This window comes from Microtus oregoni, unplaced genomic scaffold, assembly GCF_018167655.1.
Source record: "Microtus oregoni isolate MIOR12 unplaced genomic scaffold, Mior012 000000F_ref0000247, whole genome shotgun sequence".
Taxonomy (NCBI): Eukaryota; Metazoa; Chordata; class Mammalia; order Rodentia; family Cricetidae; genus Microtus; species Microtus oregoni.
In genome coordinates this window covers 35326400-35398488 of record NW_024543059.1, presented here as the reverse complement: position 1 = coordinate 35398488, position 72089 = coordinate 35326400, and the positions used below count along the sequence as shown (strand labels likewise).

The 72089-nt window shown below is 36.7% G+C and overlaps 1 long non-coding RNA gene and 1 pseudogene across 1 annotated transcript; both read left to right on the top strand.

Annotated features, from left to right (window-relative positions):
* Positions 1 to 20646: 20646 nt before the first annotated feature.
* Positions 20647 to 37285, top strand: LOC121448866. Its single transcript, XR_005974394.1, has 6 exons — positions 20647 to 20952; positions 24151 to 24207; positions 25349 to 25405; positions 26967 to 27022; positions 35496 to 35605; positions 36811 to 37285. It is a non-coding gene; the product is annotated as an uncharacterized LOC121448866 (long non-coding RNA).
* Positions 37286 to 61227: 23942 nt separating this feature from the next.
* LOC121450872 lies at positions 61228 to 61657 on the top strand (annotated as a pseudogene).
* The last annotated feature ends 10432 nt before the right edge of the window (positions 61658 to 72089 follow it).

The following is a 72089-nucleotide window of genomic DNA, read 5'->3' as shown; positions in this document are numbered from 1 at the left end:
AGGACCATCTGAGATCTGGACTATAACCAGAGCCTGTAAGGCAAAAACCCACACTGCTGACACTTTTATTAGTGCTTCTGAGCTCTCATTAAAGTGTGTGGATTCAAATTGACCAGGAAAAAAGAATCAATAAGGAGAGTTATCTCAATTCCAGCAATGAATACAAATTCTGTGGTAACCTAGAGATATCATTCACAAATGCTGATTCATTCCGGTCTCCCATGTGAAGGTGTACTGAAGCAGAAGGGGCAAAACTGAATATGGATGTGAAGGGAAAATGTAATTTTACCTGGGTACTGACTTTAATTTTAAAAATAAAAGTCCCAAACAGGGCATGATCCTATATCCATCTACCAAGGCCCATGTCTGGCTATCTACATGAAAGCCTCTATTTTTGCCAGAAGTTGGTTATTATGAATCTTTATTGCAAATTGTTTCTTTTGCTGTCATTTTCTGATGTGTCATTTTAGATTCCACATACACAACATTTAAATACTTAAACTTCATCCATTATTGAATATATGTGAGAGCCTGAAATGACTTGTTTTTCTTGTAAGTCAAAATGTTACATTCATCCCTTCTCAACATCTTCTATTGTATACTGTAGCCAGCAGTATCCACTGATTAAGCAATAATTTCAAGCATTCATTTTTAGAAATAAGTATTCAGAATACTTGCATACTTTCAGAAATTAAGCATTAGTACATATGACTTTATGTGTGGTTCCACAAATGTCTGCAGGCATTTGGTATTAATTTCAATTTTACCTAGTCATACCATACTAGAAAAATTTTCTGTTTAATATTAATGTGAGAATATTGAAATTTAGAAAACAATCACATGTTATAAAAGAAGCCGGACCTTCAGAAGCAGGATCCTACTTCTGCAAAGGACTCAGGATCAGGTGATATGGAGCTATAAAGCTGGGAACAAGCAATCCCTGCCTTTGCTTCATGTCACCTGCTACGACTCCTGAATATGTGAGCAGCATTCTGCCCAGTCTGGAAACAACCTAGATGCCCTTCAATGGAAGAATGGATGAAGAAAGTATGGAACATATACACATTAGAGTACTACGCTATGGTAAAAAACAATGACTTCTCGAAATTTGCATGCAAATGGATGGAAATAGAAAACACTATCCTGAGTGAGGTATCCCAGACCCAAAGAGATGAACATGGGATGTACTCACTCATAATTGGTTTCTCACTGATGTATATTGAAGACAGAAAAATTCTATCTTATTTAGAGGAGGTGGATGAATCCATCTCACCAGTGTCTTCCTGCCTCAACTTTAGTCTACATCATTGGTACACCAAGGCTGAGGTAGCAGACACAGGTCATGCACAGGATCAAAATTTACAAAAGCACCAGAAGCATTAACAGAGAAATCTGCTGTGTAATTTCTTTAATGGGAAAATGTAACACTAGTCTGTCACTAACCAAAAGAAATTGATTTCAAATAAAGCTCATTACTGGCTCATGTTATAGTGAGAAATGTGCCTACAAGGAAGGAGGAGCAAAGTAGTAGATTTGTTATATTCTAAACTGCATGGGAAAAGCAAACAAATATTGCAGAGTTGAACGTGTGTCCCTAACAAAAGAAGGTTTGTAACAGGTACATTCCTGTAAAATAATTTCTGGTCACTCTTGCCTGGGGAAAGGTAGAATGGCATCTGCAAAATATTCCCATGATATTTTCATAGACTCTAGGAGTTGACAACGAACATTGACCATGCCATAGCAATCGTACAGTGGATCTCCCTAGTGTTTGTAAGACATGAACATCTGAAAAGGATTATGTTCTTTACAAAAGATACAGCTCTTCAACCCTGAGACAGGGATTGCACATCTTACAGACATAGTTTAACTTCAGAAACAGGAAGCTACTTGCTGCACAAGAGGCAGGAGCTGGAGGCTTGCTGCTCAAATCCGGGGAATATAATAATTGCTGCCCCTGTGAAATTCTCCAGCTTCTGACCCCTGCACAGGTCAGAAGCAGGGTGCCTTTTCTGGATCAAAGTACAGTGGGGCTTTGATTATACCCAGGTCCAACAGAGAATTGGACAATAACCAGAGCCTGACTAGTAAGAATCTACCCTGCTGACACTTTATTAGCACTCCTGGCCTCTGATGGAAAGATTGTGGGCACTCAAATTGAGCATGAAATAAGAACCAATAAGGATCTCAATCCTAGTCATGTAGGCAAATCCTGCTGTGCTCTTGGAACTCTCCATCAGAGCACCTGATTCATTCTTGTATCACATGAATGTATTTTGCAACTAAAGCTGTCTAATATAGAATGGAAGTGAGGGAAAATGTAGTTTGCCCAGGGCTCTGGCTTCATTTATCAAAAAGAAAAACCATCCTCTGGCAAATGGAGGTAGTCCTCTAACATTCTGTCTAGAATAACAACCTAAAAATCTATATAAAAGCCTTAGTCTCTTCTAGGAGTGTGGTGGTTTTGGTTCTAGTCATCAATGCTGCTCGTTGCTGTAATGCTTTATCATATTACCCAAGCATAAATATTAAATTCTGAAATCAAGCATTTCTGCTTTATTTTATTTTTTAAAGTATGTATATATGTATGCATGCATGCATTGTTTGTATGTATATAAACATATTTCCATGAATGTAAACATTTATATATATATATATATATATATATATGTGTGTGTGTGTGTGTGTGTGTATGCATGTACTTAAGTATGCTTGCATGAATGTATGGATTTATTTATATTTTACATATGTATGTATGCACATGTATATTTTCTGCATGCATGTATGTATATTTGTATGTATGTGTGTGTACATACTCAGTTGCCTGAGAAGAGTTGCATGTGCTCTATTTAAATGTTACTTACAGGCTCTGCACTGCTCATCCCTATTTGCTAAACAAGTGTCATGTTTGTTAAGCAAAAAACTGAGGTCTTATTTTCAGAAAGAAATATTCTCGATACATGCATATTCTGAATTACTGCACATTTCTCTGATATACTGTGTTTCTACACTTGTCTGTATGCCTTTGGAAAATTATGCATTTGGTAATTTTGGTGTCACAGAGCCAATTCATACCTGTAAAAACTTCTGTTAGTGGTAATATGTTATCATTAAAATATTGAACCAATTCACTACATTCCTATCACTAGAATTTCTCTCCAATCACTAGTTCATCCTTTATACATTTACTTACTCTCTTTTCTGTGGAATACGTTTTCAGGAAAATCAACTGTGTGTGCACAGAAATTTTTAAAATAACTCTGTCTTTGGTATATAATTAATTATAGTTCTGGAGGCTTAGTATTACAGTACACATATTTAAAAATTTAGATGATTGGCAGAACAATGGTTAAAATTTCTTACACAACATTAATATTTGAGGTAGAATTGCAGAGAAAATAAATGTGGTGAAGCATTTTGAAAGCCTATTGTTCTGTGTTCTTAACATGTTTCAGAACTTCATAACTAGTAAGATGCTAACTCCAAGTCGAAGCAAAATATACAAGAAACATTTTTATTATTTATTTTACAATCTTATCATTTTTGATATGTTAGAATGTATGTAAAGAATTAAATTGATTCGGAATGGAATCTTGAGCCATTCTATTTCTATCCCCTAGAGCTTGTTAGTAAACTCTCCTTCATGATCCCACATTGATAAAATTGGTTGATCATGCTCACACTGCACTCCTGTTATGCACATACCACTTTTGCCTTTGAAACATTTCCTTCATGTACTTCCAGTCTGGTTCATAAAGTTTGGCTACTAAAGGTGATAAGTCATTGTTATCCTAGGTCAGGGTGACCTTGTAAATGCATATACATTGTATAAAGGATCTGTCTATCTCCATAGTAGATGAAATTCCTGCCACCTTCATAATTTCATGAAATGTCCCACTAAAAATTTCTTAAAACCTCTCCTCTTTGAAGACACCATCTGCTTTCTCTGAATCTTTCTCTTCTTCAAAATTTGATCTCATGTTTAAGTCATATAATTTGATAAGAAATGCGGATATGATTTGGCAGTTCATCATGAAAAATTAGAAGTAGAGTGAGGAAAATAGTATTGGATAAATTACCACATTATTAATAGACATGTTTTGGACTGCAGTCATTTATCATAAATGTCTTCTACAAACTTCTTTCCAGGCTTTTTAGCCTCATCATAAGCCATGAGCACAGATTCTTTTTCTTCCAGACGGAATCAGACTCAGCAAGAATTGTGTCACCTTGTCCTTCAAGCACTTGAGGTGCACTTCTTCCTCTTGTGGTGCCTTCTACCTTCCCTGAAATACTTATATATCACCACGGCGAGGACAATTTATAAAAGTAGAGTTGTATACCATTAAGAGGAGGAAGAAGTTTGGTACTCAGGCAAGAGTATTGTGACCCTGCTTTCTCTTCTATGTGGAGATGGACAGACTTCAAGAATAGCTGAGAGAGCCTGTCATTAGTTGGCCCAGCTAAACTCTCCAAGATGTGAGTTGTATGGCTGAGATGATAGTCTTGTGTAAGTCACACAATTCAAATTATCAGACAAACTGAGAGCAAAGATTTCCCCTGCCACACAGTTTTAGCTTTAGTTATTGTCACATTCCCATTGTAACAGCTTGGAGATCTTCCGTGGAGATTATTACCAACTCTTCATTCTTAGACCAGTTACTTGTGTTACTCGGTGCCAAGTATGGGATCAGTCAACAGAACCTAGTTACATACACCTCACTATTGTTGTGGAATATTATGTAAGGTGTGTTACATTAATTTATGCTGTGAAATATTGAATAACTTAAAGATGTATTACATTCTTTTATGCTCAGTTTGTTTAATCTTGTAAATCAGTGTTACTTCCCCAACAAAAAAAAAATAAATGATTGGTCTAAAAAAAAAAAAGAGCTGAACATTCGACAGCTAGACTCTTGCCAAAAATTCACAGGGTTGGGGGACAGAGATTATACAGAGAAGGAGAAACCTAGGGAAGAGGAGGGGAGACATATATTCATAGTAAGGATCAGTCTCTATGTGTTTATTTGACAGCTGGGTGGTAGGAAACCAAAGGAATAAAATCAAACTAGAAAATGGAAATTTGAAACGTAGTCATCAGTTTAAAAGTACTTTTGGTATGCATGAAAGACACTGCTATTTGTCCACGACAACTGGACTTTCAAAATGAATTACCTCTTAATAGCTACATCATTCATGATATTGAATACAAAACCATTGGTTCGAGTGCTCAAGCTATCCTTAAGGAGCACCTGTAAAGAAAGCAGACAAAAAGTATGTGAAGGTTCACATTAAGAATTCTAATGCTATACCAGGAAATGGTATAGAAATTTGTTAAAAAGCAGTGCTAGTCTTAATAATCACATGGTATCAGGGATCCATTGAGAGACATGTGAGAATCTCCAAAAACAATATTTATCATTTTAAAAGTAGTGATTTATCAATGTCGTTAAAATAGCTATTACTACAGATAAAGATCAAAAGTTAAGCCAAGGCATGGAATATAGGTTGGTAATATATTAGGAGAAACAGAAATGTAGTGAAAATTGATATTATTCATAACTATTTTTTCTTTGTTTATTTTATTTTTTTTAGTTGTTGCAAAAAAAAAAATCCGCCTCCTCCCCATTACCCATTTCCCTCCCCCTCCTCGCACACATCGCTCCCTTCCCTACTCCCCTACCCCTCTCCCCCTCCCCCCCACTCCATTCCCCCTCCCTCTCGAGAATGAAGAGAAGTCCAGATTCCCTGCCCTGCAGGTAGTCCAAGGACCTCCCACTTCTATCCAGGACCAGGAAGGTGAGCATTCAAACAGGCTAGGCTCCCACAAAGCCAGTTCATGTATTAGGATCGAAACCTAGTGCCATTGTCCTTGGCTTCTCATCAGCCTTCATTGTCCGCCACATTCCTTCATTGTCAGCCACATTCAGAAAGTCCGGTTTTATCCCATGCTTATTCAGTCCCAGTCCCGCTGGCCTTGGTGAGCTCCGAATAGATCAGTTCCACTGTCACAGTGGGTGGGTGCTCCCTTCATGGTCTTAACTTCCTTGCTCATGTTCTCCCTCCTTCTGCTCCTCCTTTGGATCTTAAGAGCTCAGTTCGGTACTCCAATTTGGGTCTCTGTCTCTGTCTCGATCCAACGCCAGATGAAGGTTCTAAAGTGATATGCAAGATATTCATCAGTATGGCTATAGGATAGGGTCATTTCATGTTCCCTCTCCTCAGTTGCTCAAGGTACTAGCTGGGGACATCTCTCTGGATACCTGGGAGCCCCTCTACTAGAGTCAAGTCTCTTGCCAACCCTAAGATGGCTCCCTTAATTAGGATATATATTTCTCTGCTCCCGTGTCCACCCTTCCTTTATCCCAACCATCCCATTCCCCCAAGTTCTCCCCATTCTCCCCTTCTCATGTTTCTCTCCCCATTTCCCCTTAGCCCCATGCCACCTCACCTCCAAGTTCCCAGGTTTTGCTCTGCAATCTTGTCTACTTCCCATATCCAGGTGGATGACTATATGTTTTCTTTGGGTTCACCTTCTTATTTAGCTTCTCTAGGATCACAAATTATATGTTCAATGTCTTTTATTTATGGCTAGAAACCAATTATGAGTGAGTACATCACATGTTCATCTTTTTGGGTCTGGGATACCTCACTCAGAATAGTGTTTTCTATTTCTATCCATTTGCATGCAAATTTCGCAAAGTCATTGTTTTTTACCTCTGAGTAGTACTCTAATATGTATATATTCCACACTTTCTTCATCCATTCTTCCAAAGAAGGAGATCTAGGTTGTATCCAGATTTTGGCTATTACAAATAATACTGCTATGAACAGAGTTGAATAAATGCTTTTGTCATATGATAGGGCATCCCTTGGGTATATTCCCAAGAGTGGTATTACTGGAATTGGGGAAGGTTGATCCCGAATTTCCTGAGAAATCGCCACACTGATTTCCAAAGTGGTTGCACAAGTTTGCATTCCCTTTATGATAAAGGTCTTAGGAGATTAGGGATACAAGGGTAATACCTAACTATAATAAAAGCTATTTATAGCAAGCCGATAGCTAACATCAAATTAAATGGAGAGAAACTCAAAGCCATCCCACTAAAATCAGGAACACGACAAGGTTGTCCCCTCTCTCCATATCTTTTCAATATAGTGCTTGAAGTTCTAGCAATAGCAATAAGACAACATAAAGGGATCAAAGGGATTCGAATTGGAAAGGAAGAAGTTAAGGTTTCATTATTTGCAGATGATATGATAGTGTACATGAGCGACCCCAAAAACTCCAGCAAAGAACTCCTTTAGTAGCATGGCAGGATACAAGATAAATTCCAAAAAATCAGTTGCCCTCTTATACACAAAGGATAAGGAAGCAGAAAGGGAAATCAGAGAAGCATCACCTTTCACGATAGCCACAAATAGCATAAAATATCTTGGGGTAACTCTAACCAAGGATGTGAAGGATCTATTTGACAAGAACTTTAAGTGCTTGAAGAAAGAAATTGAGGAGGATACCAGAAAATGGAAGGATCTCCCTTGCTCTTGGATTGGGAGGATCAACATAGTAAAAATGGCAATTCTACCAAGGGCAATTTATAGATTTAATACAATCCCCATTAAAATCCCATCGAAATTCTTCACAGACCTTGAGAGGATATTAATCAACTTTATATGGAAAAACAAAAAACCCAGGATAGCCAAAACAATCCTATACAATAAAGGAATTTCTGGAGGCATTACCATCCCTGACTTCAAACTCTATTACAGAGCTTCAGTATTGAAAACAGCTTGGTATTGGCATAAAAACAGAGAAGTCGATCAATGGAATAGAGTAGAAGACCCAGATTTTATCCCACAAACCTATGAACACCTGATTTTTGATAAAGGAGCTAAAACTATTCAATGGAAGAAAGATAGCATCTTCAACAAATTGTGCTGGCACAACTGGATCCCAACCTGTAGAAGAATGAATATAGATCCATATATATCACCATGCACAAAAATCAAGTCCAAATGGATTAAAGACCTCAATATGAGGCTGAACACACTGAACCTGACTGTAGAGAAGTGGGAAGTACTCTAAAAAAGATGGGCACAGGAGACCACTTCCTACACATATCCCCAGCAGCACAGACTTTAAGGACAACATTGAAAAAATGGGACCTTCCTGAAACTGAGAAATTTCTGTAAATCAAAGGACACTGTCATTAAGACAAAAAGGCAACCCACTTATTGGGAGAAGATCTTCACCAACCCTGCAACAGACAAAGGTCTGATCTCCAAAATATATAAAGAACTCAAGAAACTAGTCTTTAAAATGCTAATGAACCCAATTAAAAAATGGGGCACTGAACTGAACAGAGAATTCTCAACAGAAGAAATTCAAATTGCCAAAAGACACTTAAGGTCATGCTCATCCTCTTTGGTGATCAGGGAAATGCAAACTAAAACAACTTTGAGATACCATCTTACACCTGTCAGAATGGCTAAAATCAAAAACACCAATGATAACCTTTGCTGGAGAGGATGTGGAGTAAGGGGCACACTCATCCATTACTGGTGGGAATGCAAACTTATGCATAACTATTAACTATAGCAAGTAATAATCTACAAGGAAAATCTGTACACGTTCTTTGAACAAAGCAATATGATTTCATTTCTGAAGTGATTGAAAATTTCCTGTTCCTATGTCCCTGTGTGACTGAGTAGTTGTATCCAGACCAAATTTATCTCCTAGTTGCTTTTGAAGAATGCTCTAAAAACTTGTCCGTTTACTCATTTCTTGTATCTTTCAAAAATGTCAAATTTACGTCTCTGTGTGACAGAAAAAAGTTTCAGGAATAAGTATTCTTTTGAAATTATTTTTCTCAAATTCATCATCTGAAAATAAGCAAATAAGTGAGGAGTCAACAAGTTTTCACATGTACCTAGATTCTACTACTCATGGAACGTTGAGTTTGATTATGTCACAGGATATAAAACTTGAAGCAAAAGTGTATATTCCCAGTGTGTGTAGTGGCAGAAAAACAAAGCTGTCATCATCAAAAAAAAATAATAAAGAATAGCACATGCCTTTATGAGTTTAAAAATTGTGGTGATCAGGTTTGTTATACAGAAAGCATAAGCCCTAAGATACAGTGATCTCCTAAAAATTTGAAACACAGGCAGAGTGATTCATATGTATTCTATATGTTACTACCCATAGATTATCAGGTACCTGCCCCCAAGCTGCTTCAAGTATATGAGCTTTTAAATGTGGAATCTTATAAGTCCCGTTTGAACACAATAACTGTATTTTACCTTTGTATTGACATTTCTTGTTATATTTATAACCATTTTCCCCTTTGCCCACATCCTCATAGAAAATGTAGACACTAGTTTCTGTGGTGTGGACAGCAGTGTTTTTGCACACATAATGGGGAATGGAAGGATCCAGCAGTGGAGAAGGGTCACAGACATAGTGTGGAAAATTGCAGGCTAGAACTTGTCATCTACCACATAATTCAAATTAAGAGACCTCTGTACCATATACCCTCCTCAGAGGTCATACATCATGTCCTATATGGAGAACACTAGAAACTAAGGCAAAAAAAACAAACTGTGCATTAGAACTTTGATGATAATATTTTGAGAAACATTGTCAGGTCTTATTCATAAGATGTTAATTAAAGGAAAAAAACTACTTGCTATTAGCCCTGATAGTTGTGGAAAAATTAAATAATTTCAGTTCTACCATCCCTGTAATATCTCTTACACAGCTACAGTAGCATGCTAACGCTATCACACCAGCTATTAATGAATTCCACGCAGTAGATGACTGAATTCAAAGCAGTTTAAACTTTAATATAGAACCCAGATTGCAAAGTTGAATTTTTGAAACCCCTAAAAGCAGAAAAATGGGAAAGAGTAAGATATTCAATCTGATAATTTTGTACAAAAAGACAGTGGGAAAGAAGGAAAATTGTGTCTGAGAATCTCCAGCGGCCATGTGACTACTGTCACTGCAGAGCAGTTTTTAACTGTGGAGTGAAGGAACAGCCCATATTGTTCGCTGTTTGATAATTATTTCCACAGTGTATCCCAGTCCTCCCAGCAGATGATGCAGGACTCTCAGACTGAGTCAGGGAAGATAAACCTTAGAGGAGAAATGGCTTAAGAGGCAGGAATATATTCCGTGCACAGTAAACAGAAGCAGTTGCCTCAGAGCAGAAGCAGCAGGTATCCCAGCACTTTCCTGCTTGTGCTATGGCTCCACTGGCTCTGCCTCCCATGGGTGTCAGCAGCAGGCTTCCTTCTCTGGAGCAGTTTACTGTCAGGCTATGGCTAGATCAGCTACCAGCTGATAGCTGGACTCTAGCCAGGAGCCTGACTGCTAAAATGCCCAGCTGAGGAAATCTTTATTCGCTGTGTTTGCCTCTGATTGGAGGAGTGTGCTCCTTCTAAGTGAGAATTAATTAATTTAGAACCAATCAGAGGAGAGACCTCAAACCTCAGCTAGAAAGCAGGAAAAAACAAAGCCTGCAGTAACCTAGGTGATTTCCACCAGAGCTATTGAATCATCTGTCCCTCCCTCCTCACTGTCTGATGCAACAGAACAAAGAAAGTGAAAGGGAAAGATAGGAAAAAGATGAATTTATACCCTGAGCTCTAGCTACAATTCACCATGGGATCAGGAAAAACACTAATGAGTTTTAAGGATGGCACCACTTGAGACAGATGCCAGGCAGCCCTGCTGTGCTTGTTGATGTACCTGGAAGGCAGAAAATCATAATGATATATATTGTCCTTCAAGATGCTCACATCTCATTCAATAGATACCTGGTACCATGTGAATGTTTAGACTAGCATCTCCTTTAACAAACTTCGATACCCTCTCCAACTACAGCATTAGGCTTCTCTATGTGAACTTTCACACTCTCTTTGCTTTCTTTCCAGGTGCTCCTTAAGTGTAATAGCTCATACACTTTAACTATTGGGTTGTATTAAATATCATGAATGATATAGATATTAATAGGCAATTCATTTTGAAATTTCAATTGTTGTGGGTAAATAGCAGTGTCTTTAATGCATACCAAACATCCTTTTTTAAATTTTTTATTGAGAAAAAGAGGAAAAAAAAGTTTCCGCCTCCTCCCAGCCTCCCATTTCCCTCCCCATCCTCCCATTTTTCTCCCCCTCCTCGCACTCCTTTCCCCCTCCCTCTCCAGTCCAAAGAGCAGTCAGGGTTCCCTTTTAAATTGATGACTTTGTTTCAAAATTCTGTATTGCACCAGGGTATCTAGAAGATAGGACACTAACATATGTTGCTAGTGATGTTGAAGAGTTACTTCTCCCTCAGAAATATGCAGTGAACCTTCCAGTATCATGCACAGTTGTCAATAAGTGTAAAGTTTCTTTTAGGACAAGACCAATTTATTCACTTTTGATGACATAAGCAAGAATGTCCTCAGCAAGAGGGTGAAACAGGGCAGAAGTACAAGTTGCACTTGGCAGCAAAGTGTCACAATAAGAAAATGTTGACAGAAATCAGGGGTTTCCTCTGGATAGAGAATATCTATTCCCAAACATCAAGACATATGATTAGTCCTTGACACTACCGGCTGAATTAGACTATTGTTCTCTTTTTAATATGTACTTATTTATTTTACATGGTGACTGTAGCCTTCTCTCCCTCCTCTCCTCCCGGGACCTTATCCCACCCCCTTTCCACTCTCCATCCACCCCTCTTTTGTATTTGCTCAGAAAGGGGCAAGCTTTTAAGGGACATCAACAAGCACAGCAGGGCAGTCTGTCTCAAGTGGTACCATCCTTCAAAACTTATTGGAGTTTTCCTTACATTAGTCTTCTTCCTGATACCATTGTTAATTGTAGCTAGAGCTCAGAGTATAAATACATCTTTTTCCTATCTTTCCCATTCACTTTCCCTATTTCTGTTCAATCAGACAGTGAGGAGGGAGGGAGAGTAGCTCTGGTGGAAATCACCTAGGTTACTGCAGGCTTTTTTTCTGCTTTCTATGCTGACGTTTCCTCTGATTTGTTCTAAATTAATTAATTCTCACTTAGAAGGCACACACTCCTCCAATCAGAGGCAAACACAGCGAATAAAAATTTTCTCAGCTGGGCATTTTAGCAGTCAGGCTCCTGGTTAGAGTCCAGCTATCAGCTGGTAGCTGATCTAGCCATAGCCTGACAGTAAACTGCTCCAGAGAAGGAAGCCTGCTGCTGACACCCACGGGAGGCAGAGGCAGTGGAGACTTAGCACAGATAGGAAAATGCTTAGATACCTGCTACTTCTGCTCTGAGCCACCTGCTCCTGTTTACTGTGCATGGAATATATTCCTGCCTCTTAAGCCATTTCTCCTCTAAGGTTAATCTTCCCTGTCTCAGTCTCAGAGTCCTGCATCTTCTGCTAGGAAGAGTATGTACTGTGGGAATAATTTTCCTACGGCAACCAGCTATGGGTTGTTCCTTTGCTCCACTGTGATAAATAGGTCTGAAGTGATAGTATTCACATGGCCACTGGAAATTCTCAAACACTGTATTTTATGTTTTTGACTGTCTTATTACACAAAATTATCACATTAGATATCTTGTCTGCTTTGTTAGGGGTTTGAAAATTTTAGGACATCACTATTGCTTTGGGCTTATGCTTTTGTGTAACAAACCTGACCACCTCAAATTTTAAACTCATAAGGAGATGTCTTATTCTTTTTCTTCATTCTGAAAGCTTTGTTTATCTGCCACACTACACACTGGGGATAGAGACTTTTGCTTCCTGTTCTATATCCTGTGACATAAACAAGCTGAACATTCCACTAACATTAGAATCATGAATGCACACCAAAAAATCATTTTAACTTGATGACTATGTTTCAAATTCCAGTGTGTAGTGGGTTTTTTTTTTCTGCTTTGGGTTCCTATGATACAGCTCTCAAATAAAGACATGTATAATGATTCATACATGAGAATAAGTGGCTCCTCTCTTCTTCCCTAGATTTCTATTCTTACTTATTATCTCTGTCTGACAACCCTGCCAATTTTCCTTACCAACTTAGGCTTTGTCTGTTTAGCTCTTGTTTTACATAAATCGTGTTATTTTTGGCAGTTGAGGTAACACTGCTTTATAACATTCAACAAATGCCACATAAAGAATGCAACACATCTTTGTGTCATTAAATATTAAATATCATAAATTAATGTAACACAACTTAAGGTAATATTTTATAACACCTGTGAGTTGTATGCAACTGTATTCTGTTGGCTGATCCTACACACCATGCCAAGTAACACAATTAACAGGTCACTTTTTCCCAGGAAGTCCTCCTCCAAGGTGCAACAGAAATGAAACAATCACCAAATGCAAACCTGTGTGGGAGTGGCAAACCTTACTCTTAGTTTGTCTGATATTTGAATTGTTCCCCACAGATTTGAGCAGGTGACCTACACAGGACTACCATCTCTGCCCTACAACTCACATCTTGGAGAGTTTAGCTGGGCCAACAAATGAAAGCTCCTCTCAGCTATTCTTGAAATCTGTCCATACCCACATAGAAGAGCCAGCAGACTCACAATACCCTTGCCTGAGTACCAAATTTCCCCCTCATATTTTTTATATAAAACCCTAATTGATAATTTTTCCTCATAACGGTGATATATGAGTATTTTATGGAAGATAACAGAATGCACCACAAAAAGAAATAGTGCACCTAAGGTGCCAGAAGGGAAATTCTGTGCTGAGTCTGATTTCCTCCAGAAGAAGTAGAATCTGTGCTCATGGCTTACAATGAGGATAAAAAGCCTGTCAAGAAGTTTGTAGAAGACATCTATGATAAATAACTGAAGTTAAAGACATGTCTATCACTAATGTGGTAATTTATCCAATGCTATTTGCTCACTGTGCTAGCAATTTTTCAAGATGAACTGCCAAATAATACCCACATTCCTTATCAAATTATATGACTTAAAAATGAGAACAAGTTTTGAAGAAGAGAAACCTGCAGGGAAAATAGGTGGGATCTTTAAAGTGGAGTGGCTTTAAGGCATTTTTAGCAGGAGATTACATGAAATGGTTACAGAAGGTAGCAGCAGTTTATCGACTGTGTTGATAGACAGATTTATGACACAACATGTAGGCATTTATGAGGCCACCCTGCACTAGGATATCAAAGACTTATCACGTTTGAATAGCCAAACTATATCAACCTGACTGGAAGTTCATGAAGGAGAAATTTCCAAAGGCAAACGTGGTGTGTGCATAACAGGAGTGCAATGGGAGCATGATCAGTCAATGTTATCAGTGCGGGAGCATGAAGGAGGGTTTCACTAATGAGCTCTAGGGGATAGAAGTGGAATAGCTCAAGGTTACATTCCTACTCCATTTAACGCATTACATACTTTTGAACATATCCAAAAATTAGGTAAAATAAATAATAGAAATAGTTCCTGTACACTTTGCTTTCATTTGATATTAGTATCTTACTAGTTATGAAGATTATGAAACACACTCAGAACACTCATCCAATGCTGGTTGGAAATCAAACTTGTGCAACCACTTTGGAAATTAGTGTGGCAGTTTCTCAGAAAATTGGGATTCAACCTACCTCAGGATCCAGCAATACCACTTTTGGGAATATACCCAAAAGATGCCCATACATACTACAAAAGCATGTGTTCAGCTATGTTCATAGCAACCTTATTTGTAATAGCCAGAAGCTGAAAACAACCTAAATGCCCCTCAACAGAAGAATGGATAAAGAAATTGCGGCACATCTACACATTAGAGTAGTACTCAAAGGTAAATAAACTATGACATCTTGAATTTTGCATACAAGTTGTTAGAAGTAGAAAACACTATCCTGAGTGATATAATCCAGACCCAAATATACGAATATGGTTTGTACTCACTCATTAGTGTATTCTAGTTATAAAAAAGGACATTAAACCTATAGTTCATGTTCCTAGAGAAGTTAAGTAATAAGGTGAACCCAAAGAAAAACGTATATAGATCCACATGGAAATTGGAAGCAGACAAGATAGCCTGGCCAAAGTTGAGCGCATGGGGGTTGGTAGTAGAGGAAAAAGGAGAGGAGGAGGGAGATGGGAGAAAGGGAGGGTTTGTGAGAGCTTGGGGGAGTGGGATGGTTGAGATGTAGGAAGGACAGATATGGATGCAGGGAAGGAGATACCTTAATGAGGGAGTCATTTTGAGGTTGGCAAGAGGCTTGACTCTAGACACATTCCCAGGAGTCCACGGGGATGACCCCTGCTAGGACCCTGGACAGTGGAGGGGAGGGTGCCTCAACTGGCCTTGTCCCATAGTCTAACTGATGACTAGCTTGAATATCACCTTAGAACCTTCATCCAGCAACAGAAGAGATAGTGACAGAGTCCCACATTGGAGCACTGGACTGAGATCTCAAGGTCCAGTTGAAGAGCTGGAAAGGGAGAATATGAGCAAAGAAGTCAGAACCATTAGGGTATCACCCTCTGAGACAGTGTACCTGAGCTAATGGGAGCTTACCAACTCCAACTGGATTGGGAATGGAGGAGCATTGAAATAAACTGTTACCTCTGAATGTGGTTTACAGTTGGGGCAGATTGAGGGGCCATTGACAATGGAACTGGAATTAGTCACTACTGCATTACTAGATTTTTGGGATCCTATTCACTTTGGATGAATACTTTGCTCGTCCTGGATGAAGTTGGGAGGGCCTTGGACTCACCACAGGGCAGGGTGCCTTGCCCTCTCTTAAGACTAGAGGGGGGTTGGAGGGAGGGTGTTGGGGGGAATGGGAGGGAAGTAAGAGGAGGGGAGGAAGTGTGGGAATATTTATTGGTATTATTTTTAAAGTACAAAAAATAACTTGAAACACAAAACAATATTCTCAAATGTAGGGAATTACATCTAAGAATTTAGACTTCTGTAGCAAGAAGGCTGGAATTGGGGAAATACAAAGGATAGACTCAGAAATAGGAAAGTAGTAGAATATTTAGCTGCATAAAAGGAATATCTGTGGTTCTCTGCTTAATATCTCTTATTATTGCTTTATGGTTTACAGTCTACACAGTGTCTTGTATGGCTGTATCAACAAACTGCGAAAGAGGAAATAGTAACCACTGTTGCCTTTAATTGGAATTCATATATTAAAAATCAGGAAAACAATCATTATCATTTTATCTCAGGCTAAGAATCATTGAATTAAGAAATTTGAGTTCTTACAAAGTATGAGATTGCTTGTTTTGATTGGCAAATTCAATACCATTGAGAAACACTGTGCCATTCTGACATTGCTAATATACCACTGCATGCAACTAGGTGGTGATGATACATATATCAGAAAACCTTTATACTTATCATCAACTAATTATCATCAGTATTAAATATAACATTCTAATATCCTGTGTAAGATTCTTAAAGGCTAAACCTTAAAAGGGTGGTTTATGTTATTTTATCAGATGATGAAAGGGAAAGGACAGATTTCCACATAGCCCTGAGAGTCTGTCAAGGTGCTGGTATTAGATTCCATAGCCATGCACACAGATTATTTACATGAACACATGTTATACAATAGAGAGTAAACACATGTACTAAGGATAGAGTATTGATTGGAGGGGAATTCTTGTGATTGTTGTGAAAGAAATGTAGTCAATAGTTTAATATGTATTTTTCACACGTTAATAATGAAGAGAATATGAGTATGAATTGGCTCTTTGAAACCACAGTTAATGCCAAATGCATGCAGACATGTGTGGAGCCACAAAGAAAATCTTAAAAGCAAATAGGCAATTGTTGAATATATATATATATATATATATATATATATATATATATATATATATAATTGAATATTTCTTTCTAAAATTAATACCTCACATTAATTTTTAATTCTCATGACATTGTTATATACAGCTTGAAAATTGGAGATATTCAGAGCATGGCTTGAAAGTCCTTTGTTTTTTCTCACAAGAAAAGAATCTCATTTCTGGAACACACAAACATGTATGTGTGTGAGGTACAAATATATATACATATATACACTCATTTTTAAAAAAAAATTCAAGAGACCCTGAATGTTTAAATACTGATGGATGTAAACTATTTACAACCCAATAAGGATCATCAGGAAAACTAAATAGTTCCATAAGTGGAATTATTCTAAACATATTTTAAATATGTTTTGATGTACATTTATTTATAAATATATAGAACTGGTTTTGAAGTTGAACTCTGGCTCAGTCCCTCTCCAATTCCAAGTCCATCATAAAAGAAATCCCAGGGTTTCTGTCTCATGTCAATAGCCATGATATGGGACAAAATAATAATAATAATAATAATAATAATAATAATAATAATAATTTATAAACTTTCTTTTCCTTTCCTCATATCTGTTTCTGTATTTATAATACCTTGCATTGAATATATATGTCTATATAGATGATATTTAAGTTTCCCATAAGAAACAATAAATTTTCCTGCAGGAATCTTTGAAGTTTCCAGGAAGAGGATGGGGCCCCACAACATCGGCTCCACCTGGTTAAAATGACTTCATGATGCTGATAGCACTACTACAAGACCTGTTTTTTGGTACTAGCTGCACAAGATGGTTCCAACTTGGGTAGCGAAAATGGTGCACATCTTTTACAACATTCTGGCCAGATCTCTACAAAACACTCAGACTATTTGCAATTTTACCAGAACAAATATTGATCTTGTAATTTAACCATCATTTACTTTCACAGGAACCCCTAGGAAGAACGTCTCCCCATGAGAGCTGGAAGCAATTTTAGAGGAAAATGTCCCCTCTCCAAGCAGAGTTTGCCCTTAGGTTTAGGGACATCATTTAGGGGTTGGTTATAATTGGTATGTGGTTGACGGATGGGGCAGGTATTTTATAGGCTCAGGGTTGTTCTTGAAAAAAAAGGGGAATAATTGGTGATGGGATAATAGATTGGTATTTGTGAGTTATTGTTTTTAGACAATTATATTGGTATAGATTTTTGTATATTGATATAAAGTTAAATTATATTGAATATGTATGTGAGTTTGCTTCTACCTCTGTTTAAAACATTTATATATATATATATATATATATATATATATATATTGTATTGATATATCTATTTACCATATTGCAGTGTACATTTCTACCTCTGATTAAGATACTTATATATTGTTCATATAATGATATACATTGTTTACATTTGGAGGTCATTGTCCTAATTTATTGCACAGTTGAAATAGACCTGTAAGTCACGAGAAATTGGAAGCTGTCATCAGAAACCTCCCTACCAAAAAAAGCCCTGGACCAGATGGTTTCAATGCAGAATTCTACCAGAACTTCCAAGAAAAGCTAATACTTATACTCCTCAGTGTGTTTTACAAAATAGGAATAGAAGAGTCATTGTCAAACTCCTTTTAGGAAGCTACAGTCACCCTGATACCAAAACCACACAAAGACTTAACCAAGAAAGAGAATTACAGACCAATCTCACTCATGAACATTGATGGAAAAATTCTCAATAAAATACTAGCAAACCGAATCCAAAAACACATTCAAAAAATTATACATTATGATCAAGTAGGCTTCATCCCAGAGAGGCAGGGCTGGTTCAACATACAAGCTGGGTGGTGGTGGCACACGCCTTTAATCCCAGCACTCGGGAGACAGAGGCAGGCAGATCTCTGTGAGTTCGAGGCCAGCCTGGTCTACAAAGGGAGTTCCAGGACGGGCTCCAAAGCTACAGAGAAACCCTATCTCGAAAAACCAAAAATAAATAAATAAATAAATAAAATAAAATAAAATAAAAATAAAATCTATCAATGTAATCCATCATATAAATAAACTGAAGGAAAAAAAAACATATGATCATTTCTTTAGATGCTGAAAAAGCATTTGACAAAATTCAGTACCCCTTTTTGATAAAGGTCTTGGAGAGACTAGGGATACAAGGTTCAATCCTAAATATAATAAAAGCAATATACATCAAGCCGACAGCTAACATTAAATTAAATGGAGAGAAACTCAAAGCCATCCCACTAAAATCAGGAACAAGACAAGGCTGTCCACTCTCTCCATACCTCTTCAATATATTCTCTTAGTCTTTAAGTTAGATAGGTATTGAGAATTATAGATCAATAGTCATCTATGTTTGTCATACTTATATTTAGGCTAATCATGTTCTTTAGATACGTAGAGATTATATTAAGTATAGATAGTATATTTTTCAACCTCTTCAAAGAGCTGTAGAAAATGGCCTTTAATCAAGCCTAGAGTTCTGTGGTAGTGAGACACAATCACTCCTGGCAACACCGCTCTACACCCAAGAGAATGTTGAGCACCAAAGACACTCCACCTGGAGCCTTTCTTCTTGGCGGAACTGGCCTTTGGGCAAAGAAATGCCCATACATCAACCACTGACAGTGATACAGAGTATCCATAAATGGATAAAACAGAACTGTCATATCCTGCCAAGCCAGGGTAAGACAGTTTTGAAAAGTTTCTTGCTTTTGAAAATGGTATGTCAGTTACCTTAGGCCTTAGCCAAAGTTTGTTGCCTCAATATTGCAAATGAGACTTTGGGTGATTGCCCAGGTAGTCAGTTGTCTTTGTCATTTGATGCACATTTTGATAGTTTCTCGATTGTACTTCCTGTTTACTCAAGTAACATTACTTCCCTTCTCAGATCTTTGGTGGAGTTGAAGATTAGATAATTGTAGTTGCCCTCCTCATGGTTTAGCTAAACTCAATTTTTTATACATTATTAAGACTCCTTAAAATAAAATGTCCAGTAAAACTTTTGTTATGTGTTTCTTGCTTAATATTGTTTATTGCTTGTAATGTTATATTTGGTATCTATTCCTATTGTATATAGTTGTATTGGATTTGGTTCGATCTTGTTTAGACAAAAGGGTGAGATGATGGGGAAGCTCAGCCAATCACATCTTGCTTGGGTGTGGAGACCTGGTCCCCAGGGAAGAAAACCTGGAGATCTAGGTGCACTCGCTCTCTGAGCTAGGTGTTCGCCTGACCCATTTGGACATTGGAACTTTTTCTCTGTTTATGTCAGTTTCCCCTGTTTTCAATTATTAAATTATATCTGTTGTTTTGAGCTGGTCTGGTTATTTTTAGCATACCGGTCGAATATGCCTTCATATACATATCTATAAAAATATGTATACATGTATAGACAGAGAGAATATATATATATATATATATATATATATATATATATATATATATAAAGCTAACATTCAAGCATTTAATCATTGCAGTTGGGGAATTTGACATGGCAAATTAGAAAATGAGACAAGCAGTTATTTGTAGCCCAGAATCACAAAAAGGCAGATTTTACTTTCAGGTAGATAGACAGGTACTATGCCCCAGCAACCGATACAGGATGAATTGCTATTTGCCACAAGTTGTTTTTTTTTTTTTCCATTTATCAATTTGAGTCAGAGCACAGGAAAAATGACAATTTTTCCTCTCTTTCCCTTTCAATTTCCCTTCTTCTGCTGCAGCATGCACTTGGGTGGGAGGGGAAAAAATCAATAAACATCTAAAACAGAGATCTCCAAGGTTACCCCAGAATTTGCCTTCGTTGCTGAATTTGAAATTGCTCTATTCATTAGTCCTTATTTTCTGCTCACTTTGAATGCACACACTCCTTCACTTAGTGCCCAGGAGTGCTAATAAAAGCGTCAGCAGTGTGGGTTCTCTCCAGCCGGGCTCTGGGTTTAGTTCAGGTCTCACAGTAGGTGAACAAAAGCCCAGCTGTACAATTGCCCAGACTAGGCAGACTGCTCCTCAGTTTTGCAGGAGTCGGAGCTGTGGAAAGCAGCAAAGGCAGGGATTGTTTGATTCCCAGCATTGTACCTCCGAGGAACCTGATCCTGTGTTCTATGCAGCAAGTAGGATCCTGCTACAGAAGGTACTGCTTCTCTTTCAAGATGTGAGTTTTTTCTAAATTTCTATATTTTTACATTAATATTAAACTGTATATTTTAAGAGCATGATGTGGCTCTGTAAAATTAAAATTGATGTCAAATGCATGCATACATTGTGGAACCACAAATAATATTATATGAACAAAAGAGCAATTTCTTCGAATATACAAGTCTTATGACTATTTCCTTTTAAAAGTAATGCCTTAGATTATTGCATAATCATCAGGACACTATTACATATAGTATGCAAATTGGGGACGTTCAGAGAATGGGCAAAAATAACATTTCGACTTACAAACAAGCATGTAATTTCAGGCACTGAAATATATTGAATAAATGGTTAAATTTAAGCTGAAATTAAAGCATTTAAATATTATATGTGAACTCTGATACAGCATATCATAAAATGACAGAAACAAAACCAATTGGCAGCAAAGATTTATAATCACCCTCCTACAGGCAGAAATTTAAGCTTTTGAGTATATAGCCAGGATGCAGATGCTGGTAGACAAATATAGGATCACTCCATACTTGTCACGGATGTTTCGTTTCATTTTGTTTTGTTTGTTGTTGTTTTGTTTGTTGATATATGAGACCTTACCTAGGGAATTCACATTTTTCCCTCATATAAAATTTCAATTGCTCAGCTTCAGCTGCAAAATACTTTCAGGTTGGCACAAGAATGAATCAGCAACTCAGATGGAAATCTCAAAGATTACCACAGTAATTGCCCTCTTTGCTAGAATTGAGATCAGTCTCCTTATTGGTCCTTAAACCATGCTCAATTTGAATGCCCAAAATCCTTCAATCAGAGCCCAGGAGTGCTTATAAAAAGCGTCAGCAGTGCAGCTTCTTTCCAGTGGGGCTCTGGCTATAGTCCAGGTCTCAGTAGGACCTGGGCTATAGACAGAGCCCCACTGATCAAGCACCCAGACTGGGCAGAATGCTGCTCACATATTCAGGATAGCAGGTAAAATCCAGCAAGGCAGGGATTGCTTGTTTTCCAGCATTATAGCTCCATATCACCTGATCCTGAGTCCTATGCAGCAAGTACGATCCTGCTTATTAAGATACTGCTTCTATTTTAAGATGTGAAGATTTTTATTAATTTCAATACTCTCATAAATATTAAACAGAATATTTTTCTAATGTGATGTTGCTAGGTAAAATTGAAATTAATGACAAATGCCTGCAGACATTTGTGAAACCACATATAAAATCTTATGAACTAATGTGTAATTTCTGAACCTATAAAAATATTATGAATACTTCCTTCTGAAATGAATGACTCAAGTTATTGCTTGATCAGTGGACACTGTTGGATATAATATACAGTTTGGAGATGTTCAGAGAAGGGATGAATGTAACCTTTTCACTTATAATGGAAGCATGTTATTTCAGGCTCTCACATATATTAGATATTAGATGAAGTTTAGGCATTTAAACACTGTATTGTGGAATCTGACATGGCACTACAGAAAATGACAGCACAAAGAAACAATTTGCAATAAAGATTCATAATAACCCACCTTCTGGCAGAGATAGAAGCTTTCATGTAGATAGCCAGGTTGTAGGCCCTGATAGATGGATATAGGATCTTCCCCTACTTGTGACATTTTTTTCTCTTGATAATTGAATTCAGTTCCCAGGGAAAATTACATTTTTCTCTCACATCCATATTCAGTTTCCCCACATCCGCTGCAGCACACAGTCATGTGGGAGACAGGAATGAATCAGCATCTGTGAATGATATTGCTAGGTTACCACAGAATTTGCGTCAGTTGCTGGAATTGACATCACTCTCCTTATTGGTTCCTTTTTCCTGCTCAATTTGAATGCACACTCTCTTTCAATCAGAGCCCAGGAACACTAATAAAAGTGTCAGCAGTGCGGGTTCTTGCCAGTCAGGCTCTGGTTATATCCAGGTCTCAGTTGGACCTGGATATAACCAGAGCCTGACTGTCCAATTGCCCAGACTAGACAGACTGCTTCACTTGTCTGTGAAGGCAGAGTCTGTGAAAATCAACAAATTCAAAGATTTTATGATTTCTAACCTTATAGCCCAGAGTCATCTGCTCCTGTCTCCTCTGCAAGAATTAGCAACATGCTTCTGAAGCTAATGCTTCTCTACTAAGATGTGAACCTCCTGTCTTTGTCTTGAAATGTTGCATCCCTGTAAGAAAGAAATTCCAATTCAGACATTAGTATCTGACATACACTAGGAGAGCCAGGCTCCTTTCTGCCCCCTGGGAGATCCAGTGTGTGAATTGTTCTAACATTGTCAGTGTTCATCAGCCACCCTTATACTCTATGAAAATATCAAGTATTAACCTTTGCAGATGCTGCCATTTCTATCATCAAAGTCATGGGTATACATTGAAATATAGTACAGAAAATTTACTTGTTATGGCCATGTTGCCCCTTATGGTTACAGGTTCAAATCTCCAATGTCGATTTTTATTTCTTGTGTACTTTGCCTATATGTATTTATTACAAAGTTAGAGCAGGTATAATAGTTTGATGCCAAGGTATTCATCCAGCTCTCAGACAACAAATGATGAAAGTGGGGAATGCAAAGGATAGCATCAGAAAGAGAGGAACGTTGCAGAATGCTTAGTTATATAAAACCAACACCTCTGGGGTCTCTGTACAGCAATATCACCAACATTAATTTTCCCTTTCTGACTTTTCTATGGGCATGTCTGATTGACATTTCTTGGTTGATAATTGATGTTGCTAGGTAATTCCAATGTGCAAAGTCAAAGCATTGGAGAGATGTTTAGGAGATTCAGATAAAGTCAAAATATAAGGTGGAAGTATTATTATGCTATCTGCTTTTGTCCTTGCCTCCAGATACATGAATTGTCACCCAAATTGAATTTACATGATGATGGCCTCTATATTGTAAAAATAATTAATTCTACTGCTCACAACTTTTTGTAGGTCAGTGTCTTATCATAGCAGTAGAAAATATGCATGAAAATTAATGAAAGAAAAATACAGGGAGAGAATAAGTATGCAAGACTCAAATGCCAAAGACTTTGCTGAGAGTGCCTTGGCCTGTCTTTTGAAAATGGTTTTAAGTAAATGTAGAAGGTTCCAGAAGTCAAATTGTAACTAGTAGATGCTGGTCAATGTGTGTTTCTTCTTGAAGACATGTGATAAAAGAAGTATCTCAGACGTTCTATTTCATCTTTCCCTAGAAAACTATGCCAGAAGTCACGGCTGAGTAACCTAAATTGCTTCATAGGCATCTTCATGTAAGTTGCAGGAATCAGAGACCTAGAAGCAGTCCAGTTTACTGTACTGCTCTTCCTTTATAACCATTTACATATAATTAAATGCATTCTCAGTCAACGTAAAAACAATAAGAATTCATCATATCATTAACATAGTTATTGTGATTGTCTGATTTTGCTTTAATCCACCAACCACTAGATAGGGATCAAATCAAGTTTTTTTTCTGTAATGAAATCTTTGAAATGTTTTTTTTTTCTAAAGAAGTTTATATTTCTGATCCATCTTGGTTCTACATATAAAATTTGACAGATTTTAAACAAAATATTTTAGTCTACTTATGTCACTATACTTTTAGATATAGATAATGTGTTAGGTAGAATGTAGTCATAATGTAAATATGCTTAGATATTCCAATAAATACTTAAGATCCTTCTCTTAGTCATTATAAATACATCATTCATATTATAGCTTACACTGGCACTTTCAGAGCTTACAAATGAAATTCCACAAGGACTTTATGTGACTTTTTAATATGTCTTGTCATTACCAAAAAGTTCTTTCTTAATGTCTCTCCAGAAAAATGCAGACAATATATAAAATAGTCATTGGTTCTTACATATACATATATGTACATAACTACTCTATGCTATGTACATTAATTGTTATATGTTTATGTATGTGTGTACACGTGTGTATGTTTGCATTTTTGTTTGTATAGCAATGATCTCTTTGTGATGTGTGTATATGTTTGTTTTTGTGTGTTTGTATGTGTGCATGTGTTTGTTCAGGAAAAACCACTTAGTATTAAATAATCTCTCAGAGGGCTTCTCCAGAGAAAACTGACTCTTACTCATATGCTATTCTTTAATTGTTTCTTGGTCTGGCCTCATGAGAAGTTTTCTATAAGCATCAGTATAATAATTATGTGTTAATCATGCTAATTTTATTTAGATATACATGATGTTGAGATCTCATGTGTGTGGCTTCCCTATCTTATATAAAAGATGCTTTCCTTGTCACAGATATTCTGCTTCTCTGTATCTTATTTTTTTTTTCTGCTACTTTTTATATTGATCTCTGACATTTGGCTATGTAGTAAATTTCAAGAATATTAATTGTGGTTTGACATGCTATAATCTCTTATTATTTTTATTTTGACAGGCTTTATAATTCTGTAATGGTCTCTGTTTGTTGCAAAATGAAGCTTCTCTCCTAAAAGTAAGTTCTAAACTTTGCTCTCTATATAAGTATTGAAATTTTAAATAGAGATAGAAATTCTACTATGTCAGCAAATAGGTGGAAAAAGGTTCTTCTCCAAGTCAAAAATTTCACCAGCCATGGGTAAATATCTAGGTTTAAATATAAGGCACAACATCTTTTACCAGTCGTGACGTATGTCTATATCATTCAACAAAGATATTGTGAAAAATTCAGATGTGACTTTGAGCTTCTTTTCACTAATACCCTTTTAAGGTCAAAGACAGGGAAAATTTTAACATTTGAAATAGATAGCAAAACATGAAGCTTACCTAGAATTTTTGTGGAAGTGTTAGCAGAATTAAATTAACATAGTATGGTCATATAGAGGAGACATAAAAGAGACTCCATACTATATTAGTAATTTAAGAAATTCTTAAATCAAGGTCACTGGAAAGTAGGTGAGCAAAATTAAGAATTTTAACTGAAGCTTGTGAAAGAATATATAGAGGAGATTTATGTCCTACTCTTGTTCCATTTGGTGTGAAATCAAATGAGGATAGTACATATATTTGCCAGTTTTCAGAAAATTCACCTAGTATTCATAAAACAAAATTTGAAAGTGGAAGAACATAGAGAACAGCATCAGAATAAAAAGGAGAATAAAATAAATGGTTCTACACTTTGGGGAGCAGTGTGGTCCTTAAGATATATTCATTGTGTTATTTTGTTTTTAAATTCATGATATTCATTGAGAAGTATGTAGATAGAGACTGCCCTCTCATTTTCCAGGCATCCAAACCCGAATAATCATACAGAGACTATATTAATTGCAGCACTGTTTGGTTAATAGCTTAGGTGTATTTCTAGTTAGCTGTTATATCTTAAATTAACCCATTTCTAACTGTGTATCACCATGAGGCTGTGGCTTACCAAGCAATGTTTCAGTGTTTGTCTTATTCAGTAGCTGCATGACTCTGTCTACTTTCTCCCTATCTCTTCCAGCCTGACTATATTCTGTCCTGCTATAAGCCAAAGCAGCTCTATTCATTAATCAATAAAAGCAACACATATACAGAAGGACATCCCCCATTATCTCCCCTTTTCTGTCTAATTAAAAAGGATAATTTTAACTTTAACATAGTAAAATTACCTATACAAAACAATTATCAAGAAAGCATTATAGTTACAATATTTAGTCCATTTACATTTGGCATATTAAAGAAAATACTTTATTATTGATCCAATCTTAGGTGAGTCTAAGGTTTTATATCTAATTTATATTTTATAATAACTAAGTAAAACTATAGCTATCTGTCATCAACTCTTCAAAGACCTCAGAAGTATAATATTTAGTAAGTAAACAAGAAGTTCATTGTAAGCAGCTTCCAAAACACTAGAATTAACAGAGACATCTTGCTGCCTGAACAGTCACCCAAATGTCTTCTATAACGTTGGAGCATCCACCTTAGCCTACAGGTACATAGTATCCAAAAGACTCTTCCATGAAGCATCAAATTTGAAGATCTGTTTTGCCTTGTACTTACAAAGTTCATCAGTTTTATTCTTCTGTGTCCTGCAGAATGTCTGGCAGTTTCTTCTATGAAGCAAGAACACTGAAGGATCATTCATCTTTTAGTAAGTTCAGCAGTCACTTATCTGTGGGTCTTGCAAATCCAGTTTATATAGCATAAAATGAAGTAGTCCAGGCAAGAACAATCTCTTGCCCAAATAACTAGTTTTACTAAATTTAATGCAAATTCCATAACGGGTTTCTTCAATGTCCCTCATTCTCTCTTAAGTAATTGCTGCTATCAGAATCAGACATTTCTGACTTTTGAGAAAAATCTAAGTTCTTAAAAGATTTTAAATGCCATACTCTTTAAGACTTTGAAGTGTTGAAGATTATCTAACTAACTGAAATATATCTCTGTATATCTAAAAAATCTAAGTAATATGACTGCATTTTGACTATTATAGATAATATATCTATTATCCGTTAATCTGTATTTCTTAATTATATATTACATATTTAAATGAGCTACACACACATAATAGCTTAATCAAGAGCAAAAGATACATATACCTAGTGTAGCAAAGTCAATCTTAAATCTGTATCAATAGACCAAGATCCAGAGCAATGCAAAGTATTCATATCTATATAATCTTATTTATATTTTAGAAATTGGCTGTGACTATTAATTACTTATAATCAGCCCAATTTAAATGAAAATAAACATTTACAAATAGTCATTTTGGAAATTTGGGCTTTTCTCCCAAAACTGCTTCCTGCTTTTTTTTTAAGCAAAATATTTTTAGGGATTCATGGAGACCTTTCACAGGGCATTGTTGTATCAAACCACATTAGGCTGGAAGGAATTCACAGGTTCTCATCTTCTGTAGAAATAAAAGCAGAACCTCTTTTCCAAAGTAACGTATCTTTAGACTCAAATTTTAAAGTCAAGATACCTTTATGCTGGTTTAACTTAGCAGCCCCCAGAGTAAAATGTCTCTCTACAGTCAAAAGATTCAAAGAAAGCACATTAATATGCTTACTAATGACTCTCTGTGTAACCTCATGTTTCTATGGCTTATTTTTCTTTACTCCTTTAATCTATAACTGTCTGTACTCTTTTATATTACTTTTACTGACCCTTTAAAGACTTTGCTCTATTTTTTAAAACTATTTTATTTCTTTTTACAACTGTTTGTACTTTTTCTTCTCTCTCTCAAAACTATGTACATTGATCCAACACTGATCCATTCTAAGGTCTTTTTTAATCTGACTCTCTCTTTACTACATATCTATAATCATTTTCTGACCAGGAGCACTTTTTAAAATGTTAATTTGGCACAGGTATGACCAACTCCATGGCCCTGCCTGCTTTCTCTGCCCAGTACGACATGGTGGAGATATGATCACCACTAGCTCTGCTGGCCATGATCACCTCCTCAGCTCTAGGAACAGAGCAGGTCTATGTTGCCATTAAGTAAGTTGTAGCACTCTGCTCACAAAACCCAAGTGCTCTGTAGCAAGACATCTCGATAAGGCCAGAATCATTTATGTCAGCATGAACCAAAAAGTTGGCTTTTAAAGAAGTGACTCAAGTTTTGCCACTAATGCTGGATCAGGAAGCCTCTTAAGGGAACCTCACTTTTGATCACTGCCATCAAACAGAGCCTATTGAGAAATCATGGCTACCAAGAAGCTGTTCTTAAGTCTGTTCTTTTGTGTCTAGAATTCCTTCCCAAGGACTCTCAGTTTTTATGTGGATGTAATAGCCCCTTGTTGGTGCACCATTTTATAGATGGAGGCTGTTTTTTTCATTTTCTGGTCACCTAAAACCCAAATAATTATACAGAATCTATATTAATTCCAACACTATTTGGCCAATAGCTTAGTCATATTTATAGCTAGTTCTTTTTTTTTTTTAATTTATTTATTTATTAAGGATTTCTGCCTCCTCCCCGCAACCACCTCCCATTTCCATCCCCCTCCCCCGATCAAGTCCCCCTCCCTCATCTGCTCGAAGAGCAATCAGGGTTCCCTGGCCTGTGGGAAGCCCAAGGATCGCCCACCTCTATCCAGGTCTAGTAAGGTGAGCATCCAAACTGCCTAGGCTCCCCCAAAGCCAGTACGTGCAGTAGGATCAAAACCCACTGCGTTTGTTCTTGAGTTCTCAGTATTCCTCATTGTCCACTATGTTCAGCTAGTCTGGATTTATCCCATGCTTTTTCAGACCCAGGCCAGCTGGCCTTGGTGAGTTTCTGATAGAACATCCCCATTGTCTCAGTGTGTGGGTAAAATTAACCCATTTCTGTTAATCTGTACATCACCATGAGGCTGTGGCTTACCAGGCAGCTACAGGCATTCACTTGATTCTGCCTACTCTCTCTATATATCTCTTACAGCCTCTCTATATTCTGCTCTGCCATAGGCAAAAACAGCTTTATTCATTAAGCAATAAAAACAACACATGCACAGGTCAACGCACATCACAAGTGGAAGGTTAAGTCAGCAACATGCTTGTTTGAGAATATAAGCACCTAGATTTTTCCTAGAAAAATAATTAAAAACAAAGCATTCTTCCTTTAGCGTGCAATCTCATATTTGGAGTCAGAACAGTAAAAGAAACGTCTCTGCATTTTATTGTCTAGGTAGCCTAGATATTTTTATCACGTTTCACTCTATGAGAAACATCTTGTCAACTGATGCAGAAGTAAAACACCTCTTCATTGAATCAGATTTTTGATGGATATTTAAGGACACTTGCACTCATGAAATCCAAACAGTTGGGACTGCATGCAATATTCTTTAAAAGGATAGTAACAGCCCAACTTCCCAGATGGCTGGAGGAAGAACTCATGAAACCTTACACTATTAAGGTGCTTATTTCTTTTAATAAGCTGATGTTGAGAAGAGAGTATGATTTATTCTGGAATGCATTTCCAGAGAGTCTACCCATATTCCAGTAGGTGGTGCAATATCCATAACACACAGATAACATGAATGAACTCAACTGCTATTAAGGAAAAGAAAAAGTATAAGAAGTTTAGTTGTAATAGTGATAGTGGTGTTTTGATTAGAATTATAGTGTAGGGAATATTTAAGATTTTCCTGAAGGTGAAATATTCATGTATTATTATTGAATAAAAATATTTTATGAATAATAATTATACCTTAAGAACAATAATATAACTAGATCTAATGTCAGCACTTTATTGCACCACCACATAGAACATATGTAGACATAAAACCTTGAAAATATTCATATTTGAATAATTTCATTCCTAAAATGAATACCTCTTAATTTTTTTCTGTATTATGATAACACTATGTGGTATTCTATGCTAATCGAATATTTCTGAAGCTAGGCTTGAATACAAAATTTTCTTTTACAATTAGAATCTCTTTTTAATGGCACAATAATAGACATTAATATATGTACTATCTATTGTTATAATTCAATCAAATTAGCTCTTGGAGAAGTTGACACATCAAAATGCAGAGTTTGGAGCAAATTAAACATAATGTCCCAGACATAAACAAGAGGCTTTCTTGTATACAGCAAGAGTCTAAGTCCAGGCAACCAGATACATACCCTGCCCCTAGATACCACTGGCTGGCTTAGCGTATGGTAAAGTGTAGCAAAAACTCAGTGTAAATTACAATTTTCCTGTCTTTCTCCTTTCACTTTCTTTGCCTCTGCTTTAATAGATGTGGCTAAGGGAGAGTCAGTTAAAAACAAAACAAACAAATCAAAAACAAAAACAGCCCTGATGGTTCTCTCCCACAAAACAGCAGGCTTTTGACTCCCTATTTTAGGATTGATATCTCTCTTCTACTTGACCCTTACTCCAATCCTTATTAGAATGAAGACAGAGGTAACAAGTAGGAATTTAATTCTTTGTACAAAGGTTTTAACAGTTAGGCTTTAGGCTGGGGTTGAGCTCTTTGCTAGTTCAAAGCTGTAATCAGGACTTTTACTACAAGATGCTCAGCAGAGGAGGAATGAATGCTCTGAGAATTGCGGGAGAAAGAGGCAATGGAAACTCAGTCCAAGTAGGGACGTACTGGCATTCACTATGGTCCTACTGAGTCACATGCTTTAATTTTGTGCAGAATGTGCTCATGTATCTGAGGCCACTAAGTTTGATTAGAATTCTGTCATTCCTGCCTCAATCCTCCATCATCTGTAGGCATAGTAGTTTACGTTAGCTTTTAATACCTGACAGAAAACAGAGGTATGCTGTTAGTAAAAGTAGTTTGGGGCAAAGTTTATGAGAGTATTTGCTCTGAATTAAAACCTTTCCCTTGGTGGAACAATATTTTAATGTTTCCGATGATTTATTAATTTACATGGTACAGGAGACTTACTAATTTGAAGCAGCTTAATTCCTTTGTTTCATTTATATAAACGGTTAATGATTCATGGGGGAAAGGTGACTGTTTATATACTTTTATTTGTTGGCCTGTATCAAAGGAATAGACCTCTCTTCATATCTCTGTAGGAAAATGTAAATATCAGGAATGGATATTTAGTTCCATATAAAATTTCTGTTTGTTTTCTTTATGCATAAGTCATATTTTCACTAGAATGAAAGATTGGAATATCTAGAGTATTGTTATAGATACTTTTGTCTCCAAAGTTACTAAAGCCCAAGCAACCATGAGCACACCTCCTGTTTTTTAAGTACATTTCCGATTACAGTAGACCACCGTTTTCTTTCCTCTAAAGCCTGTATCTTTAGGAAAGATCAGAAAACAAATCCCACAAGCAGAATAGAGAGGTTGGAAATAAGACCAGATGCATGCTCTACATCGACATATATATATCAGAGGCCAGGCCCCAATGGGCGGGTAACCACTAGCTGTAAGACTTCCCACAACACCACCCCCTTTTGTTTAAATAAGAGGGTTCTAAGCCTAATGCAAAATTATGTACTATAAAAACAAATATATTTAATTATTATCCTATCCCAGCTAATTTAAATCTTGTGTATAATAAATAATTTGGCCAAGTTATGAGAGGAAAGCAACTACAACTACCTATTCTTTAACCCCACATAAGATCTGAGAAGGGAAATAATATTACTTGAGTAAGCAGGAATTGCAATCAAGCAACTCCACAATGTGCAACAAATGACAGAGACAACTGGCTACCTGGGCAATCACTCAAAGTCTCATTTGCAACAATGAAGCAACCAAATTTGGCTAAGACCTAGAATAACTGACATACCATTTTCAGAGGCAGGGAAGTTTTCAAAACCATCTTATTCTGTCTTGACAAGATTTGACAGTCTTGCTTATTCATTTTCAGATAGGCAACATATGATTTTCAATGGTATTAATCCTCTCAACAAGCTGTTCATTATTAGTCTGTAAAGACTGTATCATTTCAAAAAGTGCCACAGTCTTTCTTAATTATAGAATATGGAGAAGAAAACTGAATCCCAATACCCAATAAATTGAAGTATCACCATGAACATATAAGCCTTACATAATACAATCCATAGTATTAGCTAAAAATTACTAAATTTTCAATATTAATATAATCTGCCATATTGATTTATTAATTACCTGTTGCAAGATACGGTAAATTGTTTTAGGTGTAATAATTTTTATTGTCTGAAGATGTTGTGGTTTAAGATTCGCATTGGTGACAGGGATGGTCTGATTTTTTTGTTTTTGTTTTTTTTTTTTTTTTTGAAACAGCAACACGTCTTTTAATAATTAAACAAATGCTGCAGAAACAAATACACACACCTTCTCAGTTAAATACTCCACAGAATGAGAAAATGTAACAATTTTTGCCCAGTTAAAATAATATTCCACAACAGTCACCCCCTCTGAGGTTTTTCTTCTTCACCACCTATCAGCATTCTTATCCACCTAAGCCTGCTGTATCAGTGAAAATTACTAAAGAGCTAATATGGTGAGTATCCTGCTCACCATCCCCTCCTCTTCTAATTTTCAATGCTAGATACTGAATTTATTCTTATTACTTGACTTGTCTAGAATGCCCCTCCACGACAGGGATGGTCTTGAACCGTTTTAGTTTCTGAGCGCTTTAGTTTCCAGCCTTGGTACTGGTTAAATACTGAGAAATGTGCTTTGCTTGACAAATTAAAAACAATTAAATTAATTCCATACATGGAGCAAGAAACCCAGAACTCACAGGCAGGAAGCAGAAACCAGAAGCTGAACAAGTCACCACACAGCAAGGAACCACCTTAGGGAATGCAGCAGTTGTGCGTGTGCTTGGGAAATTTTCAGTTCCCACACATAGTAAACTCTGCTGTGGCAGGGATTCTACACAAAAACAGCTTAGCTAAAAGCAAGCCAACTGGACAGGGTTGAGAGACTATCTGGGCTGTGGACTAAGCCATTAGGCCATTCACCTGGTAGGTGTGGAGTCTGAATCCACATGGGCGCCAAATGTGGATGGATGCTTAAAAGAAATTCCACACTAGCTCAGAATTGAGAAATAGATGGTTTTTTATTTAGGGGTAGACTCACTAATCAGAATGTCTTTTTTGAACGAGATCAGAAAACGAATCCTGTAACTGGAAGAGAGAGGCCAGAAAAGAGGCTGAAAGCATGCTTTGTATTGGCATACATAGTATAAGAGGCCACATCCCAGTGGGTCGGTAACCACTAGCTGTAAGACTTCCTACAGCACTCAATGGTCAATCTTCCAGGCCAGGCATTGGTAACACACACACACATTTAATCCCAGTAACCATACTAGTTTGCCCTAGAAACCGGGTGGTAAATGCTTTTAATCCCAGTTGTGCAGGCATTTGATTCCAGAACTAAAGAGGAATATAAGACGGTAAGAGACAACTTACAGACACAGTCTCTAACATTTCCTGGAGGCAGTATTACTATGAGGTTTAACATGAGGGCCTGCTTGCTGGGGTTTCTGTTCTCCCACCACCAGGTCCCACAGCTGTTTGACCCCAAAGATAATCACACAGAGGTCTACATAAGTTATAAACTGAATGGTGGTTCAGGACAATTCTATATTCTGTCAATTATGTTTTAAATAATCGCTGATTTGGCCGGTAGCCAGGCAGGAAGACTAGGCGGGAAAACCAGACAGGAAGTAGAAGTGGGGCAATGAGAACAAGAGTATTCTGGAGTATTCAAATGGTTTCACTATAAATTTAGAGAGACATTTCCCCAGTTAGAAGTTTTATATGTAGAGGACCTACATTAGACCCTGACAGGCTCTCTGATCTCTGTGAGCCTCCATGAGTTCCAGGCCACTGCTTCAGTGTGCCATGTTCTTACAGTGTCTCTGACTCCTGGGTTTCCAACAGTCTTTCCCTCACCTTTTGCACAGGACTCCCCAAGCTCCGCCTAATGTTTTCCTATGGAACTCTGCATCTATTCCCCTTGCTTCAGGAAATTAAACAGAATTAGATTCTTCTCCATATTCCATAATCACCACAGCTATGGGTAATTGGTTTGTTTTGCAGTAATATGCATATATTATCTCTTTGATTATTATATAGGTTTCAGTTATTTACCAGAGATGTAAATGCTCAGGTGTGTCTTTGTGATACAGGTCATTGACATCATAATGAGGGTTAAGATATTGGAAATGATAATATCTAAGAAAGCTGGGAAAATCATGTAGTTTACTGAAAAGTTTTGTAGCACAGCTCCCATGTTTAAAATAACATACCATGATGGTAAGTAGTTGAAGAAATTTTAACCTGAATGTTATAGGAGAACCTCTCTACTTAGCAAGGTTTTTCCTTGAAGAGACCCTTTATCATCGATAGCTGAGATAGACATCTGCATCAAAAATTATTTGATGAATATTTCAACACAGTTTGACAAAGGCTATCAACAAATGGTGTTGCATAAACAGCTCTCACAACAGAGCCAGCAAGCAAAAATTCTAGTATGGGAGGAAGAAGGACTTTTGCACCCCTACCTAACTGAAAAGCTGTTGTCATCTGATTGGTTGATGGAAGAAAGAGGGTGTGGTTTCTTCAGGTATTCTTTCCATGATAGGCTACACTTGTTCTAGTAGATGGCCCCATACACACACACACACACGCACACACACACACACACACACACACACACACACACACAAGTACCTTAAATGAACTCACTTTGTGTTAAAGTTAGAGAATGCATATTGTAATATTATACCTCTTATCATAATAAATTCTAATTTGGGACTTCTTATAAAGCATATGTCTAATAATAGAATAAATTTTACTTAACATGTGTTGAACTTGTAAGTTTTGCTAATAGGTTGGATGTAATAATTCTTTCCTCAAATCAATGTTTAACTTTGAGGTTATTAGAAATTTTATTGGATTTATTATAAATATTAATGGAACACCTCATAATTTAGAATACTTTCATATAGGTTGTCAAAATCCCACATCATTTCATGAGTTTTATTTTAGCATCCTTAGAAGAATTTCACTGTTTCTTTACTTATTTCTGAGCAGTTTGTGTTTTGTGTTAAGTTTAATTGCAAAATGTATATGCATATTACTTTTGGATTTGTAATTTAAAATGTACATAGGTTACATTTATTCAAGCGTTTTCATTAATTGCTAACCTGTACTTCTGAAACAGAGTCTCACTGTGCTGCTCTCTGCCATCACAAACTCTTCTCTTGAACCTCGCCTCCTCTCAGCATCTTGAAAAGTTCCCATCACGGATGTCAAACCCACACTCAGCTGACGGTATTGTAAAACCACTTCATTCTTTGATTTCAGTTTTGAGTTTTAAGTGTTTGTATAAACAATAAATCTCCAAACTTTATTTTCTTAATTACAATAGGTTTGGTAAACTTAAGGTTATATTTAACCATAGTTTAAATAATGTGTGTTTTCTATTCACAAGTGTTATCCATATGCTGTGAATAAGGCTCCTAACATTACCTTCCAGGTTTCAGGTTAGATGCTACAGCTTAGTGTGAGGGAATCGGAAAATTTCTTATCTGCCGGGTTACAGAATGAACTGATACGAGCTGTTAGAGTCATGTTCTTTTTCTGCAGGCTCTAATTTAACTCTGTAACTAGTTCTCTTTTGTTTCAATCATGTTCCATTTTTTTTTCTGTCCCTCTGTTCCTCTAGGCTAAATACACTTTTTTTTACAAGAGGTTGATGAAATAATAAATAATTACATCAGTTACATATCATTGGTCAAAGGCACATTTCTTTGTGTGAAAGATAAGGGCATTGATAAGCCTTTAATAATGGCAGCGCAATATTCTTGATTTGGTTTTTTTTATTATTTTTATTTATTTATTTATTAAAGGTTTCTGTCTCTTCCCCGCCACCGCCTTCCATATCCCTCCCCCTTCCCCAATCAACTCCCCCTCTCTCCTTGGCCTGAAGAGCAGACTGGGTTCCCTGCCCTGTGGGAAGTCCAAGGACCTCCCACCTCCTTCCAGGTCTTACTAGACCTGGAATTTTCTTGATTTGGGAAGCAAGATTGTTCCCAGAGGGCAGGGGCACAGTGTTCAGTGAGATATGCTTTGAGACATAGTTCTTTTATTAACTAGACTTGGCAGGCGAAGCATCAGCATGATATTTTTAGGTTGCTTTGTGTAAATAAGCTTGGTTAGACACCTACACTATGGCCATGTGCATAACTGTCAAGTTTTAAATTTATGATCTATTAAAAAAAAAGCCTCTAGTATAGTTAGACCTTGTTCTGAGCTAAAAATGAATTAATTGTGTGAAATTGTTTTAGATTGAGCGGAAAAAATTTTTTCTTATGTTATTCAAAGTAAAAGGAACAAAACAGACTTTTAACCATATTACTGCCTTTGTGGTGCAATAGATCTAGTTATGAAGTATATCCTAGTATAATTTCTATATATATCCATCTTAATGGGAAGTCATTTCCCTGACCATACACTATTATATGTGTGCCCAGTAGATGGAACATTTTGATGGGATAATCACACAGGAGGTGGAAAAACATTCCTAGGGAAGAAATGAAGTGACTCATGAGAGAAATTACAGACAGAGACAAAACATTATCTACAGCCAGTGACCTTGTGGACATGACAAGTGGGGGTCTCCATCAGAGTCACTCATCTGGGAGGTCTGCCTGCCGTCACCTGCTCTATCCGCCAATGGCCTCCAACAAAGGGTGATTCGCGTTACAAAATTTTTAAGATATTGTATTTGCATTAAACATAAAATATTCAATTCAGTAAATCACTCAGCATTTATTCTTCCTGATGAATTTCCCAAAGATGTCGTCTAAGAAAATGATCATTAGAGGTGACAACAAATGGAGTCCTAGCACTAGTTTTAAATTTGAGGATATTCTGAGACATTTAAGATTTGCATCTGTTGTATTTCCACTTAAAATTATGGAATTTAAGGTTGTTTGGTGTTTTATCAAGACAGAGTTTCTCTGTGTAACAGCCTTGGCTGTCCTGGAACTTGCTTTATAGACCAGGCTGGTCTCAAACTCAAAGAGACCTGCCTGCCTCTGCCTCCTAATTGCTACGATTAGTGGCACGTGCCACCAGCAACACCTGGTGAAATTTATTTTTTTCTAAATAATAATTGAATCTTTTTTGAAATCATAAGTGGATAGGCATTCTCTAGGAATATTTTCTGTGACCTTTGACATTCCTTATATTAATGTAATACTTTTCATGACCTCTTTATATATGCTAAACTAATCCTCCATCTTTAAATCATATTTGCTTTGTCACGGTATAAGATTTTTCTTTGTAGTTAATGTTTGGGCTTATCAGTATATACAACAATTGCAAAAAGCTTCTTGTTTAAGGATGATATAACACTTTCTGTTTACTTTCCCTTCTTGGTGTTGTACATTGTCTGGTTTGAACCTATGTAGACTTTCTGTGTATACAATGGACTCTTTACTTCCTATGTTTGATGGTAAAGTTGAGTTCTGAAACATTGTTTACTTGGTATCATGCACCACTTCTTGCTCTGCTACATTATTTATGCCTCCTTTTCAAGTTATATCTATGAGGCTAAATGTGAGGGGTTTGAGGAAGACATCGTTTTAGGACTTAGTACTCCAAAATATCTCTGTCTCTACAGATATCTCCCCTGAAGATCTCTCTGTTATTTGCCATCTAGTTTGAGAAGAATTATCTCTAATGAGAACCAAATGATGCACAGACAAAAGGGTACCTCAGTATGTGCTCACAACTCATTTCTATGTTCCTTCAGCAGAATATGAGAGATAGATTGGTGCATAAATCTGTGAACTCTCTAGTTGCATTTTATTGGCTACTTGGACATCGTGAGGTATGGGTTCCATCTCATGGAGTTGATCATAATTTTAATCAAAAGTTGTTGATGATTCTCATAGTATTTTTGCCACCATGGGAAAAGTATATCTTCTTGACTACTCATAATTGTTTGTTTCAGGATTTGTTGCTCATGATATGAAGGTTTTTTTTCTTTTTCCGGTAAGAAACAGCTTAACATTCTGCACTATTATATATATATATATATATATATATATATATATATATATATATATATATATTTAGTAGCACTGAAGCTTCTCTGTGCAAAGCACATGGATTTATTCTTTCTGATGGAAAAAGTAAGTAAAATCTTCAGCAACAGGGCCTTACCATCAGATTGTGCAGATTCAACTATAGTTTGAGGATGAACTGTGATGTCTGGATGGGGAAACTATTGGAATGTTCATGACCAAAATCTCAACCAAATTTTATTGTCACCTGAGATATCTTTAATAAAACTTCTTCATATAATATAGATATTTGTGGCTATATCTCTTGAAATACAGTCAATTTCTCTCATATGTATATATATATATACGTATATGTATTTGTGTATATGTATGTATAAACCAAAAAAACTTCCAGATGCACAGACACATGAGTATGTATATATATATATATATATATATATATGTGTGTGTGTGTGTGTGTGTGTGTGTGTGTGTGCTTTTGGTTTACTTGAGAGTTTCATACATGAGTACTGTATTTATATTATTTTCGCACTTCTTTCTCCTATCTCCTGCACATACCTGCTCCATTAATTATCAAAATGTTTACCACTTCTTATTAAGTATTATTCTTACACATGCATCTGGATATGTCCCCAATTCATGCTGTGTATATTGTGTGCTGATTACACATAACTGTGGTTAGGACTGACCCCTTTGAATGGTTTTTACACAGAATGCTTATTCTCCCTCTCTTGGCATCCATCATTTGCATTCAACTTTACAAAATATGGTAATCTTGACTGATTTTCCCATTTGTGCGATCATCACAACTTAAAGTGTCATTGTTCCAAACCCTTTTTCGTACTTTGGAAATTTTCGGTGTGGAGCTTCTGTTCTGTTTTAGAACTCACTTTGTCAGGGCAAATGGGCTATTCCTTTGGATCTTTTGGTGTGTCTGTCCATCATATGCTATCTTTTCTGCATCTAGTAATAATGACTTGTATGAATTCATTAATTTGTTTTATTCACCACTGTCAGTTATTGCTTGTAGTTTCAACAGTTGTAGACTTGTCTGATGGTGCTGAAAAATATAGACCTTTGCCGATGGTGGCAATTAAACTTGTTTTGGGGTAGAAAAATAGATTTTATTTTTAGAATACAGTTAAAGTTTAAGGTTTCATGCAAGTAGCAGATAACATTTCTCCTCTCAGTTCATGATATCTCCTGCCATTTGTAATAGACTGAAATTGCTGTATTGGGTACAGTTTATATCCCTAGCAATGATATAGCTCTGCATTACTTACAAAAGATACAGGGACAAATTCAGGCATGACTTTGATAACTAAGTGGATAATATGCTAATAAAGGCTAAGTTTTGATAACTCTATTATTTGAAAAGTTAGCCCAATTTTGAATTTTTTTGAATCTATTGTAGTACTGTAAACTCTAGGGTTTACATTACCACAACATTGTAATAATGAATAAAAAGAAAAACAATGTGAATGACATCACAGGTTGTCTCTACGACCCTAATATTGTAAGAAACTCTTTAAACAATCATATTGTAAGTTGAATGCAGAAAACAGAATACTTTGATAGAAATCAGTGAATTTATACGAGCAGAATCCTCTGTATTTCTCTAATTCCATTATATATATTCACAAAACACAAAAGACCATTAGAGACCTTCTTAATTTCCTCAGGTGTCAATCAAAGTCTCAGATAACAAATGTTGAAACTTGTGGAAGAGAGAGGCTAGAATCACAGTTAAGGAGGAAGTACTGTATAGAGTTACATAGTATGAACATTAATATTGTCTTTGACTTATAATAATTATGTTGTTCTTTGAATTTTTGTTATAGTATGCACAACCTTTTCGTTTGTTCAGTCAGCAACATACTGGCTTGGAAATAAGTATACCTGAGGACTATTTCTACAATGTAAAATTAAAAGCCAAGAATATGCTTTTACCATGCAAAAAGACGTGAGAGAGGAATGGGTACAGTAATATCTCAGTTTTAGTGGTCATCTTGAATAACAGTTTTGAAAATTCCCTACCTGTGAGAACATTATGTCAATCTTCCAGTGCTCATGTGTATCTGCATTGAACCAGTATTTGATGATTTTAAACACAGTTTTATTCATGAATTTGTATCAGCTGAGTTTACCTGCATAGTTCTTTAAAATCCCAGCCAAAATTCTACTATATCCTGAGAAAGAATCATCAAGCCAAAACACTATAAGGGTGGCTAATATTATTTAATGATCTGATCAAAGAGGAGATGCAGATTTTCTTAAGTTTACTAGCTACTCATGTGCTAGAAGGCAGTCTCATATTCATGCACAAAAAGATGCCTTAATTTGTTAATAAATCAGAATAAATATATAAACTTCAGATGGGAGAGTGATAGTGGTGATGGTAGAAAATTTCTACTGAAGAAAATGGGGTGGATATCCTCAAATATTACGTATGAATATACTCTTTCTGAAAACAATATTTTATGAATATAAATTCCACCAGAGAAAGAAAATTAAATGCAGACTAAAGTACAACCACACATAAATTCTGACATACAAAAAATTAATTGTAGAGAGCATATACATGCATATATATATATATATATATATATATATATATATATAATCTTTCTAAGAAAATACATTTTAACTTATTTCATTGTTATTAGCTGGACAATTGTGGCACTTGACTTTAACTCCAGCCCTTGGGTGGCAGAGGCAGGAGAATCTTCTGAGGTCAAGGTCAGTCTTTTGTACACGTTAGGCAGGGATATTCAAAGAAACCCTATCTTATAAACACACACACACACACACACACACACACACAATTTTCTTTATTTTTAATACAAGGTGAAATTTTGCATCCAAATTTGGTATATTTGTAGCTGGGCTTAAAAATAGGATTGCATTTTACAATATAGGACATGAGTAGGCATAAATATATTGTGTAGTGCTAAAATTCAAGCATATAAACATTGCACTTGAGGAAACTAACATGGGCAGATCATAAAGACTCAGCAGTAAGCTGCACTTGGCAGGCCAGTGTCAAAATCCAAAAGGTTCAGACAGAAGGGAAGCCTTTCTTGTAGATAGCCAGAATGCAGGCCTACACATCTGGAAACATGATCACCAATAGGTACCACTGGGTGGTTTTGTCTATTGTAAACTTGACCCAGAGGCAAGGTTAACTTACATTTTGTCTAATCACCCACATTCTGTTTTGCTGCATCTGAAACAACATGCATTTAGGTGGAGCAGATGCAAGGAGAGTTAATAATTTTTTTTAGCAGAACAAGATCTTTCCAGTCGGTCTCTGGCTATATTCCAGGGTCTCTGTTGACCCAGAGTATAACCAAAGACAGACTTTACATTCATTGAGGAAAGCAGACTGCTTCTAACATCGACAGAATACAGACAACACGGATATGAGCAAAGATGGGGGAAGTCATCTGCTTTTGTGTCCTGTGTTAAGAAGTAGGATCCTGCTTCTGAAGCTACTTCTTCTATTTTAAGATGTGACATCCCTGTCTCAGTCTTGAAGTGATTCATCACCTGTAAGAAAGATAATCCATTTCAGACTTTAGTATGTGACAGAGACTAGGGGATTTAGCAAAACATCCACTGTGGGAATTGCTATGGAATTGATAGCTCTCACCTGTATTACAGACTGAAATTTTAGAGCTGTAATATGTTTTCAGCTAGGTGTGGGAAGTTGAGATAATGTTACTCCGTTTTTTTTGCATGATTTTGGTGTAATTGTGATAATTATTTTTTGTTATTAAGTATTTTGAAATTTTGAACTTGTGGCACTCCTTAACCTTATTGAAAACATATTTGTCACAGCAGGTATTATAATTGTAGGATCTTATACAGTGTCTAACCATTTTATGCAATATTTTTTCAGTAAGGATGATGATGAGTAGTGTGCAGTTATCATGGGCTTGGATACAATGTTAGTGCTTAGGAATCTGTACTGACCTGACCTTGGGCTTCTGACAGGATAGTCCTCAGTTGCAGACCATAAGAACACATCCTGTGCACTTTCACTATATTCCATTTTAAAAGGGCCCTGCAAACCTCCCATTTCTCTCTTTCTCTTTCTTTCTCTCTGCTTCTCTGCCTGTTTCTCTGTCTCACCTTCTCCTCCCTCTTTCTCTTATCTCTCCTTTTGCTATTGTCCCCAGAGGCCAGTGTCCCTCCTCCTCTCACCCCTTTTCTCATTTACTTTTCCCCAATTCATATAAAGCCATACAACTGAGCTCTGTAGTGTGGCATCTTTCTCAACCCCTCTCATTTTTAATTACAACAGTTAAGACTGCCAGTTCTTCATAGCAGTTTTGCAGTTGTGGAATTTTATAATGGTACAGAAATGACTACTTTTCTGACAGGTATTGGTGCACTTGTCTGTGTGAATAATATGAGATATTTAGAAAATAGGTAGACATTATATGCTTTCAGAAAAAAAGCCAATGAAGGTTCCTATTCTGGGTCCATGTGCTCCTGGACCATGTATTGCAGGTTAGACTTGCTCTATTGGGCACAATTTGTCTTCCTGTCAATGATATAATTCTGTATTACTAAAACGTGATAGAGTTGAAAACATCACACTTGTCTTTGGGAACCAAGATATTTAATACCCTACTAAGGGTTAAGGATTGGTAAATTATAAAATTAGAAAAAGTTGGTAGAATCATGAAGCTTCTGTTGATGATTTATAGTACTAAGCCACCATTTTGACATTAACAAACAATGGTTGTTATGAATAGAAATAATATCAATGTTAGCAGCTTAGAAAAATGTGTCTAAAATGTTAATATTGCAAGAAATACTGAAACAAGACATATTGTAAAGTAAAATGAAGATAGGTGGATAATTTTATTGAATTTGTGATTTACATATGGGAGAGTCCTCAGTGTTGCTCTAATTCTAGATGTGTGTTGAACACAAATGAACATCATAGATATTTGTTATGTCCTAGGATTTCAATCCAGTAGTCAGACATCAAGTGTGGAAACTGGAAGAACACAGAGGGTATAATCAGAGAAAGAAGAGTAATAGAAATGTTGATTACAGAGAATCACTATTATTATGGTCTTCGTGTCCTATTAGTTATATTGTTTTGCTCTTATGCTTATGATATGTACAGCCAGTAGATGGCTCTGTCAGCAAGCAGATAGCTTAGAAATATGATAATCTGAGATTTATTAATAAAATGTACATAGAGAAAACTAGACATATTCAACTTAGCATGCAATCCCAGGGTATAAAGAATGGACAATGATGATAAGAAATTTGAATTTTACTGACCAGCTTCAAAATCATGCTTGGCAAATTCCTACACATGAGAAACACTGTGTCAATCTGCCATTGCTAACATAACTCAGTATGCAACTAGTATTTGATGGCTATTTAAGCAGAGTTTTACTCTTTAATTATCATCAGCTAAGCTTCATGCATAATTATTTCATGATAAAACCCAGTGAACATTCTTCTATCTATTGAGGAAGCTTAATGAAGTCAAACATTAGCAGAGTCATTTATATTATTTAATGAACTGATGAAAGGTGAAAGATTTTTCTCAGCAATGCTATTTCTGAGAGGCTACTCATGTGCTACTTGATAGCTCCATATCTACACACATACAGTTGTTGTACCTGAGATCAGATGTCACTAAAAAGAGAGTAAGTAAATAAGGTAAGAATGGAACAGTGATGGCAGTGATTGGTGAGGAATTCTAATTTAGGAAATGGGTGAATTATTTCAAAATTTCTTTTTTTGTATTAAAAATTTCCACCTCCTTCCCTCCTCCCATTCTCCTCACTTCCCCCCTCCCCTACCCCTTCTCTCCAGTCCAAGGAGCAGTCAGGGTTCCCTGCCCTGTGGGAAGTTCAAGGTTCTCCTCCCTCCCCCCAGGTCCAGGAAGGTGAGCATCCAAGCAGACTAGGCTCCCACAAAGCCCGTCCATGCAGTAAAATCAAAACCTAGTGCCATTGTTCTTGGCTTCTCAGTCAGCCTCCACAGTCAGCCACATTCAGAGTCCAGTTTGATCACATGCTTCATCAGCCCAAGTCCAACTGGCCTTGGTGAGATTCCATTAGATCAGTTCCACCATCTCAGTGGATGGGTGCACCCCTCACGGTCTTGACTTCCTTGCTCATGTTCTCCCTCCTGCTCTTCGTTTGGACCTTGGGAGGTCAGTCCAGTGCTCCAATGTGGGTCTCTGTCTCTATCTCCATCCGTCACCAGATGAAGGTTCTATGGTGATATGCAAGATATTCATCAGTGTGGTTGAGGCCAGTTCAGGCTCCTTCTCCTCTGCTGCCCAAGGAACAAGATGGGGAGAAAATGCACACATTATGGATATTTCTTTCTTAAACAAATCCCTCAGACTATTTATTTTTATTTTATTACTGTAAAAAATATCAATCCAAATTCCCACTCCATCCACACACCTGCCCACCCCACCCCTTTCAATCCTAAAAAAGGCAAGACACCCTGCTCTGTGGGAAGACCAAGGCCCTTCCTAGTATATCCAGGTTGATCAAGGTATACATCCAAAGAGAATAGGATCATAAGAAGCCAGTGCATGCAGTAGAGACAAATTCCAGTGGTACTATCAGTGGGCCTCAGTTGGCCACAACTTTCAAGCACATTCAGAGGGATTAGTTTGATCCCATGCTCACTCACTCCCAGTCCAGATGGAGATGGTGAGCTACCATTAGCTCAGGCATACTGTCTCAGTGGATGAACTCCTCATGGTCTTGAATTCCTTGCTCATACTCTCCCTCCTCCCACTCTTCAGATGGAACTGGGAAGCTCAGTCCAGTGCTCCGATGTTGGTCTTTGCCTCTGTTTCCATCTGTTATTGGACGAAGGCTCTATGGTGATATTTAAGATAATCATCAGTCTGACTACAGGGCAAGACCAATTCAGACACCCTTTCCTCTATTGCTTAGGGTCCTTGCAGAGGTCATCCTTGTGGATTTCTGCAATTTTTTCTAGAGCCAGATTTCTTGCTAACCACATAACGGCTCCACAGCTCCTGTCACCTGTGCAGGAAGAAGTATCCTGCTCGTAAAGCTACTGCTTCACTTTTAAGGTGTAACAATACCATCTCAGTCTTGAAGTGGTATATTATATGCAAGGAAGGTAATTCGGTCCAGACTTTAGTATCTGACAGAGACAGGGGGATTCCTATTCCTATCTCTCCCATGGGAGATCAACTGTGGGCACTGCTATGGCACTCCAAATTTCTTTGATTTGATTCTGGTGTTTTTATATGTTTTGATCCCATGCAAATCTTGTGTCTGCTACCTCAGACTGAATTCCCAGGGTAGCGAAATACTGTTACTATGAAATTATTGACCAACTCGGAGTCAGTTAGAATCTTTTCACCTGCTATTGAATATACATGTATGTGACTGCAGAGCAAGGCTTTGATAAATACATGTAACATCAGAACAAAGTATCCCAAAGCCTCTTAGTTTCTGTAGAAAGAGAACGCCTGCAAATCATTGTATTATTTCCTATCTAGAGCAAGAAGAAATGTCTCTGGTGAGGGTCAAGTGATGCACAAATCTATCAGTGTATCAATGTGTAATACAACACACTTATTTCTATTTCTCTAGCAAAATGTGATAACTAACTCTTGCATAAGCCAGGGATCATTCAAGTCTCAGGTTCTTATTTTGCAGTGTGGGTATTTCTTTAACCTTACCTATTTAATCATATCCCCTATATTTAGTTAAATAGGTCCCATTATATTTAGGCCATCGTGGAAACAATATAACACCAGAATAAATAATATTTTCTCTTAAGTGCATGCAACTCTTGAGAGTGAAGAATTTTGCTTTAACATGCAGATAAATTTTTGTCCCTTTCAACTTTAGGAAGTCCCAGTGAAGCTTCAAACTAGACACCAGATGTATTTCTGTTTTAAAGTGACATAAGCAAGTAGGAAATTAGGAAATATGTTCTCACCATCATAGTTGGAGGTATAACCATGTCTGTAAATGGTCTGTGAAGATTCTGTGGGAGAATAGAAGAATATCTTTTTTTTTTATTTTCCATTCAAAAATTTACGTTTCCTTCCCTCTTCTCTTTCCCCTCCCGCACCCCCACTCTCCCTCCTCCCTCCATCCTTAAGAGAGGGCAGGGTACCCTGCCTTGTGGGAAGTCCAAGCCCCCCCCCCTTCCATCCAGGCCTAGGAAGGTGTGCATTCAAATAGACTAGGGTCCCAAAAATCCAGTAAATGCAGTAGAAACAGGTCCCAGTGCCATTATCAATGGCTTCTCAGTCTGCCCCCATAGGCAGCCATATTCAGAGAGTCCGGTTTGATCACATGCTCATTCAGTCCCAGTACAGATGGATTTGGTGAACTTCCATTAGATCAGGCACACTGTCTCAGTGGGTAAACCAACCCCTCATGATCCTGACTTCCTTGGTCATCTTCTCCCTCTTTCTGTAGTAATAAGAGGAGCTGCGGGGCTGCCTCCCAGCACCCCGGCCGCCTGCTCAGCTAGCTTATGCCCCGAAATAATTACAGGGAAACTGTATTCTTTTAAGCACTGCTTGGCCCTTTAGCTCTAGCCCTTACTGGCTAATTCTGATATCCCGATCAACCCATTTCTAATAAACTGTAGCACCGGTTTTACCGGGAAGATTCTAGCCTATGTCCATCCTGGGTCGGATCGCATGCGTCTGCCTGGGAGCTGGGAGCTGGGAGCATGGTGTCTCTCTCAGGCGTCTGCTCCCAAGAGGAGAGCTGTGGAGTCTGAGCTCACTTCCTCTTCCTCCCAGCGTTCTGTTTTGTTTACTCCTCCCACCTATCTTCTAACCAATAAAATGGGCCAAGTCAGTTCCTTTATTAGCCAATGACCTTCCTCCATCATTTCCCCTTTTTCGGTTTAAACAAAAAAAAAAAAAAAAGGCTTTAACTTTAACATAGCAAAATTACTTATAACAAGACAGTTATCAAGTAAAAGTTACAATAGTCTTTATCATAACTAAGGAAAACTATAACTAACTATTCTTAACTTCATCAAAGACTCCAGAAAGATACAATACTACCTAAGCAAACAAGAAAAAAGCAACTTTTAAAACTCTAGAAATGACAGAGACATCTTGCTGCCTGGACAGTCACCCAAAGTTCCTCTGTACCGTTGGGGCATCCATCTTCAGCCTTCAGGCCCATGGTATCCAGCAGACATTTCCATAAAGCAGGAAAATTCAAAGTCAGTTCAGTCACTATCTGTTGTGCCCTGCAGAATGTCTCGAAGACTCTTTCTTGAATCAGGAACCCCGAAAGATCATCTCACCTTAGGCAAGTTCAGTAGTCCTCTCTCTGTGGGTTCTCTGTGTCCAGTTTATGCAATAGTCCAGGCAAGAGCAGTTTCTTGCCCAAATGGCTATCAAACTCCATAACGAGCCTCTTTGATGCCCATCTTCCTCTTGAAATAGATTGGTGCTGCCGGGAGCAGAGTGTCTCATTGTCATGAAAAGTCCTAAGTTATTAAAACATTTAAAAATGCCATATTCTATAAGTTTTTGAAAGATATGAAGAATGGCTATCTAAAATATATCTACGTACATCTAGAAAATATTAACTAACATGACTATAAACTTGACTATTATGATTATCTATTAACTACCTATATACATTACATTTTTAAATGAACTACACAGTCACAATATCTTAATCAGTATCAGAAATACATATACATATAATAAAATTGACCTTAAATCTCTATCAATAAAGCAAAATCTATACTAATGAAAATTATTCATATCTATATCATATCCCCCTTTAAATGTAAAAGAACATTTATAAACATTTTTTGGGAATATGGGCACAGTTATTTCTCTTCAAACTGCATCCTGCTGAATGGGGGCGTCATTAATTAGGTCTTTCATGGTATAACCTGTGTGCTAGTTTCATCTCAGTTGGCAGTTGAGTGAAGCAATTTTCTGAAGATGTTCGCACCAACCCTTCAGGACGGCATGGTCTATCATACCATATCAGAATAAATGCAATCCACAAGGTCTGATCCTCTGTGAAAACAAAAGAAGAATCTCTTTTCCAAAGTATCATATCCTTAGATGCAAATTCAAAATATCTATCTTTCTGCTCTTCAACTGAACCTTGGGAGTTCTGTACACTGCTCTAAACCACTTACAACTAATGCAACTCTAAGTATACTCAAGAATATAAGAGTACTTACAGTACTAGACCTTCACATGTTTCCTTGAGTTCAGTGCTACGTTTACACTAGTTGGAAGTGAAATGGCAAATATTAAAATTTGATATGTTTATTGAATTTGCTTCTACTCAATACCTAAATTCAGGAGTTTTATGATTTGTTTTCCCTCATCAAATTTTAATATTTCAAAGAACCAGGTCTTTTTTCAAAACAGAGATCCAGTGATCTATCTAAACAGCAGTTTCAAAGCTAATTTAGCATAATATTAAGTTGAGTCAATTCCATCCCGAAATAATACTGGAAAACCTTGTCAATTTATTTTTTTTTTATTCAAGGCTCTATCTTGTCTGTCATAGGAAATGAGTTCATGTTTTGTTTTGTTTTTTTTTTCTAGATGACTGAACTCTTTCTTGCAAGTGTTCAACTATAATCTATTAGGCAGTCCAGGCAAACAAACCTTAACACTGATGTACATTTCCCTACTTCTGAGGTCATACATCATATCCATATGAAGCCCAATTGTACCCAACGGTGTATCTGAATTATGGGCATAATTCTTGGAAGCAATATATATCACGATTACCTACCAGTGATCACAAGGATGATCATTAATAGCCCTGGGACTTATTGACCTATTGTTAAATCTTTCCAGGGCTACCAAGCCCCAACATTAGTTTCCTTTAAAGGTACAGAACCTTCACTCCTAACTCATTCAAGCCACATCCTTTTAAATTTAAGAAAAGGAACAATTTTACCATAAAAAACCTGATACCATTTATTTTGTTAAACATTAGAAAACTTCCAGATTATTTCAGGCTTAAGAAAGAGAAAAAAATGATATCTTACTTAGGTCATAAAGCTTAAACTGTGGTGAATATACTCAGTTCTTCTCAGCTCATCTGCCAGAATCTGTATGTGGGATTACATACAGAAATGACTGCTCACATTGGCAATTACTATGTATATCAAGGAGTGATTAACCCTCTGTGACTCAACACAGGGAAAGTATTATTTCTGTAGGCTCTATTCACAGGCATATGCATCCTCCCTGGATTAGTCAAGAGATAAAATCACACAACCATGCTAGAGAAAACATCATACCTCCTTAAAAGTAGAATTGCCCCATCATTTTACTTCTGTTGAGTGGGAAACTGACTCGGGCATTGAACTTTACTAGTCAATATAGATTTGCTCTTCTTATTCAGATGGGGCCTTAAGGAATGCAGGATAGTCATGACTGCATCCTAGTCATTCTTTAGCAATTAAATTTTCTGAGAACTCTCTCCCAGTATTCCAGAAGGCACCATTTTTCCCCACAATTATCATGCAGTTTTTCCACACTAATCACCTTGAGCAAATGCTGAAATACTTTTGGTAGTACAGCATGAATCAGTCCATGATTCATATCAGCCATTCCACATATATGATATCACCAGAGAATGTGCCTTTGGATAACACAGATATGTAACATGGAGTTATGAGAAACCAGGTATGGGAAAAGCAGCATATGTTGTCTAGGTCACTGGAGTTGAGAGTATACATTAACAGAGATTCAAGAAAGACATGCCATGGGCCTGGATCTCTAAACTGGCAGGGAGATTTCATGACTTTGTTGAGACTTTTCTTGGAATAGCGTGTTGGAAATATTTAGAAAGATCTTATTGACTCACAATAATGGAAGGGGTGCCTGTAAAATGGTAATGCGTTTTGAGGAGATAAGAGAAAGGACAAGAAAAGGAAGAGGTGAAACATTTTTTGGAAATCAAAGGTGGCAAGAGTTGAATGGAGCCTTAGGAAATAAGGGGAAATATTAAAAGAAAGGCAAAATTTGTGTTGATGATATTGTGACAGGATTTAAAGGGGCCACTGAAAATGACACTGGGATTTGTCTCTACTTCATGTCCTGGCTTTTTGGGATCCTATTCTCTTTGGATGTATACCTTGCTCAACCTAGAGGTAGGGAGGCCCTTGGACTTTCCACAGGTCATGGTGCCTTGCTTTCACTTAGGATTGAAGTGAGTGAGGTGGGATGGCACATGGAGGGAGTGGGAGGAAGGGAGGAAGTGATAATTTAGATTGGTATTTTTTAAAGTAATAAAACAAATTAAAAAAGAAAATAGATTTCTAAAACTGTTTACTTTGTCTTCAGGAAGGTACCAAGGCCTGCCACGAACTTTGTAATCAAAAATTACTTCCTTGTTTATACTAGTTCCATGTTTTTGAGGTAAAACCCTCAAGCCTAATGATTCAGTCATGATTTGTCAGTTTCTAAAATTTCTCCAACATTTCTTCTTAAACTACTTGTTCCAGATCCTATATATCATGTTTATTGGTATTACTTAAGTAATAATTTCTAAAGAAGACTCAATTTCTTATACAGATGATTGTCTCAGGTAATCGACTTAAATTTTATTCTTAACATTAGTTATTACAAGAATGGTTACACAGTCCCAGTTTTAGCCTTCAGTGAGAGGCTTTTGATAACTTTTGAATACCAAAACATAAATATCCTAGTAAGGGATATATGTTGGTAAATTATGGCATTGGAGTGATCTGCTAAAATCATTAAATTTGCATTGATGTTCTGTAGCAATGTTAGACTTTTATGTTAATTAGCAAGATGATTAGAATACAAAATAAAAGCTACATTAATGGCTTAAGAGACTGTGTCTAAGTTCCTACTAGTGTAAAATTTGTTACAAAGGACAATTTTTTTTGTGTGAGAGAAAAAGTGATAGAAGATAATTTTATTGAATTTCCAGGTTTTAAATACTGAAGACTCTTAAGCATTTTTATATGATGTTTGTGTGGATTATGAAAGTTAGCTCCACATTTCTCCTTAACCCCACAATAGTTCTCTCTTTGAAGATATCACTGATATTGCTCCCCCACTTTGTCCTTCCCCCAACTCCAGTATCCCATTTCCTCATGTTCCTAGTTCCCAAAGCAGTGCTATGGAAATTCTAAGGAATCCTCAAAGATGATCCCAGCCTACACTTATAGCTAAATTGGAGAGAGTGCCCTGTAGTCAGATTTTTGACTACCATAACTGTCATGATAGAGCCTTCATCCAGTAACTGATGGAACAAGATCCACAGCCAGGCATGACACTGTACTACAGGAATCCAACAAAAGAAGAGGAGGGATTATAAAAGCAAGGGACAGTTAAGATCATGAGTGAGAAATCTACAGAGAACAGAAACATCCTCATGGAAACTCATGAACTCTACACCAAAGCTGTGAAGCCTATGTTCCACTGAGCTAGGCTATTTGCATGTGGGAGACAGTTGTGTAGCTTGGTCTATTTCAGGGGTCCATTACAGGGGGACCAGGATTTATTTGTGGTGCAAGATCTAATATTTGGAGATAATCCCATAAGTTGGGATATTTGTCTCAGCCTTGATGAGGGGATAGGGTTTTGGTACTGTCTCAGCTTAATGTGCCAGGCTTTGTTGCATTCCCTTGGAAGGCCTAATGTTTGGGAGGAATTAATGGGGGATGGGCTGTGGGGAGACAGGGTTTGGGAAGAGAATTGCTGAGAGAACAGTATTTAGAATATAAAATGAATAAAAAATAAATAAACAGAGAACAATTACATAAATACCACCTCATCAGTGATTCATAAATATTCTCATTTCAATTCACAATAAATATATAAAGTACCAAAAAGAGCTTCAGAGATGCTAAAGAAATGAAGACATGCATATTTATAAACACACATAAGTCTGTATAGAGTCGTTTTCCTGTCCTGATCTTTTTTTTTTTTTTCCTGAACTTCTCCATTGTTCTTTGGTCACATGAGACAAATCTTAAACTGCTATGCTACTTGCAGTTTCACACTGCTCAGAGTACAGCATGTGTTGTTACATGGCAGTTGAGCCTGGCTCCTCGCCCTTGGTTTCATCAGAGACTAGCTTTGTGGCTGATATATCTGGGAGCCATGATTACCACTGAACCTCTGCACCATTATTGGGTCTGTGCTGACACTGAGTAACCTACAGCCTACAGTTAAACCATTTTAAGTGTTTGTATGGAGGCCTTCTTAATAATGTCATACTCCTATTAGTCACCAGCAGCCAGCCCAGAAGCCACCTCTTAAAATGTCATTCCCCTGTTTGCCACTAGCATTGAGCTTAGTTGAGCAAAGGCAGTTATTCAGAGGAATTTTGGGTTGCCTCGAATTTTTTCATATATATTTTCTAGTTGTTATGTAGTAATTAGGGCCCCACATCAGAATGCCATTAGTAGGCAGAGTTTTGTATCCCACCAGAAAGTTCACTGAATAACCACAGATAATTTTTTTTTTACTTATAAACACTCTGACAATAGTTCAGGCATATTACTAGCTAACTTGGAGCTAACATTTTAAATTGATCATATTTCTTATGTATGTGTTCTCTGCCATGTGGATTGGTATCTTTTCTCAGTACAGGAAGTATATCTCCATCCCACTACTCCCCATGATTCTGAGACTACTTCCTTTTATACAGCTACTTCTTACTGTAGCCTACTCTTATCCTATCCTGCCTAGGTAAAAATCAGTCAGGATCTTTATTATATCAATCACAATGACATATAATCACACACTATAAAGGAATATTTCATAACCTTTACTTCATGTTTTAATACCTACCTCCTTTTTATTACACTTTATTTTTAAGGTGAAGTAGACATAAATTTCCATCCTTGCTATCTGCTTGACAAGTTTTATAATTAAAATCTAAATATGAAAATGTTGGTATATATTATTTTATATGTATACTTAGTCTAAAATATCTGTGTTTATTCCTTACATATTTCAGTTGTTCAGCAGTAATTTCATCCTGAATGCTCATGTCGAGAAACTGAAGAACAACCACGTGAACATGGATATGGAAACAGCCCAGTTGATGCTTAATGTCTTATCACAGCCTAGGCTATGATCTACAACTGCCTTAAATATGGAGTAAAAGAACAGGCCTGTTTTCTTTGACATGCTGCTCCTCCCTCCCATTTGGTGATGTGAAGAAAGGACATAACACAATATTAAACAGTAAAGACATCATGACTCTAATTATTTTCAATGGCATAAAGAAAGCCTAGTAAAGGTCCTATGTTGGTTCCCTCACAGTCAGGTTAGAGTTTTGGGGCTACCATTAGCTCAGGTAAGATCTTTCAGTGGGTGTCCCCATCATGGTCTTGACCACTTTGCACATGTCCTTACTCCTCCCACTCTTCTACTGGACTTGGGGAACTCATCCCTGTGATTGACTGTGGATCTCTGCATTTGCTTCCATCAGTTGCTGGATATAGGTACTATGATGACATTTAACATAGTCATCAATCTTACTACAGAGAAGAGCTGTTAAGACACCCTCTCCACTATAGATTAGGGTCTTAGCTGCGATCATGCTTGTGGATTCCTGGTAATTTCTCTAATTCCAGGTTTTTGCTATTTTCACAATGGCTCTGTCATTCAATATACCTTTTTCTTGGCTCTCTGTCCCTGTGCATCCCCCATCTCAACAATCCTGTTCCTCAAGTTCTCCTCACTATTCCTTTTATCTCTGCCTCTTCCCTATCAGTCTTTCCTTCTCCCCTCACCCATACTTTTTCAATTCTCGTGGGAGATATTGTCTATTTCCCCTTCCCAGGGGGGATCAATGTATGTTTTTCTTAATGTTCCCCTTGTTACTTAGCTCCTCTGGGGTTATGGGTCATAGAGTCCTTATTTTTTCCTTCATAGCTAGTATTCACTAATGAGTGGTAAATAACATCCTCATCATTCTGATTCTGGGTTACCTCACTCAGGATGGTATTTTTTCTAGTTCTATCAATTGGCCTACAAATTTCAAGATTCTTTTTTTAACCACTGAGCTCCATTGTATAAATGTACCACATTTTCTTTATCCGATCGTTGGTTGAGGGACATCTACGTTATGTACAGGTTCTAGCAATTACAAATATTGCTGCTGTGAGCATAACTGAACAAATGTAATTTATAATGATTGAATATCCTTTTGTTCTATGCTCAAGAGTGGTATTGCTAGATCTTACAATTGGTTGATTACCAATTTTTCTGACAAACCAGCATACTTATTTACAGAGTGGTTGTGCAAGTTTTATTCCCATCTTCATTCTGTGTCTAAGATGGAAAATACAGGAGTTTCTTTCATGTTGCTCTTATTACATTAAATGCATAAGGACAATAGACAAAGAACACAAACATTTGCTCATTTCTTGATATTATCATCTTCTTGTCACAAAACATAATTTACCATTGGGGTTTACAGAGGGCGACATTGTATTTTGTGAGTAAATAGAATACCATGATCTTTAGAGTAGTTAACAGTGTGGTCTGTAAGTTATAGTTATTATCTTATTCTTTTGACTCCATGGTTACATTGAAACCTGAGATAACCAGGTAGCAACCTCATCCAGCAACATGATCATTTGGAAATTTGGAAACATAGAAGACACTTTTAGATTACTCATTTTCTAAAGCAGGTGTGGTAGTATTATACAATTCCAGAAAATTAGAGAAGAGTGGTAACAGGAAGTTTTCTGAGTATACATGGCCAACTAGGATAGAATGGCAGGTTTCAGTCCCAAGAGGAAATTCTATCTCAAATTTGTTACTTTAAAGAAATATCTTCATAAAACCACTATTTGATTAATATGTAAGAATATAGTTTCCTGTGTGGCAACTCGATTCCTGCTTCACAAACACCTGATTCTCTTTAAACTTCGGGCACCACAGTCTCAGTCTTGAAACACTGCTCCATCTGCAAGAAAATGATACACTTCAGGCTTTAGCATCTGACAAGTCTAGGGGAGTCTTGCTCTTTCTTTTTTTCTCTGAGTCATTGTGGGCTCTGTCCATGAGCTGATAATTTGAAATATTTAAAACTAGATCTATTTCTAGTATATACATATAGAAAACTGGTATACGGATATTATCATGCAGTCCCAGGTCATGAAGCATATGCAGTGAATTCAAGAGCTCTGAGATTTACTGGCCTGTTTTCATACCACATGTGGCAAATTCAAAGGCTCGAGCATGCTATTATACTAATGCTTACAAATAGTATTTGATGGATATTTATGTAAGCTTGTATTATTGAATTTCCATTATTTCACTATAAAACCCAGACAACATTCTACTGTATTCAGCAGAACCATTATCAAATAAAAATATTATAAGCATGGCTTATATTATTGAATGAGATGATAAAAGGGGAAAGATAGATTTTTCTCAGGTATGCTAGCTTTGAAATGATGCCCATATGCTAGTAGAATGCCCCATATCCAAACACACAGACACACAGACACACAGACACACAGACACACACACACACACACACACACTTTTGCCTGAAGTCAGATGTCACTGAAAGGTGAGAACAGATATATGACCTGAGGATAGAGTACTGATATTGGTGATTGCAGAGAAAATTTATTGAAGGACATGCAGTGAATTTTACCAAAATTTAAATGTTTATATAGTAAAACAGAAAAACATTTAAAAAGTATTTAGGCTCTTACTCTGAAATCAATGTCCAAAATATTCCGATTGGCCAGTAGCCAGGCAGGAATTAGAGGTGGGGCAACAAGAACAGGAATATTCTGGGAAGTAGAAAGTTCAGTCTGCTGCCATCAACCAGATGCAGAGGAAGCAAGATGTGACTGCCTCACCCACCAATGTACCTAACCAGGTGACTAACACAGACAAGAATTATGGACAAATAATATTATAAAAGTAATAAGAAGCCTGCGCTAATAGGCCAATCCATTTATAATTAATGTAGGCCTTTTTGTGATTCTTTAGGACTAAACACATATGGGACTTAGTTGGACAGAATACTCTGTCAACAAATGGTGGCCAACGTGCGAACGACTTCATTCACAAAAAACATGGGAGAGCTTGGGAACTAATTCTGGACAGCACTAAGCATAGCTTTTTGGTAGCAGCATTTTTGGGGGTTTGCCCTCTTTGAGAGGGGCAAGTGCATCTCATTTGAGAAAGGCTTCCTGACTCATCTTTTGCTGCAAGACTTTTCAGCTCTTTTAAGAGGCTCTGCCACCAAAAACTTAAATGCTCTGTATGAATTGTTGAGAGAGAGAGAGAGAGAGAGAGAGAGAGAGAGAGAGAGAGAGAGATAGAGGGCAGAGTCCAAGAGAAGCCATGTAGGTGACACCAGAGACAGACTGGAGACTGCTATATCTTTGAAGGTAGGTTTTGACCTCATAGTATTGCACAGATTCATGTGGATGGGTTAGTTTAGGATATAAGAGCTAGCTAGTAATATGATTAAGCCATATTCAACAGTCTTTTTTTTTTTTTGGTTTTTTGAGACAGGGTTTGAAGTGATTACCTATCTATAGGGAATAGAAGCTCTATGTACCAAAGGGAACTGAATAATCTAACTATAAGTATGACAAACATGTATTACTATTCACCGATAATTTTTAATATCTATATAGATTACAGACTAAGGCTTCACATTAGAATATTAGACAATGCTTAAACAAATGTGCAGCAAATGATGACAATGACCTCAAAATGTAAACAATGTATAATCCTCTTGATCAGAGGTAGAAATGTATAGTGCAATATGATAAATATATCCTAAAATTGTATCAATATCCAAAAGGACTTAAACAGAGGTAGAAACACTCATGCATACATTATGACAAGATAACTTTGCATAGGTATACAAATATTTTAAAGAGAAATAGGAGCTTATTCAATATAACAAATATAATTTGAATTCATAACAATATACAATAATCTATACTAATGTAAATTGTCCATAAATAATAGCAAACAAGTATTCAACCTAATACTCATTATTATTATTAGTGTGAGTAAGCTCACACTGACCTACCTATTATCCCATTTTAATGAGTTAACAAGCAATATTTCATGTGTGTGATTATAGAAATAATATTGAGAAGGGAATTTATGTGTTCTAGAAATAAAACTTTCGGTATTAAGGGATTGCATATAGTACAAGTTAAATTCTTTCTCTTTCTATTATGCTTACTATGTGATGTAGCTAGTATTACACTTGCTCCTATCAAATTCCCCAATGAAGAAAGTCAAATTAAGAGTAACTATTTATTTGTCTTATAATTTCTCTGCATCAAGAGAAGGCAGGACAGGCATTTGAACAGAGGAAACCTGGTATAGTACTGACTGGACACCATTGAGCAGACCTGCTTAGTGTTCTGCTTTTAAAGACTTGTTCAGCCTGCTTTCGTATATATAACAGTATTACCAGCCTAGGGATAACAATATCCTCATTTCTTTTGCTATCCCACATTGTTCCCTGATTAAGAAAATACTATACAAACTTCTCTATAGAGTCTTCTGCTCACAAGCAGGTATATTCTTAATTGAATTTTCCTAATTTCAGATAATTTCAAGTTGTTCCAAGTTGGCATAAATCTGTCCAGTTCACTATCGTAGATTATTGCTCTATTAATTATGCATTAATAAAGTTTTCCATTTCTTAATTTTCATCATTTTTCTCACTTGTCCTGCTTAGTGGAGAATGATGACATTTAGAGCTAATGTTCCCCGTGGGCATAAGATATTGCAGCAACAGAATATGAAAAAAAAAATAGCCTCAGTACTTATTACCCTGCTGGAGATGACGAGTCAGACATTTATGCACCTCCCTCCAAATCTCAGGGACTCTTAAGTAGTAAGGAGATGTAAAGATGGAAGAGTTCAATGCACATTTAATAATATTACATATTATCCTTTTCTTATTATCTCAGATTCTGTATTCATGTATATGATAGTAAATTTGATGCTGAAAAATATTGGTACTTTGGAATCATTTGCTACCTCTTAATCTGTGGGATTCTTTCTGCCATCTTTTCAATTCTGAAATTCTTGGCTTCAGGGTAGGGTTTAGATGAAGATGTACAATATCAGAAATAGTCCCCTAAAGCCTCTTACCCTGTAAAATGAGACATTTCCTTCATATCCTTTTGTTATTTACTAATTATTTCTGAAAGATACATTTCTGATAAGGGTCAAGTGATGCATAGTTATATATAGCAGCTTTCAGGGTCATCCTTGACAAAAATACCCTCTTCTAGAGTAGAGGTGTGGGAATTTAGCGATATGGTAAAGAATACGAAGACGTGAATGAAAATAACAAAACAGAAACAAGTGGCATAGTATCAGGAGGAAATTTTTCAGTGAGTACTGAAAATATTCCTTGTGTTTAATGTCCAACTGGTTAATATAACCCTGATCCTAAAACCTAGGAGTAAAACAAAAGACTGCATTAACATACACATTGAAAGTCATGGGCCACATCCATTGCTCATGCCCTAGACTCGTGCCCTAGAACAAACACTCTGTAGGCAAACCACTCCCTGATTGGAATCCCAAGTTATTTTCATAAAGGGAACTGGAACTTCGTTGCATCCTTAGACTTTTGTTTTAGGTAGGAACCAACTACTTTCCTCTTTCAGGAGTTCTAGGTCTGGCAACTAGTTCCACCTGTTGACAATTGCTTTGAGAGAACAGACCTCTAATTTACAACTAGGTGGTACCTTTGTTTGAGTTAGTATCCCAATAGCCTTAAATAAACTAGAAACAATTCCCAAACTCTCTGATTTTTGGCCTCTTTGGGCCTCCAAACTCATGTAATTAGGACTCAGTTTGTTTCTATTTGACTCTGGCAGAGTAATAGAAATTGTTTTTGTATAAGTCTATTCACATTCTAGTATCATATTGCTGGCCATTATGTAATGTTGGGATATTCCTTCCCAGTAATGGTCTTAAATATAATATTTACAATTACTTAATTTTCCATTGATTTTTTGGCTGCTATGGCAAAAATATATCTGAATACTACTCAATATATATATTTTTTTCTTTTAGGGCATGTAACTCATGAGAGTGAGGAGTTTTGTTCCTGCAAATTTTACTCCACTAACAAGATGATTTTTTATAAGATTATCCTACTATTGTACAACATGCAGTGAATCCCATTAAAGTTTTTAAATAGCAACAGAGTAATTTCTATTCTATGAAAACATTATTATATAGGAAATTCCTAATTACTATAAAAGTACATTTTTTTACATCAAATTTAAAGGTGTAAGCACATTTTTTAAATTGTCTGTGAAGCTCCAATGTGGCTAAGTAGGCATGTCTTTGACCAAGAAGATATCCAAAAAGTACATTACTGGTACCTGAGTAAGAAAGTTCTGATAACACTTCATACTATAAGCTTGGGAGTTCAGTTTTCACAATATTTCTTCAAATATACCATAATGAATTTCAATTCCTTCCAAACATTTACATAAGTTTATGTATGTCTGTATGAGTTTGTGTATACCTTTGTGTTCATATAAACATACATAAAATTCATGTGTTCACTTTCTTGACATAGTTAGAACTTCATACATTACCAGTATAATTTTCTTATTTCACAAATTTTGTTTCTTCTTTCAATAAAATATTGGCACTACCAAGGAGTAAAATAAATATGAGTAAGCACTAAAATTATTTTATTTTATTTTACACGAACAAATGTACACACAAATATCCCAAACTATGTACAAAATTTGGTAATTATACCCATTCTTAGCAATGACATTTTGTAATTGAGTAGTCTGTCAATGTTAGTGTACTGCACAAGTGGACCTAATATTTAGTTTTTTGCTACAGTTTTTTGGCTGTTTTTGTTTTTTGCTAAATATTTTGGTTTTGTTTGTTTACTTGCTTGTTTTTGCTTTCATTTCATTTTTTGTTTGCCAAAGTATCTCAAACTTATTTTTCTATCTTGAAAGACACTGTCATCATAGGAGATAGATTTCTCTTTGGATAATAAGCTGTGTCTGAACATTACATACAATATTTTATGACTTATGAATAAAGGGTGTTATGTGAATTGATCAGAATAGACTTAGACAAAAATGCAATTTCTTTGCAATTTGAGAACATGTGGAATTGTGTTTTTGTGCTCCAATGGAGGAAGTAGGGCCTGCTTGTTCATTCAGGTACCCAGCTAGGCTTAGCCCCAAAACAACCACGCAGAACCTATGTTAATTAAAACATTTCTAGGCCCATTAGCTCCAGTTAACTCTTATATTATTTTAGCCCATTTCTATTGATCTGTGTATTGACATGTAGGCGTGGCTTCCAGAAAAGATTCAGCATGTCTGACTCTGGCGGCTCCATGGTGGCTCTCACCCTCTGTCCTTCTTTCTCCTAGCATTCAGTCCTGTCTTCCCTGTGTATGCTAGTTGCGGTTTAGCATGGTTTGGCTTAGTGCATGTGTTGGTGCATGGAAATGGCTTCATATGCTCCCTCTTGGTTCCTTGAGAGCCTTGCTTTATGGATGAGATATCAAGGAACTATGATTGCTACCACACCTCTGAGATGATTCAGTCCCTGCAGACACTGAGTAGCATATTTCTCACTTATCATGAACTCCATTTAACTATTTTGTTGGACATCTTTAAAGAGCCATACCCCTGCTAGTCATAAGTACTCAGCTAAGAAGCCTCCACTTTTTATTACTTAAAAATACAAATCCAAGTGTTCGCAGCCGTCACCGCGCCGCCGCCTTTCTCTAAGGCCAGCGCCGCCTCTCGCTTGCCGAGCTCCAGCCGAAGGAGAAGGAGGTAGGTAAGTAAGGAGGTGCCCATACCATGGCTCGTACTAAGCAGACTGCCCGTAAATCCACCGGTGGTAAAGCACCCAGGAAACAAACAACTGGCTACAAAAGCCGCTCACAAGAGTGCGCCCTCTACTGGAGGGGTGAAGAAACCTCATCGTTACAGGCCTGGTACTGTGGCACTCCGTGAAATCAGACGCTATCAGAAATCCACTGAACTTCTGATCCGCAAACTCCCCTTCCAGCGTCTGGTGCGAGAAATTGCTCAGGACTTCAAAACAGATCTGCGCTTCCAGAGTGCGGCTATTGGTGCTTTGCAGGAGGCAAGTGAGGCCTATCTGGTTGGCCTTTTTGAAGATACCAACCTGTGTGCTATCCATGCCAAACGTGTAACAATTATGCCAAAAGATATCCAGCTAGCACACCGCATACGCGGAGAACGTGCTTAAGAGTCCACTATGAGCGGGGAAACATTTCATTCTCAAAAAAATGTTTTTCCTCTTCTTCCTGTTATCAGTAGTTCTGAATGTTAGATATTTTTTCCATGGGATCAAAAGGTACCTAAGTATATGATTGCGAGTGGAAAAATAGGGGACAGAAATCAGGTATTGGCAGTTTTTCCATTTTCATTTGTGTGTGAATTTTTAATATAAATGCAAGATGTAAAGCATTATGCAAGCAAAATGTTTCAGTGAACATATTTCAACAGTTCAACTTTATAAAAATTATAAATAAACCTGTTAAAATTTTCTGGACAAAAAAAAATACAAATCCAAATTCCCACTTTCTCCCCTCCTCCCCCTCCCTCTCACACCCTCCAATCTAGAGAATAAGACACCCTGCCCTGTGGAAAGTCCAAGGTCTTCCACACTGCATCTAGATTGAGAAAGGTATATATCCAAAGAAAATAGGATCCCAAAAAGCCGGTGCATGCAGTAGAGACAAATCCCAATGTCATTGTTATTGGCCACGCAGGCTGCCCCAATTTTCAGACACATTCAGAGGGACTAGTTTGATCCTATGCTCATTCACTCCCAGTCCAGCTGGAGTTGGTGAGCTCCTATTAGCCCATGAACAATGTCTCTGTCAGTGAACTCCTCATGGTCTTGACATCGTTGTTCATAATCTCATTCTTTCCACTCTTCAACCGGACCTTGGCTCTCTGCCTCTGTTTCCATCTGATGTTGGATGAAGGTTCTATGGTGGTATTTAATATAATCATCAGTCTGACAACAGGGCAAGGCTAGTTCAGGCACCTTCTTCTCTATTACTTCAGGTCTTAGCTGGGGTCATCCTTGCGGAATCCTTGGATTTTTTTCTAGAGCCAGGTTTCTCACTAATCCCACAAAGGCTCCCTCAAGCAAGATATCTCTTTCCTTGCTCTCATATCTGTTCTTCCTCCATCTCAACTATCCCAATACTTCAAACTCTCCCCAACCCTCCCTTTCTTCACTCTTCTGCCCCTTCTCCCCTTTCTTCTAACCCCCTACCTCATGCTCCCAACTATTGTTAGACGATCTTGTCTGCTTCCAATTTTCAGGTGAATCTTGCTGGGGAAACTGTTAACCAATCACATTGAATTGGGGCGTGGCGACCTGGTCTTCAGGGAAGAAAACCTGGAGATCTGGGTGCACTCGCTTTCTGCACGAGGTGTTTGCCTGACCCATTTGGACATCCGAACTTTTACTCTGATGGCATGAGTTTCCCCACTTTTCAATTATTACATTATATCTGTTGTTTTGAGCTGGTCTGGTTATTTTAGCGTACCTATAGTGTCGTCACTGACACTTGGTGCCCAACTAGCGCAAGTGGTGCAGAAGAATTATCTGTATTCTGTCAATCATGTACTTTAATAAAACATTGATTGACCAGACAGGAAGTAGAGGTGGGACGATGAGAACAGGAGAATGCTGTAAAGGAGGAAGCCCATTCCTCTCATTCCAGCCCAGACCACAGAGAAGCAAGATGTAACCTGCCCGACTGAAAGGTACCAAGAGCCATGAGGCTAATATAGATAAGAATAATGGGCTAATATAAGCTACAAAAGCTAATAGGAAGACTGAGATAATGTGCCAATCAGTTTTATAACTTATGGAGATCTCTGTGGGATTTTCTTTGGGGCTTCCTGGCTGTGGGGTACTGGTCGGTACAGAAACCCCAACAAGCTGGCCCTCATTGCTACAGAATCTCTGTATATTTTTCATTGGGTTCACCTTATCTCTTAGCTTCTCTAGGATCATGAACTATAGGCTCAGTGTTGTTTCTTTATGGATAAAATACACTTATGAGTGAGTACATACCATATTCATTTTTGGGGGTCTGAGTTACCTCACTGAGAATAGTGTTTTCTAATTCCAACCATTTGCATGCAAAATTCAAGATATCAGTGTTTTTTTACTGCTGAGTAGTACTCCAATGTGCAGATGTGCCACAATTTCTTTATCTATTCTTCCATTGAGGGGAATCTAGGTTGTTTCCAAGTTCTTGCTATTACAAATAATGGTTGCTAAGAACATAGTTGAACAAATGCTATTGTAGTATGATTGAGTATCTTTTGGGTATATAACAAAGAGTGGTATGGCTGAATCTTACTCCACATCCTTTCCAGCATAAGTTAATATTATTATTTTTTTATTGTAGCCATTCTGAAAGGTGTAGGATAGTATCTCATGGTTCTTTTGATTTGCATTTCCCTGATAGCTAAGGAAGTGAAACATGTCCTTAAGTATTTTTTGACCATTTGAAATTCTTCTGTTGAGAAATCTCTGTTTATATCAGTACACCATTTTAATGGGTTATTTAGATTTTTAATGTCTAATTTCTTGAGTTCTTTATATATTTTGGAGATCAGTCAGTTGTCTGATAAAGGGTTGGTGAGGATCTTCTTCTATTCAGTATGTTGCCTTTTTGTCTTATTGACTGTGTCCTTTGCTTTACAGAAACTTCTCAGTTTTATGGGGTTGCATTTATTCATTGTTGCTCTTATTGTCTGTAAGAAGCCCCCTTTTAAGGAGCCCTTCCTCTATTTGCACTAGCATTATCCTTGGCATAGGAAGGGAAGTTAATAAGAAGCCATATGGCTCAAATTTTTGGTGCTTAGAAATTTTTTGAAGCCTTCTTGGTCTTATGTAAAAATTCTGGCCTGCAATATGAATGCCAACAAATAGGCTAGTTTGTGTCCCACCAGATAGTTCAGAAATAGCATCACAAATAGCTATTATTAAGTAATAGTTACCCATCTATGACTTGTGTATTTTTTTAAAGATTTATTTATTTATTATATATACAACATTCCTTTCATGTATGTTTACATGCCAGAAGAGGGCACCAGATCTCATTACAGATGGTTGTGAGCCACCATGTGGTTGCTGGGAATTGAACTCAGGACCTCTGGAAGAGCAGTCAGTGCTCTTAACATCTGAGCCACCTCTCCAGCCCTGACTTGTGTATTATTACAAGATAACTCTTACTTATTAAGTTCAGCGATATTTCTTCTCTCTCCTCTGTTTTGTGGATTATTACCCTTTCTTATTATATCAATTTCATCTTCTTCTCCCTGTTTCTCCTCATGATTCTGAGACCCATTTTGTCATTACCAATAACCTCCAAGTATGGTTCTACTTCCTAAGCTTATACTGACTAGCTATAATCCATTCAGCTGATTTATTAAACAATTCACTGTGACATTTATTCAACCTGTGTAAGAAAATATTCCACAGAATCTTCTTGACTGTTTTCAACATACAGCCCCTTTCTATTATACTTGTTTATGTGCTAATGGAGACAAATATTTTCATCATTCCCATCCTCTTAATAAGTTTTAGGTTTAAATTCTATTCAGGAAAATATTTAGGAAATATAATTTTACATGTGTATTCAGTCTAAAATATTTATATTTATTCTTACATATTTCAGTTATTAAGCAGGAAATTAATCTTGAATGCTCAGGCCTAGAAGCTGAAGAACAACCACATGTAAATGGATGTCAAACCTGCTCAGGTGTTGCTTAATTTTGTAAAACAGTATTGGCTGTGACCTAGAGCTACCTTAATGTATTAGATAAAACTTTGTATAGCATCCTTTTGTTACTCACACTGTTCCCACATTCTTTGATATGATTTAATCATAGCAACACAATTTCAAAGAACTTAAGCACTTTAAGTGTAATAATTTCCATGACATAAAGAAAACCTCATAAATGGAACTATTCCAATATGCATTTTCCCTTTCTACTACTTGTAATTATGCAAAAGCATAACCACAGTTAACACACTAAGTTATTTGTAAAAGTTCTCTTTTGCTTGATATATTGTTGCCTTGTAGCATTAAAGAGCAAACAGATTAACATGGGTAATTTCATTATATACTAATTCTATTTCAAATGTGTGCAGTGTAGGTTCATTAATTTAATTGGAAATTCTTTCTAACTAATATTCAGAAGTTAACTCTAGTCTGTTCTTTTTTATTGTTTTTGGGGGGATGCTATAGATATAGGCCAGGAAATTGCCAAATTCCTGACATTAATATTCATTTTTTAGAACATAGAAATTAAACCTGAATGAAATTAGAGCACCAAATGATGATTAGGGTGCATGTAGAACATATTAACCTACAGAGTTGCTAGAAGTATGTTCTTTGTGTTATATTCAAATTGCTGTTTTATTTTCCTATTGTTTTGACAAGGAGACATTTCATTGAACAGTCAGCTTATTTGAAAAGTTGGAAACCTAGACTATATTTTAGAACACTCATATTCAAATGCTCACATAATGGTATTAAACAATTACAGGATATTTGAGAATTGTTGGAAAAGGATATTATCTGAGTATACTTGGCCAGCTAGGAAAACTTGCAAATTTCATGTCCAAGGAGAAAACCAATCTCAAGTCAGCTAATTCTAATAAACATATGCATCAAATCAGTATTTGATTGATATTTAACACATTTCTTCTCACGAATTTTCACCAATTGGAACTAAATGTGTAATTCTTGTATAACCTCCAGTGCTAAAAAAATCCCAGTATTCCTAGTGATATAAAGAAAATCTAGTAAAAAGAAATATTTCAGTCCTCACTTTTTTTTGTCTATGACTTGCAATTACTCAAAATCAAAATCACATTTAACTATCACTAGGTTATATATAATCATACTCTTTTGTTTATATATGCTTTTACCCGATATCTAAAAAGACACATCACTAACACAGTTAATTTCATTATGTTTTTTATTTCATATGAACATACTTTAGTTAATTTTTCAATTTTATGTTCATTTTATTCTTACTCTATCTACACTGAACTAGGTAGCCTTTCAGAGAATGGGTCCTTAAAGCCAGGAAAAGCAGTAGGGATAAATCCTATTCACACTGCAAGTGACCCACAGTCTGACACAGCCCATACAAAAGTCTCCCATATTCTGAGTGCCTACCTTGGTACTTTGTTGGTTTTCTCACTAGACTCCCATTAGCTCAGTTAAGTTGTTTCAATGGTCATTCCCATTACAGACTTGATCTCCTTGCATGTATTCTCACTCCTCCCGCACTTCAACTAGACATTGGGAGATAAGCCCTGTGATGGACTGTGGATCTCTGCCTCTGCTTCCATCAGTTGCTGAATGCTGGTTACATGATAAACATCAATGTGGCTAAAAGACAAAGACTGTTCAAGCACCCACTCCAATATTGCTAATTGACTTCACTAGGGTAGTCCTTGTGAATTTCTGCTATTACAGGTTTTGTGAATTCCTGGAAATTTCTCCAATTACAGGTTTTTGCAGGTTCCCTATTAGCTCCCGCAATAAAGGTACCTTTCTCCTTATGCTACATCTCTGTCCCCACCTAGAAAATCCTGTTCTTTCAAGTTATTCTCCCTGTCTTTTCTGCAGCATCTTCTCCATTTATTACTTTCATTCTCTATTTACCATAGTTTCTCAATTTTCTCAGGAGGTCTTGTGTGTAAATTATGTATTATATTTATATATAATACATATTATTTGTATTATCATTTGACTGCATAAAAAACCACATTTCCATTGTGTAAGTTGCATATATAGTTGTTCAAATACAAAATAAAGACAATGTTCTACTGTATTCTGAGGAACCATTATGAATTCCATTATCAGAATGGCTTATATTATTTAATAAGATGATTAAAATGGAAATGTAGTTTTCCTCAGGTTTGCTAGCTTCGTAGTGATAACCATGTGCTATTAAAATGCCCTATAACCAAATACATGCACATACATACACACACACAGCGCACACACACACACACACACACACACACACACTGAAACATGCTTTCCTTTAATTTAGATTTTACTGAAAAGATAGAAGAGGTATATGACCTAAGTAAAAAGTATTGGTTAGTTGCTTGTAGAACTAGTGATGTCAATGCAGTGAGTTTTATTAAAATTTCAATATTCATGTAGTAATATTGAAAAATATTTAATGAATATTCATTGAGAGTATCAATCTGAAAGAAATATCAGAAAACATGTACACATGTGAAACACTAATAAAAGAATATATGCAAAGGTGAAATTGTTGAATCAATATATATAGTATTTTTTCTAAATGAAAACCTCAATCTATTGCTAAATTTTCATGGAATTTTAGATATCAGAAGCAATTTGTGTATGCTCAGAACTGGATTTAAAAAGAACATTTCAGAATTTTTTAAGTAAACACACACACACACACACACATATATATATATAAATATATATATATATTAGAATATATATTCTATAATTCATGCACTTAATCATTAAAGTTATTGAATCTGATGTGGTCTACTAGAAAATGCTAGCAACATGCTTCAATGAGCAGCCCAGAATCACGGTGAGATATTTGCATCCAGAATGGGAGGCTTTCATGCTGATGTATTAGATATAGACCCAAATAGTAACTATATCATCACTAGTACGGATTATGGGCTCTTTTTTCCTTTAGTAAGTGGAAACAGTGTCAGTAGTAAATTAATATTTATCCTCTTGTTCACCTTTAGTGTGGCTGATAGTACTACAAAACAAATTTAAGATGGAGTGAAAATTAAATCAACAGCTATGATTGAGCTCTCCAAGATTACCGCAAGATTTGTCTAAGCTGTTGGAAGTGAGGTCTCTTTCCTTGTTGGTTCTTATTTCCTATTTCATGCTAAGGTTGAATGAATACACTTCTACAATCAGAAACCAGGAATGCATATAATAATGTTAGCAATGCCTGGGTGTGGTGGCTCACAACTTTAATCCCAGCACTAGGGGGCAGAGGATGGTGAATCTCTGGGAGTTAGATGCCAACATGATCTATAAGATTTACAAGATCTACAAGACCTACTTCTGTGAACAGGCACCAAAGCTACAAAAAAAAAAAAAATTCAAGCTCTGTCTATATCCAGGTCTCTGAAGGACCTGGGAATAGCAAATACTGACGGTTTAATTGTCTACACAAGGCAGGGTACTCCTCACATGTACAGGAGTCAGAGTCCATGGAAATTAGAAAAATCACAACTTACATTCACAATAGTTATTCTCACTGTTTTGAAAATTTTGGCCAGTGCCTTCTATTATCTACCTTATCTCAGTGCTTACCAAGATTTGTGCCAAAATCACATTCTATGTAAACTTGTATTACAAATATAAAAATCTTTTCAGTCCAAAAATTATTTACTCAGTTAAACATGGTAGTGTTTTATATATTTTAAGCTTTTTAAATATTACATCTCTCTTATGATTTTTTTAAAACTTAGTAGCAAGGAAATCTGTAAAACTGTACGTGTCGAGTCTTCAAACCTTTCAAAATACTGAGCAGAAGGATATATTACCTGAGTAAACAGCAAGTGAAAGACAAATATATTAAACCTATAAAATTTTAGGAGACTGTGGTTTGCAGGATCAGATACACTAATATCTTCTGCAACATTGATGCATCTGTCTTTAGCTTACTGGCCTAAAATATCTCACAGATGTTTCTGTAAGAACAGGCCTATTTCATCTTGACAAATTTCAGCAGTCCGCATCTTTTGTGTCCTTCTTGTCAACTGTGTACAACATACTGTTTGCAGTTGAGACAAAGGCAGTTTTTTGCCAGGTGTTTAACTTTGCCACTTAGAAATCAAATTCCATTTGGAGATTCCCTGATGCTCATCAGCTTCTCTCTAGTAGATTGGCGCTTACAAGAGCAGATGTATATCAGTGTCATAAAAATTCTTGTGCCACTAAAATATTTTACATTCTATATTCTTTGCATCTCTGATCTATCTACCTAAATTCATCTCTTACTTACCTAGTAATCAATCTAACTTGACTGCTATTTTATTGTTAGCGGTGATTAACAGTTGGTTGATTTCTAATTTTCTGATAAACTGCCATACTGAACTCCAGAGTTTTGTACGAGTTTTAATCCCATCTTAATTCTGTGTCTGAGAAGGAATATACAGGAGATTCGTCCATGCTGATCTTATTACATTATATGCATGAGGACAATAAGAAAAGAATACATTTGCCCATTTATTGACATTAACATCTACTATTCAGAAAGGATAATATAACATTGGCATTTACAGAGGACCATATCACATATAGGGAGTAAGTAGAATACAACGATCTTTTAGTGTGGTCTATGAGTTATAGTCACTATCTTATACTTTTTCTTTTATGGTTATACTGTAATCTGAAAGAGTCATGTAGCAGTCTCAGTCAGCAAGAAGTCCCTTTTGAAATTTGCAATCCTAGAAGACAATTTTAGAATAATCTTTTTCTAAAGCAGGCATGCTAATATAATACAATTCCAGGACATTAGAGACGTGTGGTAAAAGGAAGTATTCTGAGTATTTATCCCCAGCTAGGCTAGAATGGCAAATTTCATTCCAAGGAGAAAACATATCTCAAATCTGCTAAATATTTGCATCAAACCAGTATTTGATTATCATGTAAGCATATTTTCCCTAATTAATTTTCAAAAACTGGATATAAACGCATAATTGTTATAGTATATCCACTGCTCAAAAAATCCCAGTATGACTATTGTCAGGACAAATGAAGGAAAACTTTTATTAGAGAGACTCTCTGTTGGCTTGAACTAATAATTAAGGAAATTTAGATGTGTATTTAGGGTAGCTTGCCATGCAGTGCAAACATGTACCAATCAATGGCTTCAAATTAATGGACATAAAACTTCCTTAAATAAATTCTGTTTTTTTAAGAAAGAAAAAAATATACTCTATTTAATAGTAATTGTGGAATTTGGAAAAATTCTTGTATTTGGAATCTAGTGGAATTCATTGTTAATATTTTAAAGTATTACTTATAGTGTAATTTATGTATATTAGTTGCATGTGAGAAACAAAAATATGAAGAACAGCCGGGCGGTGTTGGTGCATACCTTTAATCCCAGCACTTGGGAGGCAGAGGCAGGCAGATCTCTGTGAGTTCGAGACCAGCCTGGTCTACAAGAGCTAGTTCCAGGACAGGCTCCAAAGCCACAGAGAAACCCTGTCTCGAAAAACTACAAAAAAAAAATAATATGAAGAACACTTCTGCTCTTAAGAACTGTCATATAGCCGGGCGATGGTGGCGCATGCCTTTAATCCCAGCACTTGGGAGGCAGAGGCAGGTGGATCTCTGTGAGTATGAGACCAGCCTGGTCTACAGAGCTAGTTCCAGAACAGGCTCCAAAGCCACAGAGAAACCCTGTCTCGAAAAAACAAAAAACAAAACAACAACAACAACAAAAAGAACTGTCATATTTTCATATTAGCCAGTTTTGTGTGCTGTTAACAGAAGGCAAAAACAGGAAAAATTATGTTTTATCCTCTGTTCCCATTTCAATTTCTCTGCTTCATTTTACAACACTCAGGGAGGAGGGAGACACAGATGAATCATCAGCTCTGGATGAGATCATCGAGTAAAATTCAGTCCTGTGCTGCTTTAGAATCCTTGGTTTGAGAGCTCTCTCCTTATTGGTTGAGAGATAGCATAAAAAATGTCTGCAGTGCAGGATTTTACCAGTCGGGCTTCTGACTAAAGTCCGATCGACTTTAGTCAGAAGCCCGATTGTAAACAACCACAGAGAAAAAAATCTGTTCCTAGTCCGAGAGACATACAGGAGACAGAAGCAATAGAAACCTAGGGAAAAAAAAATGGTTTTGGTGTGATTTCCCACGTTCCTGTTAAGAGGCACCTGTTTCCGCTCGCAGTGCAGGAAATGTGCTCGATTCTCTGAAGCCAATGCTTCAGCCATAATAGTTGTGATTCCTGAGTTAGTGTTGAATTCTGCATTTTCTGTAATCAAAATTTACGTTCGTGGTCAAGCGGGATGTACTGATCTTATGTGCCATTGGATGCCTCAGTAAGATAATTGCAATATTGGGAAATATCCTCTGGCACCTGGAAATCTCAAAATTTCAAATGGTAGATTCAACAATCAGTGTGTTTAGAGACTCCGACACGGCATTTCTGAATGTGATACCAGTAAGCTGCAATCCGCAGCACAGAATCACAATCAGCCGTCAGCAGGGAGAAATAAGAAATTTCAGGTATATAGCAGGGTACAGACCGAAAAAGTGGATGTATAATCATCTCCTAGTTACCTGTGATATTTTCCATTTTTGATAATTAGGTTTGGTGCTAGGTAAACTACATTTTTTTTCATTCACTTTCACTTTTATATTTTCTGCTGGACCAAACTGTTAGAGGAGAGAGAGAAATGAGTCTGCAGCTCTGATGGCAATCTCCAAGGTTACCACAGGATTTGTTCTTATTGGTGGGCTTGAGGACATTCTTTTATTATTCTGGAAAAAATTGGAATGCTCACACTTCTTCACTCAAAGGCAGGGAGAGCAATTTATATTTTAGGAATAGTAGGTCTTTAATAGTGAAGCTCTGGCTATGCCAGCT